This window comes from Heloderma suspectum, chromosome 17, assembly GCF_057233095.1.
Source record: "Heloderma suspectum isolate Gila_16-S chromosome 17, 16-S_ref, whole genome shotgun sequence".
NCBI classification, from domain to species: Eukaryota; Metazoa; Chordata; class Lepidosauria; order Squamata; family Helodermatidae; genus Heloderma; species Heloderma suspectum.
Genome location: NC_139474.1, coordinates 7,784,713 through 7,855,655, shown reverse-complemented (window position 1 = coordinate 7,855,655; position 70,943 = coordinate 7,784,713). Strand labels below are relative to the sequence as shown.

At 47.8% G+C, this 70,943-nt stretch overlaps 3 protein-coding genes and 1 pseudogene across 9 annotated transcripts in view; 3 read left to right on the top strand and 1 right to left on the bottom strand.

Moving 5' to 3' along the window:
- The window catches only part of ACKR1 (atypical chemokine receptor 1 (Duffy blood group)), a 23,571-nt gene extending 4,235 nt beyond the window's left edge, over window positions 1-19,336 (top strand). For 3 of the 6 annotated variants that reach the window (XM_084824371.1, XM_084824374.1, XM_084824373.1), the window contains one exon: window positions 12,771-19,336. In XM_084824371.1, the coding sequence (XP_084680497.1) occupies window positions 12,771-13,685 (915 nt within the window). In that variant the 3' untranslated portion in view covers window positions 13,686-19,336. Of the gene's footprint in view, window positions 1-2,454; window positions 2,536-2,560; window positions 12,595-12,770 lie in introns of those variants that run through there. The other 3 variants (XM_084824375.1, XM_084824372.1, XM_084824376.1) reach the window with 3 other exon arrangements.
- Window positions 19,337-38,301: 18,965 nt separating this feature from the next.
- LOC146334361 (serum amyloid P-component-like) lies at window positions 38,302-43,484 on the top strand. Its single transcript, XM_084824352.1, has 2 exons — window positions 38,302-38,389; window positions 42,738-43,484. Exons 1-2 carry the CDS (start codon window positions 38,326-38,328, stop codon window positions 43,340-43,342), a joined length of 669 nt encoding a protein of 222 aa, XP_084680478.1. The 5' UTR covers window positions 38,302-38,325; the 3' UTR covers window positions 43,343-43,484.
- A 1,051-nt stretch (window positions 43,485-44,535) lies between these two features.
- Window positions 44,536-68,388, top strand: LOC146334359 (mucosal pentraxin-like). The gene is made up of 4 exons (XM_084824413.1): window positions 44,536-44,595; window positions 59,664-59,772; window positions 63,379-63,541; window positions 67,559-68,388. Exons 3-4 carry the CDS (start codon window positions 63,466-63,468, stop codon window positions 68,194-68,196), a joined length of 714 nt encoding a protein of 237 aa, XP_084680539.1. The 5' UTR covers window positions 44,536-44,595; window positions 59,664-59,772; window positions 63,379-63,465; the 3' UTR covers window positions 68,197-68,388.
- Window positions 50,781-59,578, bottom strand: LOC146334360 (serum amyloid P-component pseudogene; annotated as a pseudogene). Its single transcript, XR_014786323.1, has 3 exons — window positions 59,520-59,578; window positions 53,001-53,230; window positions 50,781-51,677 (listed from the first exon to the last, which is right to left on the bottom strand). The product of XR_014786323.1 is annotated as a serum amyloid P-component pseudogene (transcript).
- Window positions 68,389-70,943: the final 2,555 nt, after the last annotated feature.

Genomic DNA, 70,943 nt, shown 5'->3' with positions numbered 1-70,943 from the left:
CCTTGGTTTCTTTGGCTAAAACCAAAGCAAGATGCCAGTCCTCATGCCTCTGGATAAAGGTCTGGTTTAAGCAGGAACACAGGGAGCTGCCTCATACAGAGGGTCTCTCTCCCCCAGGGTTGCCTGTGCATGTCAAGGACTGATCCTGGGGCCAGCTGCATTTGATGGAACTGCTTTATTACTGAACTCTGGCCTTTCCTCTAAAAATAAAACATGCCTTTAGTCCTCATGGTTTTGAATAAGTGGTTAATTTAAGTAGGAACCTGCTTTATACCATGCCAGATCTTTGGTGCAATTGAGTCAATCTTGCCTGCATGGATTGGCAACAGCTCTCCAGAGTTTCAAAGAGGGGTCTTTCTGTGTCTTACCTGGAATGCTGGGGATTGACACCACAGCCACCAATACAGTAATCCCAAGGTCTGGACTGGCCTCACACAACCAGTATCAATACTTGTGGCCCTCAGACCTTCCAGTGTGCAGCAGAAGTTGAGTCATAGGCTGCTTCCTTGGGGATAGGACAGGGATGGCCCTCCCAACCAGAGGATATAACCCTACCCTTGTCTTCTGATTCAGTGGGTGAGTCCTAGGGTGGCCACCTATGAATCACCAAAAAAGGAAAAATACATCTCCCAGGATTCCACCACTGACCTGGACCCCCTGAGCAACACCTTAAGGATCTCATGCCTCCTTAAGAGTCTCCCCTTCTTTCTTTTACCTTCTCCTTTCCAATGACGTGGGGTTTAGGCTGTAGGCAGGGGACCAAATCAGTCCATCCTAAAGGAAATCAACCCTGAGTGCTCATTGGAAGGACAGATCCTGAAGCTGAAGCTGAAATATTTTGGCCACCTAATGCGAAGAGAAAACTCCCAGGAAAAGACCCTGATGCTGGGAAAGACTGAAGGCAAAAGGAGAAGGGGACGGCAGAGGATGAGATGGCTAGATAGTATCACTGATGCAATGAATATGGACTTGAGCACACTCCAGGAGAGAGCAGAGGACAGGAAGGCCTGGCGTGCTATGGTCCATGGGGTCACAAAGAGTCAGGCACGACTTAACGACTGAACAACAACAACAAATTTCTAATTTGTCAAAATTAAGCACTGGTTTTTATGTCTGTGTACTGACTCTTGGTAGAAAATGGGTTTACTTATTCATCACTTCCCTGAAGAATAACACTGCTCAAAATGTGTGAATAGTGGGTATTATATAAATATAATAATCTTCTTTCCTTTGCCCTTGGTATGTTTCCTTGTGTGAAAGGAGATGGAATAATTTTTCACCAGGTTCCCGGAGGTTAGGATAAGATCGCAGGTTTGAATTAGAAAAAGATGCAGTGTGGGCCCCAGACAACCCTTCCTCAGCCATCGTTTGGACACACATGTGCCTGAAGCCCAAAGTGGACAAAATACACTTGCCTTTTCTTTCATTCTTTCTTTCGTGTTCGTTCTCCTCTCTCTCTCTCTGTCTCTGTCTCTGTCTCTGTCTCTGTCTCCAACTCTTTCTTTCTTGATTCTTTCCTCCTTTCTGACCTCTTTCCTTTCCTCTTGCTTCCTTCCTCTCTTCCCACCTTCCAGCCTTCCTCCCTTCTTTTCCTCCTCCCCTTTTTTCTTTCTCCTTTCTCCCTTTCTTTCTTGTATCTCTTTCCCCTTTCTTCCCACCTTTCCTTCCTTCTTTCATCTTCCATTTCTCCCTCTCTTGGTTTTCTTTCTTCCCTGATTCTCTCTTTCATTACTTTCTCTCATTCTTCCCCCTTTCTCTCTTTCATTTGTCTCTTTCTTTCTTTCTTTCTTTCTTTCTTTCTTCCCCTTCTCTCAGTCTTCCGTATTCCCTACATTTCTTTTTCCCTTTCCTTCTTCCTCGGTTTGTACTCATTTAAAACATTTTTTTCAATGAGTTGCTTTCTTGAATTTACCAGTAACCTGTTGTGTCTAGACTCAAAAAACAACAACACCCGTGATAGGCTACGTAACGATTTACGTAGCCTATCACGGCTAGATTTCCAAAGTCAGCCATGATAGGCTACGTAAATCATTACGTAGCCTATCACAGGTGACTTTGGGGGGAAAAAAGCGCGTACGCAAATGGTGGCGCCCATGGGCGCCGCCATTTGCGTTCCTTATTTGGTCCCAGTAGTTTACGTAAAGATTTACGTAGACTATCGGGACCAAATAAGGAACGCAAATGGTGGCGCCCATGGGTGCCGCCATTTGTGTACGCGCTTTTTTTTTTTCAAAGTCACCCGTGATAGGCTATGTAACCATTTACGTAGCCTATCATGGCTGACTTTGGAAATCTAGCTGTGATAGGCTAAGTAAATCGTTACGTAGCCTATCACGGGTGTTTCCCCCCCCCACTTTTTTATTTTGCGGCCGGGGAGACGGGGTGCTTCTCCCCGGCCTGAATTTCGGCCGGGCAAGGCAGGGCGCCTTCCCCCCCTGGCCTGAATTTCGGCCGGGCGAGGCGGGGCGCCTTCCTGAACTTCAGGGGGAGAACCGAAGAGCCTCCCCCCTACCGCGAAGCAAGCTGCGGGACCAGGTAAGTGCCTTTCGTACATCCCTACTCCTTTCCCAATTTTGAACCAATCGCTTGTTCCATGTCTGGTTCTCACTGTTGCTTCTTGACCCTCGTACAGGTTTCTCAGGAGACAGGTAAGGTGGTCTGGTACTCCCATCTCTTTAAGAATTTGCCACAGTTTGTTCTGATCCACACAATCAAAGGCTTTAGCATAATCAATGAAGCAGAAATAGACATTTTTCTGGAATTCTCTTGCTTTCTCCATGATCCAGCAAATGTTGGCAATTTGATCTCTAGTTCCTCTGCCTCTTCGAAACCCAGCTTGTGCTTCTGGTAGTTCTCAGTTCACATACTGCTGAAGCCTAGCTTGTAGTATTTTGAGCGTAACCTTGCTGGCATGTGAAATAAGCGCAATTGTACGGTAGTTCGCACACCCTTTGGCATTGGAATGTAAACTGACCTTTTCCAGTCTTGTGGCCACTGTGCTGAGTGTTCCAAATTTGTTGGCATATTGAGCGCAGCACTTTAGCAGCAGCATCTTTTAGGATCTTAAATAGCTCAGCTGGAATACTGTCATCTCCACTAGCTTTGTTGTTAGTAATGCTTCCTTCACTCTCTAGGATGTCCAGCTCAAGTTCAGTGACCGCACTATCATGGCTGTCAGGGACATTCAGATCTTTCCTGTATAGTTCTTCTGTGTATTCTTTCCACCTCTTCTTAATCTTATCAGCTTCTGTTAGGTCCCTGCCTTCTTGGTCCTTTATCACGCCCGTCTTTGCACAAAACGTTCCCTTGAGATCTCCGATTTTCTTGAAAAGATCTCTAGTCTTTCCCATTCTGTTGTTTTCGATTTCTTTGCATTGTTCATGTAAGAAGGCCTTCGTCTCTCCTTGTTATTGTCTGGAACTCTGCATTCAGTTGGATATATCTTCCCCTTTCTGCCTTGCTTTTCGCTTCCCTTCTTTCCTCAGCTACTTGTAAAGCCTCCTCAGACAGCCACTTGGCTTTCTTGCATTTCTTTTTCTTTGGGATGGATTTCGTTGCTGCCTCCTGAACAATGTTACGGACCTCCGTCCATAGTTCCTCCGGCACTCTGTCTGTCAGGTCTAATCCCTTAAATCTATTCCTCAGCTCCACTGTATATTCATAAGAGATATGATTTAGGTTATACCTGAATGGTTTAGTGGTTTTCCCTATGTTTTTCAATTTAAGCCGAATCAGTGTAAGGACTGGATTCCATTTCAGAGAAGCTCTCTGGGGCTGCATCCCAGTGGTGGGCGGGGCTTAAGGCAAAAGGGGCAGAGCCTAAAATATCCACATATTCTCTCTTGAAGCTTTTACTGCCAGTAATGCAGCCTTAGGAGAGGAGTTTCGACCTTCTAGAATGAGGAGACCAAACAGAGTCAGGAAAAGAGGTAGGGCCAAGTGAAGTGGGTGGGGCCACCTGGCAAACCCCAGAGGGCTCATTGAGTAGAATCCAATGTCAATCCTACTTAGAGTAGACCCATTGTCATGAATGGGACTTAAGTTAGTCATGACTAAGGTATGTTCTATTAACATCAATGGGTCTACTCTAAGTAGGACTTATGTTGGATTTCACCCATTGCAATCCCAAAAAGGCAGGATTGGGACCCTAAGCCTGAGGCTCTGCTCCCCTGCATTAAACCCTGCCTAAAACATACCTAAAACATTTTAAATTAGCTTAGAGAGGAGAACTTGTAATCCTCCAGATGTTGTTGAATGGCAACAACTCCCATCAGCCCAAGACAGGATAGCTAATGGTGAGGGATGATGGGTGCTGGAATCCAACAACATCTAGGCAGCCACACGCTCCCTATCCCAGGCTCGGAAAACGATGGGAGAGGTTGCTGGTGCAAATCGCACCTCTGCTATCAACTCACTAGGAAGCCCTAGAAAAGCTCTCCTTCCTCAGCCCCTCCTCATAATGGGGATAATAGCACTGGCCTACCTTCTCAGGCTGTTGTAAGGGTTTACAAAGAAGTGAGTGTCTGTGTGAAGCCCATTGAACACTGGAAAGTTCAAAGCAGATGATAAGTATTATGAGACGTGTGGGATCTGAGACGTGTGGGATCATTGGCTATTGGGTGGTATAGAAATGTAATTAATATATAAATATATAAATCTGCAATGGGGGCCCGGGGGGGGGCTTCAAAGCTGCTGCCCAGAGTGAGTGAATGGACAGACCATGGCTATTGAGAGTGCAAGTGAAAGGAGAAAACACATTTATATCTTTGCTCTATTTCCCCATCCTCTTCCTCTAGCCATTCCACTCCAGACCCTTCGCAACAGGTTACCAGAAATGCCCCCCCCCAGGCAAATACAATAATCAGTCAGCATTCTGTGTGCACCGAGCATGCTCAGCCCTCGTTTTGTTCCCCCCCACCCGCTTTAGGGTCTTTCGCCACCCCCTAAATATGTTTCTGTACTTCTGCAAATCCTAGAGTTAGCCTGAGTCTACTCATACCGCCCTCTTGTGCATGGCTGTCGCCATGTGGGCTAATAAATGACAGCATCAGTGGTATAGTGAAGAGGCAGGGTTTGCCAGGTCGAACCCCCAGGAAATTTTGATTAGCAGGGATGATGCTATCATCTCCACACACACACACACACACACACACAGATCCCCTCTGAGCTTCAATGCAATCCTCACACTAGCTGTGGGGTGGGGGACGAAGTTTACTGGCAACCATGTGAGCTATCCCTGTTGAAGAGCAAATGCTTTGGGGGTGGCTTGGTCTTGAATCAGCAGTGAAAACCCATTCGCATTAGAACAAAATAAAATAAATTAAATTAAGATCTGCTTTGGGTGGAGCTGAAAAGTGCTGGAACTCATTGGTTGGTTTGATGTATACCCCACCTTTCTGCCCTCAAAGTGGCTAATACAGACTGCTTACATTTCTGGGCTCTCCTTGGGAGTGCCTCTTATATCATGTCATGATGAGTACCTGCACTTTGAAATTTACCAGTACACCACTGGACAGTACTGCGAGAATCGAGCTGGAGTTAGAATATAGGGTTTTTGTTTCTTTTTAAGGTATAACAAATACCAACTCGGTGTCGTCCCCTGCCTCTCTCCAATTTAACAAAAAGAAAGCTTTTCTTTTTTTAAAGGGCAACATATACCCCGTCCCTTCTGCTTTCAACTTTCTCTCCTCTAATTACATCCACATCCCCGGAGCTGTCATCTCCGCTCCTGAATCCCTTTTGTCTATTTCTTTCCCTCACACTTGAGCTGTTGGAACAGTTTTACTCCTGTTATTCTCCCCGCACAACCCCGCACTGCCAGAGACGTGAGGAACCCGCGATAACAACCCTGGCCTCTCTCACTAAATCAAGATGGCAAAGATTTTTGAGATGCTGCACTCAGGAGCGGCATGAAGGTGGTTGACGTACACTGAAAATGGAGGACACTCCCCCCCCCCCCGAGAAAGGTTCTTTCATGAGAACATGGCTCAGGCCAGGCCAAGGTTGGCTTCCTTCCCAGAGTAATCGACTGACTGTGTTTCCACTATGATAACATGAGGGAGACAGGTTGTGCCAAGCTATTGTTCTCAGCAGCTAATTGAAGTCAAAACAGAAATGAGTGGCTCCTTTCCTGCAGACACTGGTGTCATTTATTTATTTATTTATTTCATTTAATTTCTATACCACCCAATAGCCGAAGCTCTCTGGGCGGTTCACAAAAATTAAATCCAAACAACACACAATAAAACAATTTAAAATATACAGAACATTAAAACCACAATATAACAATACAACCACAATAAAACCTAGCAGCAGTGCAGGAGTTTAAAATACAGATTTAAAACAGCAAAGATAAAAATTTAGAAAGCTAAAATGCTAAAATGCCTGGGAAAATAAAAAGGTCTTCACCTGGCGCCGAAAGGAATACAATTTTCCTAATGAGTGGATGCCTTTGCTCTTTTCCTCCTCTCTCCAAACTGGGAGAAGAGGCATTAAAATGGCAAAAGACGGTTTAAGGATTTGCTGGGGCAAAAAATCCCAAGGGGTGCAGAAAACAAGGGGTCTGTTCATCGGAGTCTGGTGGCTCCTATTTCGGTGGGGCTGTGACTCCACTCTGGGTTTCAGTCAGAACTGGGGATGACGGAGAAATCCGCTGTGGATTCGAAGCAGGATGGAGGGTGCAGGAGTGCCACTGTGGCCCTTCCTCCCTGCTGTCATGGACTTCCTTGACAGCTGGTGTGGGAAAGAAGGGTCCCAGTGCAGCCATCCACCCATGCTCTCGCCCTGGCCTCCTCTTGAGGAGGCCAAGGTGAGAGCGCTGGGGTGCTGCCAAGCTCTTTCCTCCCCACACCACCTGTCAAGAGCTTCCTTAACAGCTGGCATGGGAAAGAAAGGTCCTGGTGTGGCCAGCCCCCATGGAGGAGAGCCACCCCACAAAATCCGACAGATGCGGTAAGGTTCCAGGGAAATCCGTGGGGCCCAAAGCAGCCTGGATTTCCCTGCTGCCGACCCGCCCTCGCGGACTGGAAGTTGAGGGGTTTGTACATCCCTAGTCAGAACCAGTTGGACCTCCAAAGGTGGTATCCAAGGTGCCAAACCCCAGTCAGACCCCCGAAGGAGCTGTCCAAGATGCTGAACCCCAGTCAGCCCTCCTAAGGAGCTATCCAAGGTGCTGGACCCAATCCCCAAAACAGCTTAAGCACCTTGCATACCAAAACATGTATATTAGAGACAGTAATGTTCAAGTACGCATTATATTTGGAAAACCCCTTGCAAAAAATGTGTATATTAGGCAAAAATGCACACAAAAACACACATATTAGGAACAATGCACAGAAACATACTTAGCAATTTTCATGTAAACTTTTTTAAAAAATAGTTCTGAAACTGCAGGATGAACTGAACTTAAGACTGGAGAAATTTTCAAAGTTCAAGGTGAGCTGAAGTGGGAAAACTGGGGAACTAAATGGAACCAAAATTGAACAACTCAACTTCCTCCAGAAAGGTCGGGATAGCCCTGAGACCGAAAGCAAAGACTTTTAGGCCTTGGTGAGTGAGGCTGTCCAACCTACAGTAGCCTTCAGATCACAAATTGAGTCTTCCACACTGAGATGGTTGTTGGAATGCCAGTCTCCATTTTGTCAAAAACCAGCCAACTGGCAGCCAGGTTTGTCACACCCAAAGTTTCCCCCCCTGCTCACTGTTCTCCAACTGTATGTTCCCCCTCTTCTTTTTGCCTCAGTCCTTTTCCAGGGCTGCCTGGCACACAATAAAAATACCTCCCAGATAATACGCTTGTTTAAGAAAAGGCTAAGGTGGGAAATAAATTTTGATTAATTCACAGCGGCAGCCTGGCAGGGAGAGGCATAGAGTTATCAAAGCAAATGTGAAGGAGGGAGGTTAATTCACATGCAAGCCAAGTGTGTCCTTCAGTGACTTCTTTTGGGGCCAAATAGATTCACTTCTCCTTGAGGTCTTTAACATACACACAGGCATGCACTCAAATACCCTCCTACACCTTCCCCAAATATTAAAGAATGGGAAATGCTTCCCTGCCTCAAGGAACCTTGAATGAGGGCTGTACAAGAATGTTGTTCCTGTTCGTATATCAGGGAAACATATCTCGTTTGCAACCCCTGATGCGAACACAAGCAGAAACGCAATTCTCAAGAAATTAGAAACTTAGAAACTTCCCAGACCTGAAATTGGTTTCAAAGGTGTGCACTTGTGCAAATTCGCACTTCTGGAAAGTGTGTGTTTGCACATATGCACACTTTTGCCTGTGTGCAAATCCCCATAAAATTCGCATTTAATGCTTTAGCCTACCGGGGGAATTGCATACTTCTCCAATTGGAGAACCTCAAAGAACTCGAACATTGCATGTTCACCCATCCATATGCCTCCATCCCTTTAATGGCTTTAAAGCATCATGAACAACTGCCTGATCTCTCCACTCAACTCCCTCCTACACCTTTCTGGAATCATCCAGAACAGAGCTTCGGCTACTGGGCAGTATAGAAATGTAATTAATAAATGTAAGATTTTGTCCACAGCCCTTGAGTCTTGGAAAGCTGCCCTTCCCCCTCCCCCACCACCCTTAAAAATCAGGCTTTCTGCCAATTGGCTGCCCATGGTTGAGGGACACTTTCTTTCCCATTGGCTGAGAGCACCTTAATCCCTCAGTGCAGTGGTGAGACATTTTTTTCGGCCAAGGGCTGCAGTCTCCTGGAGGTAACCTGTTTGGGGACCCATGCTGGTTTGGGGACCCATGCTGGTGGCAGGAGGGGCCAGAGGCAAAAGTGGGCAGGGCTATCCCCTTTCTCTCTATTTCTGCCACCCCTTTCTCTCTTTTTCTGCCACTCCTCTCTTTCTACCACCTTTCTCTCTTGCTCTCTTTATGACTGCTCCCCTCTTTCTGCCCCCTTCTCTCTCTCTCTTTCTCCTTCTGCCTACCTATTTTCTCTCTCCTTCTGCCTACCCCTTCACTCTGTCTTTCCAACACCTCTCTCCCTCCCTCCCTCCCTCTCATGTCCTCTCTTTCTGCCACCTCCCTTTCTCTCTTTCTCCCTCTTTTTCCGCCACCCTTTTTATCTCCCTTTCTCATCTCTCTGCCTTCTGTCCCTTTCTGACACCCCTTCTGTCTCTGATTCTTCCACCCCTTTCTCTCTTTCTGCCTACCCCTTCTCTCTCTCTCTTTCTGCCACCCCTTCCCCCCCCTCTTTTTATAATGCCATCTCTTTCTGCCATCTCCTTCTCTCTCTCTCTTTTCTTACCAGCCTTTAAAAAAAAATCTTCCCCTTTCTCATCTCTCTGGCCTCTGTCACTTTCAGACACCTCTTCTCTGTCCCCACTCCCTTTCCCTCCCTGCCCACTGGGCTGCTAGCATAAGGACCTATTGTTGCACTTGCCAGAGGTCTGAACTGATTGCTCTTACCAGAGAGCTTTTGAAATTAGACTGCGAGCCACATAGGAATGCAAGCTGTCCACCTCTTCTGCAATGCTTTCTCTGAACAAGCTCTGCTTCATGCCAGGCAAATCATACAGGCAAGGAACCCCACATGCCCAGAAAGACACTTACTGCATTGTGTGACATGATGGCAGGGTTCCAACATTTTATTGGAGAGCTGTTCTTAAGATGAAGTCTGGGGAGAGAGCTCACTCTCCCCAGTGCATATTCTGGAGTGTTCTCCAAAGCCACAGGAAAAGTAAGAAGGGGAATGCAAAACATTTTGCAGGGAGGTTTTTTGGACATTCAGTGTCATGCCAAAGAGACAAGCCACTTTTCAGTTTTATATCTAAGCCAAAATACAGCTTGCCTCTTCAGCAGGGCAAGTGACCATGATAAAAAATGGCAACTCTATGTAGAAAGGCAGTACGCTGTCCCTTTTTGCTATGTGTAATGCTGTGTCGCTGATGTATTTGACTTGATTTGATATTTTATTATATTATGTGATTTGTGTTTTAATTTCTGTGGATTAAATGGTTGTATGCCACTAAGGGCGCAATCCTATAGGGATAGGCGGCTGCCTCCAAACTCGGTGAGTGCCTATCCAATGCAGGGCAGGAGCAGCTCTGAGGGGATCTTCCCCTCTGCACTTTAGCTGATGTGCATTTGTGGCTAGACAGCCGATTTCGGCTGTCTAGCTGCAGGAAATTGTAGCGGGGGGGCAGATGCATAGCATTGGAAAGGCACTTCAGCCCTCCCCACCCCGGCAAGCCCCCAAGAATGCCTCATTTTTGCTGCTCCATACTCCTCTTACAAGCACGAAGCATGGGGCTCATCCGCGCTGCCTATGAGACAACATGGGAGGCAGTGGAGGTCGGTTCTCAGGGAACCAACCTCGGGGCGCGGTTTCCGAGGTCGGATCCCAGGAACCAACCTATCCTATGGCCATCTAGCTGCTGACTAGCAGCCATAGGATTGTGCCCTAAGAGGATTAGTTTAAAAAGTGACTAGTAAATGTAAATAGTAAATAAATAGTAAAATACACCTGTACATGGTAACGCAGGAAGGATACAAATATGCAAGTGAAGCTAAGTAACTGAAAGCGGCCATAAACAGAATATAGTCCAGTTCTAGAATCCCGGAATACTTGTAATTAGTACAAGAAAATTTTAACACCCCTAACCTTAGCAGTGAAGAAATGGCCCCATATCAGGGGAAATGTACTGGGTTGCCAAATAATTCCTTCTCTCAAGTGGAGACTAAACAAAGAGGAGGTAAATCAAAAGCTATGAGCAGAGAAATTTGCAGTGCTACATCTCCAGCCTGGGCAACAGACATCCCCTTCCAAATGCAATTACTTTGGGTGAATATGACAAGGAAAAAATGGATGCAGAGCCTCCCATAAACAGCCAATAAATCCACCGCAGGGAGGTTTATGTCTTCCTCCTCTAGATCCTTCAGATAGAAATTGACCTGAAATCTTGATCAATCTTGGGTCTAGAGAAACAGGGCAGCATTCGGATTAAGGATGTGCGAGCAGTAACAAAATCTCTACACACAGGGAGAACGTTCACAGTTTATTTGCTTGGAACCTTACTTCGATAGATCTCAAGATGGCATGGCACACATGGAGTTCTCAGGTGGTCCCCCATCAAGACACTGTCCAGATCTACTTGGCTTCAACAAAGTGGCTTCACCATCTGCAGAGCCAACCCAAACCTTAGGCAGAGTGAGGGTGTCAGGAAAGGGCACCAAATAGTTCTGGTTTAAAGATTTACAGTTTTAAATTGTTTGAGCCCAAGTTACTTGAAGGACCACCTTCTCCTGTACCAGCCTGCCTTTACTCCATCATCAACAGAGGCCCATGTCACCCACTCACTGCCAAGAGGGTTACGTTGATGAGTGCAAGGCAAAGGGCCTTTTCAGTGTGGGCCCCACACCTCTGGAGTCAGCTTTCATCAGGGATTCATCAGGCCCCTTTTTGCAGGTCTTCCAGAAGGCTCTGAAGACCCACCTGTTTTTGCTGGTGGGATGTAGGTGTTGTGGGTGTCGTCAGTTTTGACAGAGTTCTAACAGCATTTTATTGAATATTGTGTCCTGTTTGTGGGTTCCTGGTTGACAGCTGGTTGGCCACTGTGTGAAGAGAATGCTGGACTGGATGGATCCTTGGTCTGATCCAGCAGGGCTCTTCTGATGTTCTTGTGTTCTTAATATTTATTTATTGCTCTTCTATTTGTTTTGGGCATGTTTGTGAATTTTTTTAATTGTATATGCTGCTGTCAGGAGTGCCCTAGCTGCCTCTTGCAGTCCCCACCAATAGCCAACTCAGGACACAGATGACGAGGAATTCTTTCTGAGACTTTATTCCTTTATTACTTTATGACTCTTTCAGAATACTAGCTAGCGCCAAAGCAAGGAACAGCACTGGGGAAAGATAGCTGAGTAGCCTAAGCTCCAGGTAAGGCAGTTGGTCCCCATTTGAAGGAGAACCGTGGGAAGACCCTCAACTTATGGGCTAGGGAGAGATCCTCCCTCTTTCCCTGGGGTTCTCGGGACGCGACCGTTGTTTGCACACCAAACGAGCGCTACGCCTCCTCTCCACGCCCTCCATCTGTCGTCACTCCCTGCATCTGTGCTGAGCATCCAGCAAGCCCCCCTCCAGCGCTCTCTCACTGCCAGGGTCACTATCTATCCCAGGAATGCTGGCAGGAGGAATCTCTGCCAGCTGCTGTGCTTGTGAAAGATGAGCGAGCTCCTCTCCCATGGATTGCTGTTCCTCCTCAGAATCAGAACTGCTCTGGGGCTCTATTGGCTCAGTTTCCACCCTGACATCTGCCTTGAGAGCATTTTACCCTTAAAGGGGGCCTAAAAATTATTTTAAATGAATTTATTTATTACTGCTATCATATTTTTTTACTGCTAGGGAGTGGCAGAGTCAGAGGATTTTCTGCCTCAGGTATTGCAGTCACTGCTTCACCTGGGTCAGCAAAATATCTTGGGACATCCCCAGTCATGTGTCTTCACTTCAGATCCTGCTCTGGAGCCATTGATCACTTGCGTCCAAGGTGTGGATGACATCACTGGAAATAAATAATGTCCCTATGGCTTGACTGGTCGTTTCTGGGCAAATGGCAGAACCATGCTCCAAGGCAAGAAATATTCCCAGTTGTATCAAAGCCCACTCTGTCCTCCCCTCAAAGTTCATCAGAGTGACATCACTGGTTTGAGTGACATCATCCACCTATCTGTATATTAAAAAGGTTTTGTGTATTTGAAAAATTAGGCTGCGCAAGTCACCTCTTTGTCATGTCTCCTCTCTCTTTAGGGTAAGGATCAGAGCAACAGCCTGGACTTCGCAGACTTTGGGGACTTGTTAGCTAACATTTCAATGGATTATCCTGACGAAGAGGGCCCATCCTACGATGACATCCTTGCTCAACCATGTCAATACACGTACTGCTCTGTCTTCAGCAGCAGCATCCCAGCATTCCTGGCGGTGGCCAGCACCCTGGGCTTACTCTTGAATCTGGTCCTTGGCATAGCCTTAGCCAAATGCCCACTACTTTGGGGAAAACACCATGCAGGCAAAACCAAGGTCTTCCTGATGGCAATGGCGGCTGCCATCTTTGCCGCCATCTTGCCATTTTTCGCAGCGGCAACCAGCCAAGCCTGGATCTTTGGGGACAGTTTCTGCCAGGTGGCCCATGCGCTGAAATACGGGGGTGTCTTTGCTCAAGGGCTGCTGGTGGCAGGCAGTGCATGGCAAATGCCCTGGCACCTCCCTGGCCTCCTCTTGTCAATTATTCTCTGGCTCACGGGGTTTCTGTGCGCGATACCTGCAGCCATCAGCAGCAGCGCTGGTGAATTCTGTGTCCTAGGCCTGGAAGGTGAGCTGCATTCATGGTATCTGGCTCACACCATCATCTGCCTGGCTGTCTTTGTCATCCTCCCAGTGGTGATGGTTTTGGCCAAGATGGCCCTGAAATGGCAGAGATGTAGCTTGCGTATTGACATAACTTGGATTTTTTACCTCTTCTGGGCACCGTACGGAGTAGCTGTGCTCACAGACATGCTCCTACAGAAGGACTTGGTTACCCTCACGTGCCGTTTCCAGGAACATCTCGACTACTTCCTGGGGCTTTCAGAAGGACTGGGCATTCTCCATTGTTGTCTGTGCCCCCTGTTCATCCTGGGTTTGGGCATCTGTCATGAAAGGGCCAGCCAAGCAGACAGATGCTAAATTGGGGGCCCTTCCCACTCTCAGCTCACTACAATTGCCAGGACTTGACAACCGTTTTGTATGGACTTCTATTTCCGCAACCAGACCCTGTAGGTTGTCTTAGTATGCTGTGACAGCCAAGCTTTTTGTACTGATCTTTATTTCCGCAACCGGGCACTGAAGCGTATCTTAGTATGCTGTGATGGCCAAGCTTTCTCTGCCCCCAAAATGAAATCAAATAAAGTTCTCTATTCATACAATCCACATTCTGTTCCCAGAGAGGATGGATTCTGCAACATGAATAAATGATGGCTAAAATGTCTATGCTTCCTCCTATTTTGCTGAATGTATTCTGCCTCAGTTGTGGGCAAGGCCTATTCTGCAGGGTGCTCAACCACCACCCATAGCAGCTGGAAATTTTATTCAGCTATGCCCCTGGCCGTGAGAAAGCCCCTGGGGCCTGCATATGCACTCCTTCTCAGGCGCCCTGGTCCAAAGCCCAGCATCTCCGTGATGCCCCCCACACGCAGCACTGATTCAGGCTCAACTGATACATCAGGGGTGCACAGCCCATGGGCCGCAAGAAGCCATAGGCTACTCTGAGTGTGGCTGCAGAGCTGTGAGGACCATACTCAGAGTTTCTCTTCTTAGTGCGTAAGGGGTTACCAAGGGAAACATTTCCCTTATCACTGAACTTTCCTGAGAAAGTGGAGATAAGGTAACTTTTTGCCTTATTAGCACTTGCAACAGAAAGCCTGGGATTTTTCAGTGGATCTTCACAAATAAAAGAATGTCTCTGCCTGTCTATCCAGCTAATCATCTATCCATCTACCTAATCATATTATATCCATCCATCCATCCATCCATCCCCTATGTTTATATACTGGCTTTCTGCCAAAGAACTCAAAGCTTTAATCTTTACACTCAAAGCTTTACACTTTACATTTTAAAGCAATCTTCCTCAGCCTGGTGCCCTCCAGATGTTTTGGACTTCAACTCCCATCAGCCCCAGCTGGCATGGCCAACGTTCAGGAATGCTGGGTGTTGGGAAGCTTGGGTGATGAGGCATAATGTCTGCCATTGCTTGCGGATTCAAGAGATGGACCCTGGGACCCCGAGGCCACCATGCGACGATTGTCGCTGCCCTTGCAAAGATCCATCCATCACTGGTACGGATGTATGTCCCGTTAATCCCACAGATAATGTGGATGCTCTCTCCAGCACCGGTTCTTGCCTGCACATCAGTGGAAGTATTTGAACCTGGAACTGCTGTATCTGTTGTGGTGATGATCTTCTGCGCAAGAACACCAGCTCACTGCAAGTGATTGATGGGGAAGTTGATAGCAGGTTTGGAAAGAGAAGCTGATTCCATACTGCCCAAGGGCATCATAGGGATGGGGTGGACTGAACAGGACGCACGCTTGTAGTCCAAAACATCTGGAGGGCACCAGGTGGGGGAAAGCTGATTTAAAGGAATGTATTTATTTATCTTATTTATGATTACATTTATATCCCACCTTTTTTCCTCTCGCAAGGAACCCAAGGCAGCTCACGTTGTCCTCCTTTCCATATTATCCTCACAACAACCCTGTGAGGTAGGTCAGGCTGAGAGTTGGTGACTGGTCCAAAGTCACCCAGTGAGCTTGATGGTGAGGGGGGACTTGAACCCAGACCCCCATGGTCCCAGTTGAACCAGTGGAGTCTGGTGGCTCCGATTTCAGTGGGGCTGTGGATTCACTCGGGATTTCTGTCAGAACCAGCCAGAACTCTAAAAGAAATATCCAAGGTGCTACACCTATTTTGAGGGTAACATTCAGGACCTTGGATCACTCCTTTAGAGTTCTGGCTGTTTCTGACTGAAACCCAGAATGGATTCACAGCACCACTGAAATCGGAGCCACCAGCCTCCACTGAGTCCAGCACTCTAACCACTACACCACCTGGCTCTCGAACATACTCGAATGGCTCACCACATAATCGACATGATATGCAATGAAACGGGGTCAGGGAGGGAAACGGATCAGAAGCAAGTTCAGATGCCAGCACACTTTTAACACATGTTCCATAAAGAAGAGGCGCTGCAGGACAGAGGTTCAGGAGGGAAGCAGCCCACATGGCCCCACCCGGGCTGATAGAGGGGGCCTCACTGTCTCCCCTCTCCCCCTGAGGCAGCCAGGTAAGATGGCTGCAGATGGAAATGCCTAGGCAGGCAGGAACCAAACCACAGTTGTTCCCCGCTGATGGATGGGGCCTCTCCCTCCTCTGAGCTAGCCATGTGGAATGGCTGCTGATGGTGGCAGTTAGGAAGCAGCCTTGTTCTGAGTCAAATCAGTGGCCCATTTAGCCCAGTATTCTAGACACTGACTGGCAGCAGCGGCTCTCCAGAGTTTCAGGCAGGATTCTTCCCTAGCCTTGCCTGGAGAAGCCGGGGATCGAACCTGGGACCGTCTTCATGCAAAGCCAGGCTCACCACTGAGCCACAGCCCGGGCAATTCTGACTTCTGAGACAGGAGGACCCAAATGGTCACTGGACCCCATTATGCTGACGGGCTGGGGTGGGGGGTCCTCGCCATCTCACCTCTCCTCTGATCCAGCTTCTCACATTTTGCTTTGGAGAGAAATCCTGCCCGAGCCCACAAAGCTGGCTTATATGCCACCTCGGACCTTTGGTCCACCTTTCTTAAGAAGCAGTCCGTAGTCTGCCCCCTGAGGCTCAAAAGAAGAAAACCTGGCTGAACGGCTGCCTGGCTTCTCTCCCAGAATGCCTCTCTCAGGAGTGCAATTTGAAGCTGTCCTCCATCGCCAGCATCGACTGTGGGCACAGGCTGCACGGAGGCAGGAAAACAGACTCCAATGCTGTGGTGTGTTTTTCTGGAGAGGTTCTAGGTGAAATGTGGATCCCTTCCCCTCGCCACTCTCGTCCCTGCCCCCCTCCTCCTACCAATGGACCATTTGACTCAAGGCACTGCAGGAAAGCACCCTGGGGGCTACTTCTGTTTACTAGTGGAGAGAGGAACTGCTCGCTCCATTAAGGCCGCCGGTAGGAGAGGATGGCAGCAAACAGGCTGCTCCGTTCCCTTTCCCAGCACTTGAAGGGGAAGTTATACACCTAAGATGTTGCAATGATTGGACTGGAACCACGGCCAAGAGAATTAAAGAGAGGGCACATGGCTCCATGCCAGAGCACCAGCCGGGAACACAGAGATGTGCGAGGATGACATTGCATTCCCAAGTCCTGCAAACATCTCACTTGTGCAATCCTGAATGGGGTTGTGAGCCAGAGAGCTTTTTTTTTTTTTTTAAGAAATGCTTACGGGTTCTTAAAGTGTTTGCTTTCGACAAATGTGTTGTTATTTTTCAAAGGATGCGCTTTGAAGTGTGCATTTTCCAAAAAAGATGTATCCTTTTTCACGCTTTAGTCAACGGGGGCGGGGGGGGAATGTGTGCTTTGGAAAAACATGCATGGAAATGTGCACTTTCCCAGAAATGCATTCTTTTCCTGTTCCAATGAGCCAAAACAAACAAACAAAAAACCAGGTTGGAAACAAAAACGAGCCAAATGAACATCAGAGTGATTTTCAGGGAGTGTAGGTGAGCTCAAAAATCTGGATGGTCCTCCCATCCAGACTCAAATGTAGAAAGTCCCCTTCAGCCTCTTCCATTAAAAAAAATAAAGAAAAGAAACCCTAGGGAGTAAATGAAGACGTAGAAACCCGGGGATTGGAAAGACTTCTTCCTTGTCTGAGAACAGGGAGAGCTGCTGCTTGGACCCACCCCCGCTTTACTCCAAATTAGCTTTGGCCCCAAAAGGTCCATAATTCAGTCCTAGAACACCTGCCTTGCAGCAAGATGATCCCAGGTTCAATGCCTGGGATCTCTGGGTATGGCTGGAAAGACCCTTGTCTGAAAACCTGGTGAGCCACTGGTGAAGCCAGGCTCTAGCAAAACTGGGCTAGATGGGCCAAGGGTCTGAGTCAACGCAAGGTGGCTTCTTAACATCATTTGGGCCTGGTATATTGGAGAAGAGCCACAGTGCAGGGGTAGGACATAACGTTTGCAGGAGGAAGGTTCTTGATGGAACTGTGTGAGCCCCAAAGTAAGTGAAGCCATCCCCATGAAGGGGAGACTTGCTGGGAATGTGTAAGCCCCTTAAATAAGTGAAGAATTCCCATGAAGGTCAGACTTGCCAGGATTGTGCACACCCCTTAACGAAGCCTTGCCATCCGCATGAAGTGGAGACTTGCTGGGAATGTGTGAACCCCTTAAATTAGTGAAAAACTACTAACTCATATGTTTTCCAACTGGCATCTGGTTCAGGATCTACCAGGTCAACTACAAGATCAGACCTCATACATCCCAGCCACATGCAACCCTACAACAGAAATAAGTTCGCAAATTAGCAACATTCTGGAAGATGGCCAAGCTCTGGGATGGATTAGTCCATCTGAATTCAACTTCCTGCTCAAGAAAAATCCCAGGGTGCCCCTGTTTTATGTTTTCCACATAAAAGATCCACAAGGGCACCGGTCTTCCTCCAGGCCACCCCATAGTCTCAGGGAACGATTCCGTATTAGAACCTATATCTCAATTTGTTGATTTCTTCTTAAAGCCTTTCATCCCATCTATGCAATCATACATCCCAGACTCCACACATTTTCCACAAAAGATTGAAGGCATCAAGGTGCAACAAGAAGATACCTTAGCCACCATGGAGGTGAGGTCCTTATATACTAGCATTCCTCAAGATGAAACGTTGCACATTGTATTCAATACATTACAAAAACATGAAAAAGAAATCCACCAACCCATTTTTATTTTTATTTTATTTTTGCCCTACTGGCCGACATAGCTTTGCAAAAGAATTATTTCTCATTCAATAAGAACTTTTTCTGGCAAGCTAAGCAGGTGGTGATGGGATGCCCTATGGCCCCAGAAATTGCCAATTTATCTATGCAAAATTTTGAGCATTTTTTAAAAATATAATAATCCATATAGTCACAACATAATCACATGGTGAAGGTTCCTTGATAATGCGCTTTTGATTTGGACGGACATGCATCATATGTTAGAAGAGTTTTTCCGGTGAGTGAATACAAGAGATTTAAATCTTACCTTTGACACATCGTACAGTCCAGCACAGGTAAACTTCTTGGATGTTGTTGTAAAAACACACACACATGAGCTTTTGAGCACCATTTTTCACAAACCAACAGATGAAAACATTTTCTTAAGATATGACAGCTATCATCCAGCACATCTCAGAAATAATTTACCCTACAGCAAGTTTTTAAGAATAAAACATAACTGTACAAGAAGCCAAGATTTTTTCAAAGGATCACTTTCATTAGTGCGATGCTTTCAAGAAAGGGGATACCCTACCCAGGTGATAACATCAGCAATGAATAAAGTGCAGGCCTGTAAACAAGACATCCTTTGGGTACCCCAAAAAGAACGGAGAAACAACAAACTGAGCAGCAAACATCCATTTTTCCTTTCAATCTGGTTACAAAAAAGCTACAAACGCATATTTTTTTTCCAACTGGCATCTGGTTCAGGATCTACCAGATCAACTACAAGCCCCAGAGTAATGTTCAAGGGAACAAAAAATCTCAAGGACTGGCTAGTGCACAGAACACACATGGAAGACAAAAAAAAAAAGACAGTGCAACTGATGTTGTTTCACACACCAAGACCAAAAGGACACCATCCATGTGGCCACTTTACACATATTGTAAATTCACCAAAAAGAAAACATTTTTAAACACTGGTAATCTCATTCAGATCCCTGATTTTCTGACCTGCAACTCCTGAGGAGTAATATATGCAATCTCATGCCCCTGCCACAAGATCTATATTGGAAAGACCTCGAGACCTTTAAAACTCTAAGTAGAAGAACATCTGTGCAATCTGAGACATCAAAGGGCAGGAGCCCCAATGGTCAAGCATTTCAGAGAGAAGCAACATAAACCAAATGATGTCATTTGGGGGGCTATTGAAAAGGCAAATGGGATGAAAGATCATTACGCAAAATAGAACTGTTCTGGATCATCTCCTTAAAAAGTCTGTGGCCCACAGGGCTTAATGAGGATTTCGATTTTTCAGGATTAAAATAGAGGCAGAAATAAAATTTGTTCAGTCGTTCAGTCGTGTCCGACTCTTCGTGACCCCATGGACCATAGAACGCCAGGCCTTCCTGTCTTCTGCTCTCTCCCGGAGCGTGCTCAAGTTCATATTCATTGCATCGGTGATGCTATCTAGCCATCTCATCCTCTGCCGTCCCCTTCTCCTTTTGCCTTCAGTCTTTCCCAGCATCAGGGTCTTTTCCAGAGAGTTTTCTCTTCGCATTAGGTGGCCAAATGCACAATATAAAGTGTAACACCAATTCTTAAAACACTATATGCAAAATGTTACCTATAAGTTGGAATAAGAGTAGTACATGATAGCAGGCACAATGGGGTGGTTTTCAGCTTTAAATCATTTAGGAAATATAAGGCTTCAGCCTCCGCACAGATGTGAGGGCAGTCGTCGTGATCTACAGCATGTACACGCACTCAGAGGCAAGGACGCTCATTCACTCCAGAGTAAGAAAACAAATGGCTTCTAATACGTCACTGTTCAAGAAACTAAAAGCTGATTTAACTTTTCTTGTGTTTGTTAAAAAATGTCATGCAGCCATGAGAGAGTTCATGTTAAGGTAATCTCTCGAGTTAAAAGACATTATGTGAGAGTTTTCTGTATTATGTTTAAGTGGGATTTGCTGTTTTGTCGAGTGGCCTTCCATGGTGGGATATTAACACGTTCATATACAAAGGTTGCATGAAACCTTAAAATATAGGAGCAGTGTGTCCCCAGGTGAGAGGAAAGTCAGCGTCTCAAGAAGGCGCATGAAAGGCCTGCCTCCGTTTCCTTAGGTCTGGCATTTTAAAATATTGGACAGAGAGCAACGGCTGGTTCCTATGGCGAGGGGACAAACGCCTGCCATCCCAGCTTTGCCACATTGAACATGCCTGACGAGAGTGAAAAGGGGGCAACCAGCCAGCCATCTCTCGGCTTTCCAAAAGGTCACGTGGATGGGGAAGTCGCCTTTGTGGGGGATGTGACGTAGAGCTTGTCCTCTTTACTGGGCTGCTCCTTAAGCCATTTGCTGAGTCCCAGAGCTCATTCTGTGCAGTAGGCAATTAATCCGTGGCCTTGGCTTCTGCAGTGGTGAACGTCGACATCCTGTTATTTTGGGATGCTCCTCTTCTAAAAGCAGAAACTTGCTCTGCTCTGTGTGTTTGTGTGGCAAAGGGGGTTCCAGCATCCTGCTCCTCACAGGGACCAGCTAGATGACTTCAGGAAGACCCCAAGCATGGCATGATCATGCAGTAGCCCTCTCCGGCTGTTTCTCCCCAGCAAATGGTGTGCAGAAGCCTGAGACTTCAAATCCGATTGAGAGGCACCACCAGATTTGATGGGCCCCCAACTCCCCTGGCCACTGTCCTGTACCTGCCTTTTTTAAACCTGACACTGGCAGAGACAACACTAGCCTTCACCGCTCCCTGCTCACTGGCTGGGTCGCTGTCATCTGGGAGACCAGTGAAGCATGGGGCCCTGGGCCTGCACCCTATTAATCCAGCCCTAGCGGTGCCACTGATCAGATATAACATCACTTTACAGTTATGAACATAAACCAAAGCAGTAATCATCCCTATAAGGCTACAAGTAGATCCAACAGTCACCATCGCCACCCAGAACGCCAGGGAAGATGGATTTGACATTGCTTGTTGCAAGGCTGTTCAGCAGGGGCATAGTTCATCAGGCTGTGATGTTGCCTTCACTTTGGAGGGGAAGGGAAGAGAACTAGGCAGGATGCCCTCTCTCCATCGCAGGGAGTCTTCTCTTCTTCTCAGCGAGACGCCTCCGGCTGGGCGATGCCAAGCTGCAAACAAACTCAGAGCAGCATGCAGCCGTGACATTTGGCTTGGTAGCAGGAGGGTTGCCAGGACCTTTGGCCTTTGCTGCGATCCCTTTGGATTTTGTTGCGCAATAAATACAGAGCCTCTTTAATAGCACATTACTGCTGCTGTTTACTAGGGGCGGTCCCTGTTTTCTGATCACTGAGCCAGATAAATCGGTGTGCTCCATTTGACCTGATTTATTTTATTTTATTGCATTTCATGCCTTTCAGGAAAATGTTGCTACAGTTTTGTTAAGCCAAGTTGCTATACTGGACATCCTTATCCCCTTGTCCCAGGATCTACAGAAATTACATCTCCTGAGTTGGGAGGAGGGGGCCGATGCATCTTTAATCTCCGGCGTATACACATGGAAATGCATGCACACACATGTGCACGCACACTCATGTGAACACATAGCGCAGCACCTAGCATTTCACACGCTGGTGAAGCTCATTTTGACAACGGATTGCTGAACAACAAAGGTTTTGTAGCATATTTTTAAACCAGAAGAACAAACACCTCAGTTTTAAAGCAGTGCAGGACACGCTTTTGCAAAGTAAGTGACGAGGCAGATGGAGAAGAAGCTTTGCAGAAGGGCACGGGACACTCAGGCAGTGATCTTTTTGGACCGGGTTTTAGTGCTGATGGGGGTGTTTAAAAAAATGTGATTGTATTTATACAAAAACTTATATCCCACTCTTCTGCTGCTCACACAGAAGTCAAGGCAGCTAGCAACAATTTAAACCAACTTTAAAATAAAATTCCGTGTAGACACACAGGCATGTACAGAGGCAGAGAGAGATGGGTACAGCAGATAAAATAGAAGCATTTGATAAAAATGTATGTATCTGGTAAAATGAACACCTGCCTCAGGAAGGGTTTTCCCTTACGGCAAAACACCATAAGAGAGGGGGCCACCTGAGCCCCTCAGGGCAAAGAATTCCAGTATTATCTTGGATTTTAATTATGTATTCTCTTTCTTGATTTGTGAGAAGTGAACCAAGTGAACGTCTGTTGATGGGCGGCCATAAATCCAGTAATGGTAGTACTTGTTACGGGCATGTCTCTAGTTTGTTCTGTGAATTGTCGCATGTTGATCTCACCCAGCCTTAGCCAAGCCGGCGTCTTCCAGATGTGTTGGATTACAAGTCCAATCATCCCAATCATGCTGTTTGGGGATGATGGGAGTTTTAGCCCATCTGGCCTTTGGCTTTGCAGTACTACATTTGGATGTTGTCGGGAAATTAATATGATGCCTCTTTCGAAGTTACAGCTGGAGCAGCTCTGCCTGCCTGCCTGCCTGCCTCTGACGCTATCGGGGGCTGTTGAGTCTGTAAAGCTCCAGATTAAAAAGAAAAAAAAAAGCCCGGCTGTTCCAAGCCCAGTGAGTGTGGCAGGAAGAATGATAAGCTGCGAGCGCTCCAGCCTTGAGGGAGACCCAGAACAGCCTGTTCCTACAGCCTGAAGTGGCGAGGAAATCATGCCTTTGAAAAGACAAGCCAACGCGACCTGTGCAATCCAGCAGGGCAGCTGCCTCCGAAGTTCAGAAACAGCGTCACCTGCGCCCCCCTCCCAACAGACAGCCTATTGGAAGAAGGGGCAGACATGCCTCTTGCTTTGAGGGTCGCCAGCGGAAATGGGCAGAGGAGAAATGTACATTTTGAAGAGGATTCCCCCACCGTCTTTCCTTAACTCACTCCCCCCTCCGTCCTGTTGTGTTTAGAAACACCTGGTAAAAACGCATGTTGTTCGGGCAGAATTATACTCCATCTTCCACTTCCATCCGTCCATCCTTCCTTCTTTCCAAGTTGCATACATGGTTCCATTTTTCACCTGACCTGACTAATATTGAGGCCCACCCCTAGCCAGTAACTGGGTTTGGGGGAGGTTCATCCACCCGCTTCCACCAACAAGATGAAGAAGCCCTTGCCCCATCTGTCAGGTAGAAGACCAAGAGTCACCCTGGGGAATGTTTCCCCCTCCATTTCAGAGGGCTTTTCCACATGAGGCTTTTAACCCACCACTTCACTGACGTGTCTGTATCCTGGTTCTTTGCAGGATTAAGATCAGCTCCTTTACATGTTTTTTTTTTGTGTTCCTCCCCCACTTTTCTTTATGTTCCATTACACAAGCACTAGGTGGCGCTGTAGTATGGTGGAACTGGACAGTTACACTAGGCTTTATCCCGCCATTCACAAATAATACCAGCCTTTCCTTGTTAACCCCCCCCCCCGCTAAAATGCTGCAAAGCATGGGAGAGGCCCTAGAGGATGACAACATCATCTAAAGGACCCACAAACTACTATAAGTGAGGAAACACGAGCACACAATAAAGGCCTCATGTAGAAAGGCTCAGGGTTGAAAAATGTTCTGCACCCCTGTAGATCTGGGACCAACCTTCAGCTCCAGTCTAAAACACAGGATCCAGGTTAAATCTTTTAATGCAGCCTTCCCCTAACCTAGCTGGCTGAGGATGGTGGGAGTTGTAGTCCAACACTTCTGGAGGGCGCTAGATGGGAAGGTGGCTGTAATGCAGATGTTCCTCTTTCTCCTCTTCCCTTTGTCTTTCTTAGGGCACATCTGAACTTCAACCGCTTGGGTTTAGCAATTACTCCTTCTCCCTAAGGAGCCTTGGGAACTGTGTCCATGCCTTGGCAGAGGCACGGAGCTCTTTCACAGGCCCACAATCAGCAACAAATTCCAAGAATTTATTTATTTTGTCATGCTTGCAAATGAAAAGATCTAAGACATCATTAATACACTTCACAGGAAAAATACAATTATGGGGGATTTTTTTTTTTTGTTTTATCTTGCCTTATGTTTTTATATCCCCCCCCCCAGCCTGCCCCCAAATCACAGAAAGGTCACCAAACCCCAGTACTGAACGTAGCATAGCTTTCCCCTGGTGAATAGAAACATCTTCTGCCGATTGATTCATATCCATGATGTCCCAGGCTTTAATCAGCCATTCTAATTTCCTGCAATATGTTTAGTCCTCAAGCTTCTTGCTAACGTTTTCTTGGCAGCTGTCACAATAGTCCATATTTTTTACCTTCATCATCGTTGTTGTTGTTGTTGTTGTTGTTGTTATTTAGTATTAAGATATTAGGTGTTCCCTGAGCTTGAAGAGGTCCAAAAGCAATCGCTTCTGGTTTGAAGTCAGAGGTGAAGGGCACAGTCCTATGCATGTTTACCTGGAAGTAAGCCCCACTGTATTCAGTGGGGCTTACCCCCTTGTCAGTGTATTTAAGACTGCAGTCATGATTTGGTAGGGACATGAGATCAGCCCAGCTGGATCAGACCAAAGGTTGACCTCCTCTAGCATCTTGTTACCAACAGTAGTCAACCAGATGCCTCCGGCAACCAGAGCAATGAAGGCAACTCCCCTCTCCTGTTCTTGTTTTGCCCCTGGAAGTGGTCTTCAGCAGCATGCTGCCCCGGACCCTGAAGGGCCCATCTATCCATCCTGACTAACAGCCAGCAATAGACCTCTCCCCCTCCATCAATTTGCCAAATCTCCTATTAAAGCCATCTGCATTAGTGCATCTGTCATCACATCTTGTGTCACTGCATCCCATAAGTCAGGTGGGCACGATCAGATTTGGCTAGATGGTGAAACTGTGCACACACACACACACACACACACCAGTCCCTCTGCGGTCCAGATAACATCAGATGATCCATTTTGCCTTGCTCCCTGCTGAGAGAGGCAAGGAGTTCCCTGCCTTACTCTGCATGGAGAAAGGGACTCTGCCAGCACTGGGTTGAATCCTTGAAGTGCTGTGCATTGCACAAAGCCCTTGGCTGGTACTGGAGAGTAGAGCTGTCAGAGAAATCCGCAATGGATTCCAATGAGTTCGGATTTCTATGAACCTAACCTGTGGATTCCGCAGTGGACCAGCTTTTTCCATGGACATGCGGACTATGTTTTTACTTCGGGGGGGGGGATTTGCACAAATGCGCACTTGTGCTAATGCACATTAGCACAATGCGAGTGAGTGCAAGCAGAATAAAATTCTTGTACATCCCTAAAAAAACAAAAATCCCATTTGTCAGTGAGCGGACAACAGAACAAAAGATGCCTGACAATCTGCAAAACAGAGACGTAATGGATTTAACAACATCCATACATCCCTACTGGGGATGGGGATTTCTCCAGGGGGTGGGGCTTGGAACCGAAGTTCCACCCCCTGGGCGATTCCAAGGAGGCTCCACAGGCCGGATTAGGCCTGGAGGCCAGAGGTTCCACATCCCTGCCATAAATTAATTATACATGGCATTGCAAAGTACTTCCTTTCATCTGTCCTCAACCTACCACTGCCAAAGTTGTGGTCCTCTGCTCAATTCCATGCAGGGCCCTCAGCCCAGTTTCAAAAGCCCTGTGCATGCGATCAGTTCAGACATCTGGCAAGAATGAGTTGTCCCTTCCCTGGCAGCCCTTTGGGTGGGAAAGAAGAGAGAGACAGAGACAGAGAAAAGGAGGTGGCATAAAGAGAAAAGGGATAACCCAGCCATGTTTGGCTTTGACTCAGCCCACTCTCAACATGCAGCCAACGACAGATTACTCATGAGGCCATGTGGCTCTCAACAGAACAAAGGTTTCCCACTGCTGCAAAAGAAGTTTGGATTGGATTGGTCTTTGCTCCTGTGTTTCCGCAACCTGTTTTCTCATTGTATTGGCTCCAGGAGCGTAATCAAGTCACCTGTAGTGTTAGAGGGGCCTAGAAATCCATAATGCTTGCTTAAGTTATTAGTGCAATTCCCTTGCTAGTAAGCCTCTGAGCATGTGAGGATGAGTCAAAGGCCGATAATAGCCTTCTCAGCGCATTCCTCACTAATGAGTAAAGAGCCTTATCAGACCGGCATGGGAAGTGAAGTTTGTTGGTCTTAAAGCTGCAGGTGGCTGTGCTGAGAACCAAATGCTGTTAATCCATTCTGGGAATGAACGCTAGGGGGCGCTTGCTGCTGTCATGCTGCCTCACTGCTAACATGTATGGTATAAAACCCATTGTACCCATGGCTCTGGGTTCAGAGAAGCTGTCTGTAAGTGCTGTAAGTTACTCAATGAAGTACTCCTTGTAAATAAACCTGGGTCTGAATTATCACTATCTTGTCACCTCTAAATTAAGAGGCCGAAGCCCATGGCTGGGGCAATACACTCATCCCCAAGGGGGGGGTGTCAGGATGGGGTAGCAGGTAGCCGTTCCTTTGAACACCCTTGGAACAGAATGAGCAGTGATCACAAATGCGCATCAAGAATGAGACGGGCAGCAAGGCGATGCGCAAAGAATCCTCGCAATCTTGAACGCTGCTTGTTCACCCACCCCTAGGGGCAGGGAGCGTGGTGCCTGCAGGCACAAAGGCGCCCCCAGACAGCTTGGTGTCCACTGAGACATCCTACTCCTCCAAATGTTTATTTCACAAATATTTCTATACATTTTCCTCCTGGAGGCTGGAATTGCTTCAGAGCAAAGGGCCAGCTTGGAGCGGCTGCCATCTTGATTTCTCATGAATGCCCCAGGGCAGGTTTTTCGTCCTTTGTGACTAGCCAGGCCCACCCACTGGCAGCTATTTTATGTATGTGCCCAGGACAATTTCTCAAATTCGCATATCTCCCTGCAGGCCCAAAAGGTGGCATGGACCCACAAGCTCAAAAGCTCGCTTTGCCCCTCCAAGCTCGAAAGCCTGCCCCACACAGTGCAAAAGAGGAGAGTCACGTTGACCCCTTCTTTCACTTTGCAGCCCCAAACACAAACTTTGGTGCAGCACTAAAAGATACACAGATAGATATAGAATCAGGGAATCCCTTCCTTTCAGCCAACATCCCCTTTCCAGTGGCAGTGACTCTGCATTTTGCAGTGGTGCACTCTCTCCCTCACGTGGTTCCTCCCCTGACAGAGCAACACACTTAGAAAGACATTTGATCGGTGCTTTCAGCACATTACCTTTAAAATCAACAGCAACAACCTTGCTCTCCTCCGAACCCAAGGATTGATTTGCCCTCACTAAAACGTTTTATGTGCCTGATTATTAATCCCGCTGTATTAAAATGAGACTCTCTAACCGGAATGGTAGCTCTAGAACATCTCGTACCCCTGTGTGCCTGTGTATTAACCATTGCTCAGTGGACTTAAATACACATCAAATTAAAACGCACTTATTCAAATTGGGGGCAGAGAGCATTTTTTCTCCCTGGCAGCATTCCTGAATTCATGCCACCCTCTGCTGCCTGAGATGAGCACTGCAGGATCCCTACATGGGAATGACTTGACTTCATCTATCTTGCATGGTCTATGTTAATTTACAGGAATCCTGGGTGGGAGGACACATTGACACATTTTAAATGTACAAAGCCAAAGGGATTCTCAAGATCTCTTAACAGTTGTGGAATAACTCATCTGTGTTATATACAGGGATGTCGGAGAAATCTGGAACGGAATCAAATTAGTTCAGATTTCTGTGAATCCAACCCATGGATTCCGCAGCAGACCGCCTTGTCTTGAGTCGCATGGATTCTGCAGCCTTGCAGACTTTAAAAAAAAAAAAAACTTTCCAGAATTTTACACAAATTCAGTTATGGGAAAATACATAATTTTTTTTTAAAAAACACCAGTCAATAACACCCACCCAATGGCAGCCATTGGGTGGGCATTTCCCCCAGAGGCTAAAGCATGAAAATGTACATTTGGGGGTGATCTGCACATTTTGGGCGGGATTGGGGCATTTTTGCAAGTGCAAATTTGCGCAAGTGCGAATTTGCACAAATTCAGGAAATGCAGGGGGGGATCTGATTCCATCAATGAGAGGATGATGGAATGAAAGGCACCTGACACAATCCACAAAATGCAGATGGAATGGATGTTACAAGATCTGTTCATCCCTAGTTATACATAATCCTGAGTCGGCACTACAACTTATAGGAGGGGGGGAGAGAATCATAGAATCACTGAATCATAGAATCACTGAATCATAGAATCATAGAACCATTGGGTTGGAAGGGGCCTATAAGACCAGCGAGTCCAACCCCCTGCTCAGTGCAGGAACCCATGTCAAAGCATCCCTGACAGGTGGCTGTCCAGCCTCATCTTGAATGCCTCCAGTGTGGGAGAGCCCACCACCTCCCTAGGTCATTGATTCCATTGTCGTGTTGCTCTAACAGTCAGGAAGTTTTTCCTGATGTTCAGCTGGAATCTGGCTTCCTGTAACTTGAGTCCATTATTCCATGTCCTGCACTCTGGGATGATGGAGAAGAGATCCTGGCCTTCTTCTCTGTGACAACCTTTCAAGTACTTGAAGAGCGCTATCCTATTTCCCTCAGTCTTCTCTTCTCAAGGCTAAACCTGCCCAGTTCTTTCAGTCTCTCTTCATAGGGCTTTGTTTCCAGTCCCCTGATCATCTTCATTGCCCTCTGAACCCTCTCCAGTTTGTCTGCATCCTTCTTAAAGTGCAGTCCAGCCCAGAACTGGACGCAGTACTCCAGATGAGGCCTAACCAGTGCTGAGTAGAGGGAAATAGGACTTTATGTGATTTGGAAGCTATGCTTCTATTAATGCAGCCCCAAATAGCATTAGCTTATTTTGCAGCCACATCACATTGTTGGCTCATATTCAGCTTGTGATCGACAACAATTCCAAGATCCTTCTCGCTTGTAGTGTTGCTGAGCCATGTATCCCTCATCTTGTAACTGTGCATTTGGTTTCTTTTTCCGAGGTGCAGAACTTGGCATTTATCCCTGTTAAATTTCATTCTGTTGTTTTCAGCCCAGTGCTCCAGCCTATCAAGACCACTTTGAATTTTGTTTCTGTCTTCCAAGGTATTAGCTATCCCGCCCAATTTTGTCTCATCTGCAAATTTGATAAGCCTTCCCTGCACCTCCTCAACCAAGTCATTAAGAAAAATGTTGAAGAGCACTCAACAAGAGAACAATAACTTTTAAAATATAACTAACACAGCAATCCTAACCCCCTCAGACAACAACAGGGTGTTAGGATCGGGAAGAAGTGTCCCTTCATGAGCAGAGAGGAGTTCCACTGGCAGAACATCAGATTTGCCCCAGAGACCCCCAGTATGCCCATGGAAAGCTCTGCAGGTGCAGGAGATGCAAAGCTCCCTATTTCTCCCAATAAGCCCCTCACCTATGCCAGCATGAAGTTGGCATAGGTATCTTCCCTCCATTGGATTCAGTGGGGAGAAACAAGGATGACTGGAGGGGTGGGACAGCCACAGTTCTATCCCTGGCCACTGTGAGGCGATAGGGCTGTGGAGTAAGGATGGAAGAATAAGTGATGCTTGAACTCACCAACTCTATCTGAGTTCTACCTTGATGCCGTGTTGCCAAGGTGCAACGGCTCTTTTTACGATTCAGAACACAATCAACACACTAATGGGTAAAGGCTAAAGACTATAATAAAAAGGTGTCCCCAACCAGTCGTGTCCAACTCTAGGGTGCGGTGCTCATCCCCGTTTCTAAGCCGAAGAGCCAGCGCTGTCCGAAGACGCTTCCGTGGTCATGTGGCCGGCATGACTGAACACCGAGGTGCACGGAACGCTGTCACCTTTCCCGCCGAGGTGGTACCTATTTATCTACTTGCAATTTCTTGCTTTCAAACTGCTAGGTTGGCAGGAGCTGGGACTGAAGACGGGAGCTCACTCCGTCACGCAGCACTCGGGTCTCGAACTGCTGACCTGCCGACCTTCCAGTCTGCAGTTCAGCGTCTTAACCACTAAGCCAGGAGCAAATTAACAAAGCAGAAGAAAGCAAACACTATGGAGCAAGATTATAACCTGACGTCCGTACAGTTGCCAGGGGATCCCATCAAAATGTGGCACTGGATGGGAGTCCGATACCAGTCTGGAACACAGGATCTTTCCGGATCACCCTGTCTCGAGTTCTTCACCCTGGAATTCATATATACTATTATGCCCATGTTAACCCCACTCCTATTCTGAATCTCTTTTCCAAGGACTTTGAGACTGTTTGGCAGGGAGCCAGCATAGAGAACTCCATCTCAGCTACTCTGGCTAACCTTGAGATCTCACCAGAGGCTTCTTACTAGCCTCTCAAGTTGTTGGGTCTCAAACGGGTAATTGATCCAGGAACGAAGAAGCAGAGCGAACCACTCAAAGCAACAGGCTCAACCAGACATCTGTGCACAGAAGGAGCAACTGTTGCACACCACTAAGATTTTCTTCCATGCTTCCGCTGGAGAAGCGGACTCCTGTTCACGCTTGTGATCTCTGTTTCTTGTCGTTCGAATGGGAACGGATTCCAAACTTCCATGGGCGGGATGCACAGTCTCTGCAGGCTGGATAAGTCCCACAAGCTCTGCACCCCTGCTGTAAAACATGGATGAGCAACATCCTTTCACCATATGCAATTCCCCTGGCCATTTTTGAGGGGGCCCTTCCCCAACGGCGGCCCCTGCCAAAATTGCCACAGTGGCAGGAAAAGAGCGTGTGCAAAATCACTGCTTTTTCACAGTGGGGGGTGTGGGTTTGGGGGGGGGGTTGACCCAATGTTCAGTCCTTCCTGTCCCGGAGGACTGGACGTGCTTCACAGAGAAGCTGTTCAGTGGCTCTCCAGTTGGGGGAGCTACACACAACTCCACGTTGAAGGGGGCACCAATCCAGTAGAATAATTCTCGCAGGTCTGACATCATCATCTGGCGCCCAAAAGCACTGATGCCTGCCTTAAGGCCCCGTCCTGAGTTGCCATTTTACATTTCCCACAATGCCCTGGGGGAGGCCCGCAGAGGGCCCTTTGCCAAGGACCCCCTCAAACCCGGAGCTGGGGTGGCCATGTGACCTCGTTTACAGAGAGCAGTCCTCTGTTTTAAGGGCTACCACAGGACGGTGCGCTATTTTGAAGGCACCCTCCATTTGAAGGGCTGTTCTGCCCAATTTCCGGTTTAAAGATAAAGAACGCGAAGAACTGTTGACCCTATACAGGTAGCACCTGAACAGGAGACTGTAGAGGTAGGCAGACAGGTGACCTGGTCACAGTGGGTAGCATCCAATGTTAGTGCTACTTAGAGTAGACCCACTGAAATGAATGGGACTTAGTCATGGCTAACTTGGCCTATTCATCTGAATCAGTCTACTCTGGGTAGGACTGAGGCTAGACTCTACCTGGTCTTCCCCACTATGTCGAAATCAACTGCATTTCCCTTTAAATAATAATGATTCCTTAATTGGCATCTATACATATAAATTAGCATATGCAAAGTTTATGCAAATCACTGCCCTCTTTTGCCTTCTTTTTTGGAGATTCATCAATGGCCAGTACCTTACCTAAAGCCAAGTCCCCAACTTCATTAGTTCTCAGCCAGGAGACAAAGCCAAAGGGAGTGGAGGACATTGATTTATTCCCCATGACAGCCAGTGTGGTGCAGTGGTTAGCAAGTTGGACTGGGACTCCAGAGATCCGGGTTCTAGTCCCCTCTTGGCCATGGAGCTCTCTGAGTGACTTTGATCCAGTCCTTGACTCTCAGCCTAACCTACCTCACAGGGTTGTTGTGATTATAAACTGGAGGAGGGGGAAGAGGAGGTTCACATATGAACCTCCTCCTTGGGCTCCTTGGAGGAAAAAGCAGCATAAAATGTAACTAAATAAATAATTAAACTGAAGGGAAGTGAACATCTGTATGACTGAGCTTGCTTCTGGGGTAAACTGTTTGAAGAAAAATTAACAGGTCAAAGTGTGGCATCGCTCTGGGTGTCAGGGAGTTGTTAGAAGCCAATTTAGAAGGCTTTGGGGTTGGGCAAATTCCTCGAGGAGAAGGTTATCAAAGGCTACTAGTCCTCATGGATATGTGATGTGCCGCCTCCAGGATCAGAGCCGGCATGTCTACATACACCAGTTGCAGGGGAACATGGGCAGGAGGGTTCTGTTGCACTCCTGTCCTGCTTGTGGGTTTCCTATGGGCAGCTGGTTGGCCGCTGTGTGAACAGAATGCTGGATTAGATGGACCGTGGTCTCATCCAGCAGGGCACTTCTGATGCCCTTATGATCGGAAGAGGCTCCAGTTGCATTCAAGGAGGCCATCCTTATAAATAACCTTAGGAGTTTTAGTTTAAAAACAAACAAACGAACAAACCAGGCAATGAAGGGTAACATTGGCAATTGATCGCAATGCGCCCGTTTATCTCTCCAACTGAAGTGAAAGGTCTGCGTGTGTCAGGGGGGAGGTTCATTCTCTCCCCCCCCCCCGCATTTTCCTGACAAGCCGAGATAAATGTCATGTCCCTGGCTCAGCCGGCGGAGGATTATGATCAATATACAACGCGTGTCGCTTCCCCGTCCACGGGACTGAAGCTACGTTTAATGACAGTTAACTGAAAAGTGTAGGGAATGAGGGGCCCAAACCGGCGGGTGACACACTTCCTCTTTTAATAACTAGTTGTCAGCTGCCCTGCCAGCCGTGAAATAGCAAATGGTTGTGAGATGTGCTTGCAAGAAGAGAAAGAAAGAAAGGGATCCAGCAGCAAAGCGAAGAAAAAAAGAAATCCCTCTATGTGGGAGGCAGGTGAGGACAAAACTGTCAAAGCCAGCCACAATTGTAGGGTGTGATTTAGTCATTTCTCCGTCTACCTCATTGGTCCCCCCGCTGCCACCACCACCCATTTTGTGACATGTGGAATGGCGCTGTGCGCAAGTGGATTCTCGAAATCTCCACCCTTTCTGGGCAGAGAAATCGGGGGGGGGGACATTTTGGCTATGGAGCAGTATAGAAAAATGAAGGAGAAGGAGAAGGAGAAGAAGAAGAGAGGAGGAGGAGGAGGAAAAGAAGAAGAAAGAAAGAAGAAATAAGAAATGAAGGAGAATAAGAAATGAATAATAATAATAATAAATTAATTAATAACGCTAATAATAATTTCTTGGTATTTTTCCAGAGGGAGGAGAAATCCTCCAACAGTTTCTCAGGGTGGGGCTCCCTGGTAGCAGGGGCTATAGCTAAGGAGGTCACTAGGGAAATCTGTAATGGAATCAAATGAGTTCGGATTTCTATGAAATTGACCAGTGGATCCCTCAGCAGACTGGCTTTTCCCAATTCACACAGATTCTGTGGACGTGCGGACTGGCTCCCCCGCCCCCCCCTTCCAGAATTTTATGCAATTTTAATTGTAGAAAAATACACAAAATAAAAAAAATGGCCAGAAATGCACGCAAAAATGCGCATTTGTGGGAGGGATTCATGCATTAGGGGGGACATGCGCAAATTCGGGAAATTATCCAGTTCCACTAACAAGCGGATGATGGGACGAAAGGCACCTGGCAGTCTTCAGAAAGCAGACTGAGCGGATTTTGCAAGATCCAAACATCCCTAGCCATAACACAAGTCCCTTCTCCCCTCTCCCAATAAGGTTTTTCTTCGATTTTGCTGCCCCTGTAAGGGGCAACTGGAGCAATTGTGTTGGCAGCCTGCTCACCACTGATTTATCCACAATGCCCTTGACCGAGGGTAGGGATGTTGCGGGAGTCCAGGAAGGGGGTGAAGCCTGGCAGACCACCCCCTCCCCCAGTCCCCTGGACTCCAGTCTGAAGACCAGCACCAGACCCAGCTTGGCTTTTTTCATAAATCCCCATTTATACAAATGCCATTTACGCAAGATTCCGGGCCTGCATGGACCATTATGCAAAAGGGCAGCTCGGCAAGGGGTTGGGTGGCTGCATAATGCTCACCAGGCACCCATGGTCCACCCCGCGGCTCGCCGCGCACAATGAACAGGGTCAGGTGGCCGGCAAGGGTTCAGTGAGTCGTGCGCAGTGTGGACAGGGGTGAGTTCAGCCATCTCTAACTTAGGGTCATTCCAGGGACTGGGGGATTGGGAGGGCAAGGCAGCCACAGCAGCAACAAAAGTGTTGTAGAATATTAGATAAAATTCTGCAAAACGGCCTTCTTTTCCTAAGGGAGTGGGGAAGGAAATATATCAGAAATGCTCTCAAAGGAAATGGTTTCCTGAGAAATTGTGTTTTAGGCCAGTGTTCCGTTCCTGTATTATTCCTCTGGTTTGCTCTGCCCTACATTCTACTCATCTTCGATTCCAGTTTAACCAGGAGAACGTGTAAGAGCCCAACCCTATGGACTGCACCCTTGACACTTGGAACCCCCCCGGACGTGCAAACTTCCAAGCTTCCCGTGCCCTGCTGCTCTGAAGCCAGCGGGATGGAAAGAGTAGCGGAGCCAGTCTTCACCTCACTGTCCTATGATCGCCTGCATTTTTGCTAGAGGGGCTTTCCAGCCTGCCTAGCTCCGATGCTTCAGAGGGGGGAGGAAGGGGGCTGGCCTCCCCGGGCTGTCCCTGACCCCCAGAACGCCCCACCAAACGCTCTCCCAAGCTCGGAGGAGCAGACGGCATGGTTATTTCTGCACCAGCTGTGAGAGGCCAGGGGAGAGGGGTCGGATCGCCAACTCCCCCTTCCGAGGTCGGAGTGCCGTTTCTGACCTTGGAGGAGTTTCCTGAGCCTGTGAATGCTTGCCCAGGGACCATAGGATTGCTCTCTCCAATGGAATAATAATAATAATAATAATAATAATAATAATAATACTGAGGAGGAGGAGGAGGAGTTATCCATCATCAGTATCATCATTATTGTCATCATCAACAACAGCAATAATTGGGACCTTGGCCCAGATGTTCCAGTGTGGAGTGAAGATCCCCGTTCAGGATTCCAGCCACTCCATTTCATTCCCCCACCATGGTTTTCAGTCCATCCCGTTAACTGTCAACTCAGTGTCCCCTGCCCGCTAAGCATGGTTTTGTTTGGTTTTTTTGCGGGGGAGGAGCCCCCCAGGGTTTTTCCCCCTAAAGATTTGGGGGGGTACTTTTGCACACCTTGGGGTTCCACGCCTGCTGATACTCCCCTCTCATGCATGGGCGGTGCCCTTTTGGCTCCATAAGCAACAGCATAAACCCTGGAAATGGAGGGAAAGAAGGTGATGGCTATTGGGCGGTATAGAAATGAAATAAATAAACAAACAAATAAATAAATGGTGATTCCACGTGTCCGGATGCTCCATCTTGGCTAAAAAAAGAAAAGAAAAAAGTCCTCTATATAGAAATATATAATAAAATAATGATTATTAATGAATGTATTAATAAATACTGAGCCCCACTGAACTAGCCTTCTCCAATCTCCACGGTGCAGCAATTCTGGGGTTTTTTTTAATGGTTATTAACATACCCTCCGCTAGATGGTGATTAGACTCCCTGATACGATATTGCAAGAGTTTGGTGCTTTGCTTGTGCGTACGCTGCATATGCCAGAGAGGGCCTGGCCATGATGCAAGCGTCGCCATTCTCTAACAAGCTTCAGAAGCCGTTCGGGAAGGCAAGCGCGACCTGAGCGCGTTATACTCCCCCGTGTCACAAACCTCCCCGCGCAAGCATATTCTACCGGCAAGCTCCAAGCCAAGGGTAGTCGTTACGATGCTCCAATCCATCCCCTACTGTCACAAAGGCGATTAAAGCTCCCAGAGGAGGCATTGGCAGGAAATGGGAGCCATACGCTCTCTGTGCTTCCAAATTAGACAGGAAAGTTAATAACGTTGGAGGAGCTCTTGGTAGTATTATTAGCAGGGAAATACAGCAACTTAAATCAAGCGCCGGAGGGCTCTAAACAGCCCTCGTTTATTCCGATTAGGGGCTGGCATTTGAGTCCTCATCTGGAAGATGCACACACATCGGGGGGGGGGGAAGGGAATAAGCACGGAAGTGAAAAAGGGAGGTTATTATCGATAAAAGAAAAGGAGCCAGAGTGGAAAGCATACTCTCTGATATCTCGAAGGTGAAAATAATATTTAATAAGGGTAGTCTCGTGTACAACACCCTTATTATCGCAGCAACACTCCCTTGACTGACCCCTCCTTTCTAGGGATGTGCAAATCAGCAAAATGCAAACTCTGAGTTCCCCAAATTCTATCTCGAAGCCCGCTCCGAGTAGAGTCCATATCAGTCGGCAAGCTTTGATTCCTGTTTTTAGCTTTGTCTTTCCACATGAAAATCTGTGTGTGTTGGGTACACCTTTGCAATGGATGCGTTTTTCTCCCATTCATTAAGGCGTATTAGGGTGCATTTTGCATTCGTGTGCAAATGTTTTGGATAGGGTAGCCACTTAGACATTGCAGAGAGAGAGAGAGAGAGAGAGCGCACAAGACTCTGGGGAAAAAGAGGACACAGATCTGCAAAAAACAAAACAAAAACAAGAAACAAGTGTGCGTTTATGTGTAGCAACAAGATGGGAAATATTTGCTATCATAGGAACAAAAAAAAGTCCCTTATATGAGTCACCCCATTGGTTTATCTACTAGTCCAGTCTTGTCAGCACTGGCTGGCAGTGGCTTTCTAGGGTTTCAGGCAAGATTCTTTCCTAGCTGTATCTGGAGAAGCTGGGGATCGAACCTGGGACCTTCTGCCGGCAAAGCAGGGACTCCCCCCACTGAGCTACAGCCCCGCCACAGAAAAAGAGAGGAGGGCCATTTGTATGAAAGCAGGCCTACTTTGGAAACATGCACACGAATGCGCTTTCATCAATGGGAGAAGAATGCGTCCATTTCAAAGATGCGCACAACTGATGCATGCATTTGGGAAAATACGCACGGATTTTCACGCGAAAAGACAAAACGCTCACAATCTGATGCGGACGAGTTCAGAGAACTTGGGGGAGCTCACGCTTTGCTGATTCACGCATCCCTGATCTCAAGGCATCCTCTGCTTGAAGGACTGCCCTGTTCAAAGCCCCATTTAAAGAGAAAGAACCACCAGAAGGATGAGCAAAAGGGCCTTGAAGGCCTGGTCAGTCTTCCATAGGACGTCGGCTCTCTTTCAATTATAATAATTATTTCTCAATTTGCCTCTATACATAGAAATTAGCATATGCAAATTGTATGCCAATCAGCATCCTTTTTTGTCCTCTTTGGTGGGGGGGTGATGCATGTCCTCTTTTTTAGCAGCTGATGAGTGGCCACCCTATCTTGGCCAGACTCAACCACCCTGCTGCCTCAGGTACAATGGAGGACACTATCCTAGATGAAAGGTTCAACCTCCAGTCTAACCACTGTCTGTACATGGAATGGGGAGGGGGGCACCATCTTGTCATTCTCCTCAGGCAGCAATTTGTCTTGGGCCGGCTCTGGCCGGTGCTCTCAGATCCGGAGTCCAGTTAGCCCTCTGTGAGCCCAGAATGGAGGCAGTTGCCCTCGGCCCTGGAGTGTGGTTAGCCACTTTTGTGGCTCCAAAATGGGGGTTGTGGAAGGAACTCCAATGGGCGTTCGGTGCCTGCTCCAGGTTTTTGGCACTTCCGCAAAGCCCCCTGTGCCTGCCTGCTGACCTTTCCCTCCTGTGTGCGGATGGTGCTGTTTTGGTGACATATGCAACGGCACTCACCCCCGAGCACGGGAACTATAGGGAGCAATGGCTCAGTTCTGACATGAGTGCAACACTCATTTCTGAATCCAACCAGTAGAGGAAGGAGTTAAGGAGCAAGGCACCCTCCCCCTATGGTTTCTGGAAATGGAGACGGGATAGCTCAATTGCAGACACAGGCCTTGGAGGGCTGTTTTTTCCGCCTGTCTCACTGCAGGGATAAATTTAGCTGGAGCCCAGGAGTCAGTGTTTGTTTGCTCCGGTGATTTCAGAACTGGGCTTTTTGCAGAGGCTGCTGTATCTCCTGCTATAATCTTGTACTTTTTTCATCTGCCTTTTGATAACAAGCCTTGAAGATGGAGTCAATATGGATTTATCTCCTTATTTTTGCCAGTGTTTTGGAGACCTTTGTCCAGGAAGGTTAGTAATAAAGTCGTCCTATCTAGAAAAGGTCAGGGGATGAGAGATGGTTTTAAAAATCTTAACTTGAGCTGGGGCACTCAGCCCCAGAAACTGTTTTCATCAATGCCTGGGAATCTTTGAAATAAGAGGAAAGAGTATCTTGGAGCATGCACAGAGTACATGTATTTCACGACTGAGAAGCAGTGCTCTCCACACACACACACACACACACACACTCACATACATATCTTTGAAATAATAATCTTTGAAATAATACACACTCACATACATATGATAATACACACTCACATACATATCTTTGAAATAATAATATTTGAAATAAGAGGAAAGAGTGAGTATCTCGGAGCATGCACAGAGTACATGTATTTCACTATTGAGAAGCAGTGCTCTCTACACACACACACACACACACTCACATACATATCTTTGAAATAATAATATTTGAAATAATACACACTCACATACATATGATAATACACACTCACATACATATCTTTGAAATAATAATATTTGAAATAAGAGGAAAGAGTGAGTATCTCGGAGCATGCACAGAGTACATGTATTTCACTACTGAGAAGCAGTGCTCTCTACACACACACACACACACACTCACATACATATCTTTGAAATAATAATATTTGAAATAATACACACTCACATACATATGATAATACACACTCACATACATATCTTTGAAATAATAATATTTGAAATAAGAGGAAAGAGTGAGTATCTCGGAGCATGCACAGAGTACATGTATTTCACTATTGAGAAGCAGTGCTCTCTCCACACACACACACACACACACACACAGACATAGATCTGGGGTTAAGGCTGATGTGGCTCAAACCACAGCAGGTTTGAACCCCAGCACTTCTGTGAAGATATCAAACTCTGGTTATTAGAAAGCCAGGAAATTTGTTGATCTGAGTTGTTATCCTTCTCAGTTAGGAATAGTTGGAGCAGGTAATAGAAATCATAGAATCATAGCATTAAGAGGCCAGGGGGTGGGCAGAATTCAGGCTTGAGGGATCTCCTTTTTTTTTTTACTAGAATCTCAAGTTCCACCAACCACGGCTTGGTGCAAAAGACATATGCTTAGAAATAAAGAATTCTGGGCCCAGAAATTTGTTTGGAGTACCAGAACGAAACGGAACTGACAGCCCTTTCACACAAAAACCCTCTCCTGCTTACCCACAAACTTCCTTCATTATAGCAGTATAATTTAAAGGGTGGGTGGGAATGGAGATTTATGTTGTTGCTGCTACTGTTAAATAATTGGGAGTCAGAAATCCTTGTCAATCTACTACAGACCAACCAGAGATATACCAATAGATCCACCTCAGCCTTCTGCCCACCGCTGCTCTAGGTAATTGGTTCCATTGTTGAACTGCCATTACCATCAAGATGTTTCTTCTGGTGTTCAACCAAAATCTACCCTCCTGTAATGTAAGCCCATTAGATTTAGTCCTGCCCTCTGTGATGGTGGCAGTGAACACATCTGACCTCCCAGGTGAAACTCAGTCACAGGTACAGGATCCTTCTAAAATTGTCCTCACCTGGGTTTGTCTTCTGAATTTGGACTTCCAAATACCAGGTGGTCTTTCCAAAAGTGGAACCAATGCATAAGAACCTAAAAAGAGCCCTACTGGATCGGACCAGAGGTCCATCTAATCCAGCAGTCTGTTTCCCACAGTGGCCAACCAATGCACAAATGGGAAGTCCACAAGCAGGCAACAAGAAGGCAACTGCCCTGTCCCACTGTTGTCCCCCAGTAACTGGGGTTCAGAGGCAGCATGCCCCTGGGGCTCCATATAGCTATTGTCCCTTCTATTTCTGAAGTCTGGGGATCCGTGCTGACCATTATGTAGCCAAGATGGCACCACACACAAAAGGCCGATATCAGTTGACGTGAGTGAACCTCATGTTCCCCAGGAGAACAAAACAATCTGGGCGAAACCCCTCTGGGATGGGAGGGCAGGGGGAAGAGACCTCAAAACAACCTATCCTATTCTAGGATGGGGCTAGAAGGAGTCCCCTACTGCTTGTTTGTTTCCAAATTTTGTATAGGGTGCTGCGTGTGCATAGCTTGCCACCGTTTTCATTCCTTTCAGTTCATTTGTGAGCGTGTGAGAGAGTGTGAGGGAAGATTTACTGATGTGCCGATGTGTTTTGTTCACTACGGGGCGGGGGGGTAGCAAAACCACACCATGTGGGCCCATCACACATCCGGGAACCATGTCGTGCTTTATGGTTCCGCTAACCACCCCCTCTGTAGTTACCTGGCCATCTTCCCAGCATGGTTACTGAAGATCCTGTCATCCTCCATGGCACGAATGGGCTCCCGGAGGCCACTCCGACGTCCGAAATGGCCGCACAACCATAAAGAAGTTCTGCGACGGGCGGCTAGAGCATTACCCCCAGTGGTGGATGTTCTAGCCAGCAGCCTGGAAGTCCTCCAGACCGGAGCCCATTTTAACCACTGGGGAGCCCGCCAGATGTCACGGCAAGCCACCCCAGGGCACCTCAACCCTTTTGCAGGGGGGTGGTTTAGTAAGCATGGAAAACGTGGTGTAACCGTGGGAAACACGGTTTCTCCCCCACCCCGCAACACAGGAAGCCGCCTTGGTTAGCAGAAATCCTCTAAGCATCGTGGCTTCACGTTACGTGTGAACAGGGCCAAATAGTCACAATGCAGTCGTGGTCATGATCACGGCAAGTTCGTTTTATCACAGTGTTTGATTGACTGCTCCCTCCTTGTGCATTGGTGATGCAGAGGTGTGTGTCTTACACGGGGGCCTGATTCACTCAGGGCCCTCACCAACCAGATTTGAGGATATCGGTACGACTCAAGTCCATTTGTGTGAAAGAATGGTAGGGTTCATTGGTGGAAAATGGAGGCAGAGAAAGCAAAAGGAGGCTTACACATCCCTTAACTCTTGGTTCAGTCACCCTGGTTCCCGAGGAAGTGACAGAGGCCATCCCAGGGCCGGTTATCTGAGCAGAGGGTGCACTTTCCCCCTCTCAAATGAGAACAGGACGGCTTGCTCTGGATTTTACGTCTCACCAAGTTAGAAAACTGTCAGAAAATGCACACGCGCTGCCCTGCTCTTTACCGAAGCCTTTCTCTTGGCAGGAAAGAGACTTTCTCATAACCTAAAAAAGGCATGTGTTTATCAGCTGAGAACGTACAGACCATCACTGCCCCTGTGCACTGTCTAATTTTCTGTTAGTACTTAGTAGCAAAAAGCTGACCTTCGCTACCCAGCTGCGTGAACCAATTCTAACTTCATAATGACTGCCAAGGACTCAGCTAAATAAAAATGCATGTGCTTAACAGTATATGGAACTGTGAAAAGTTCACACCTGACTCCTCGCCGTACTATTCTGCAAATATCCATGACTGTGTGTGCGTGTGTGTGTGTGTGTGTGGCGGGGAGAGATGAACTAAATCTGGGGAGTGGGGCACTGCATTTTCCCACCGAGGTCCTCATTACCTCAGTTGATGCCCTTTATAAATGGGGCAAAACAACATCACCAAATTGTGATTGTGGGGCTGAAAAACAAACTATCCAACGTATAGCGACAGAGTGTCGAAACCGAGCCTACAGTGGAGACTTTGCCGATTTCCTGGCTGAGACAACAGAAGCGAAAAACTATATCTGTAACCTAGACATACGTTTGTAATATTCCTGTCTATATTTTATATTTTACATTTCATATTTATTATGCTCTATGTTTTCCTTGTAATGCGATGTCGATGTGCCATACGATAATTAATAATAAATAATTACCTCAGTTGGGACCTATCAGGATCTGCATTCTAGAGAAGTGGCTGGGGCAGAAGCCCAAGATTTACCAGCGTTCTCAAAGCTTTCCATAGTCGGGACAAAACAAACTTGAGATTAACAACATTTGAATGGGGGAGAAACCGAAACAGAGAGATTTGTCCATCCAGGTCCAGGGCTTTGAGTTATTAGCTCTTCAAAGTCTGGGTTTTGGATCCCTGGGTTTCCAGCCAGATTGGTGCTGAATTTGGGTCGCCTTTTTTCCGATGGGTGCTTCCTCTTTAACAGCTCTGTGGCAGGCAGCTACATCGCATCCTCTCCATGCAGGGAACAGCTGTACCTCTTGAACTGATCTGAGGCAGATGGGTAAGAATTTTGTTTCAGTTCGTTTTTGAGAAGGGTGTACCAGCATTCCCAGAGTTCATATTCAGGACTGAAAGAACTTGACATTAAAAAAACAAAATGCAAAAGAAAACTAATCTGACAGATTTTCCCATCCCTGGTGGCAACTTTCTTCCTTTCTCCCTCCCTTCCTCTCCCTCCTTGTCTCCTCACAGACCTATCTAGAAAGGTCTTCGTGTTCCTCAGTGAGCCCAGTGAGGCCTATGTCATCCTCAGACCCCTGCCCAAGGAACCCCTGCAGAACTTCACAGTATGCCTGAGATCCTACACAGACCTGACCCGGCCCTATGGACTGTTCTCCTATGCCACACCAACCCAGGACAATGAGGTCCTCATCTTCAAGCCCAGATCGGGAGAATACCGTGTCTACATAGGCGGAGAATACCTCTCCTTCAGAGTCCCAGAGAATCTGCTTGACTGGGAACACGTCTGTTTTGGGTGGGAGTCGGCCACCGGCATTGCTGAATTCTGGATGAACGGGAAGCCGTGGCCTAGGAAAGGGCTGAAAAGGGGGTACGTGGTCAGTGCCGAGGCATTTATCTTGCTAGGACAAAAGCAAGACCATTATGGTGGTTCCTACGACTCCTACAACTCTTTCTCAGGAGAACTGACCGACGTGTACATGTGGGACTTCCTCCTCTCACCTCACAAGATGAGGTCGGCCTACCAAGATTTGCAGCTGCCCCATTGCACCCTGGGTTGGAGGAACCTGCAATATGAAATCAAGGGCGATGTGGTTGTGAAGGGCAGGTTGAGATAACTGGAACAGGCTAGTTTCTAAAAATCTGGCCTTCCAAGCAGGGCTATTCGCTTCTCCCATCCCAGATTCCCGGGCCACCTGCCCACTAGGGTGGCCCGCTTACAACTTGCCCCCCAAAATGTATCCCTAAAAAGAGAGGACAAAAGAGGACAGCATTTTGCATGTGATCAGTTATATGTCTACATGAAAATTTAGAAATCATCATTATAACTGAAGCAGAAATACAGTCCATCCCACCCTAGTGTGGAAAACTGACCAGGTGACCTGTGTGCCTACCTGTTCAGGCTGCTGTTCAGGTATTAACTGTGGAGCAACAGCCCTTATGGCTCTTTATCTTTAAACCAGAATCGGACAGGAAAACTCTTCAAATAGGGGACTGTCCTCTGTACAAGAGGATGCATGGCCACCCTACTGTCCACACATACCTCTGTTATGGTTGTGACACACTGACGATTTGTGAAGGAGAAGAAAAACACGTGCGCCAGGTCTCGGCCAGTTCATTACAGCCATTTCTCCTGGTCGCCTGGAGGCGCTTCTCACTTGTCAAAGGTGACCAGGCAAGTGGCTTTTGATGACCTTGCTTTCTGTGCTGTCAGAACTGGAGATCAACTGCTGCTCACCTTGTCAGCCACAACAAGCCATAACTTGTCCGCCATGGATGTTGGCTCACCAGGAACTCTGTTTCCTTCCTGGTTTTTCTGCCTGCCTCAGACAATAAAAACCAGAGGTTTGGCCTACTCCTCAGAGGTGTCGTATGTATAGGAGCCTTTAGAACATCTCAGATTTTTTATGATGTGCTTGTTTGGTTCACCTTACTTAACACTGAACGATGGGCTGTGGGGAGCCACAGTTTGAGGTGATGCATTGCCTCACATTTCTGAATTGGCAGGAGATTCGCTTTGATGAAGAAGAGGCAAGAAAGCTGTTTAATGGTGAGGGAAGAATGCTACATCATATCATTGGTGGAGGCCTGCCGGTGAAGTTTTGAGGCCTACAGAAGCAAAGGGGAAAAGGTCAGGCTTAGAGGCCTGGAGTTTTTGTTGTGAGGGGTTATCCCTCAGAAGAGGTATCCCTGGGAGGAGGCGTTTCATTTCCCCAGTTAAGTTTCATTTCTTCAGGTTTGAAACGGTACTTTTGGTTTTGAGGGAGGAGGGCATAAAAAGAGAGCGAGAGAGCCAGTGAGAGTCAGAGTCGAGGAGACCAGAGCCTGAAGAGGGAGCAGGAAGAAGCAGCTTGGAGAAGACTAAGTACAGGTAGCGTAAAGGAACTTGCATTTTGCAACTTTTATTTTTTTGTAAGGCCTTTTGTATCACTCAGCTCTATTGTGTAAATGCCTTTAGTAGTGATGTGCTTGCTTTAATTTACCAGTAAACTGTTGTGGTTAAACCCTGTGTCTAGAGCGTCAGTCACCCCATGCCTACAGCCTAAACCCCACATTGTTGGAAAGGGGAAGGTAAAAGAAGGAAGGTGGGACTCTTAAGGAGGCAAGAGATTCTTAAGGAGCTGCTCAGGGCATCCAGGTCATAAGAGGAACTCTGATACCGACATTCTTCTTCCTTTAGAATTCAGTGTTACCATTTAAACTGCTCATGTGCAGCAGGAGCTCTGTCAAAGAAAAGAAATATCCAACCTCTGCTTGATCATTTTGCTGATTCTCTGAACCTGTCATTAAAAATCATGAAACCCAAAGCCTCGTTATCTCCAGATTCACTTCCCAGAGCACACAAGGTCTGTCAATTACCCTGGTGCTTCGGCAGAGGATGTTATCACTCCTGCTCTGAAAAAAGCCTCAGAGCTGCATTCCCCTTGAGTTCCCGCTGCAATACACCACTGATACCATTGGGTCAAATGTTGGGAAGGCTTGGCTTAGCAGAGACTACATTATTCCCATTCTAAAACATCTGCAATGGTTGCCAGTGTGTTTCTAAGCCCAATTCAAGATGCTGATTTTGATCTTTAAAGCCCTATCTGATCAGGGTCCTGAATATCTTAACAACCCCACCCTCCTTTCCATACAAGCTCCTCCCCCAGGCCTTAAGATCTAATAATGAAGCCCTGCTCTTAGCCACCACCTTTACGGAGGTAAAATTGGCATCTACAGGAGCAGGGCCTTCTCTGTGATGGCCCCACAGTTCTAGAATACTTTCCTCCAGGAAATTCATAGTCTCCTTCCTTAGGTTTTTAGTAGAGAACTCTTAGTATAACCTTTCAGGCACTTGTTAAAATTAGTGTTTTTATTATTTTAACTGGATTCTTTTATTTGTTTGGATTGTTCGCATTTCTAGTTTGTCTAATGATTGTGAATACACTTCTGTTGAATGGTGGTCTATAAATATTGCAAATAAGTTGATTAAAATTGCCTATTTAAATGCAATAGAGGAGTCATTGAAAGGCAGGTGATCAATTGATTGGTTAGTTGGCAACCTTAAATAAAGCAGAACCCATCAGCTAACTGGTAGAGGCATACCTTGATAAGGTGGGAATTCTGCCACCCATTTTGGACACAAGGTATGTGATCATTATGCTGAGGATGTGCTGATAGCAGTAAATTGTCTGTAAGTGTAGTAAATTTTCACTTTGAGTGCTTGCTTTTGCAGCTCACTTTACTTTCATTGTTATCAAGTGCATTAGACCAAAATGTGTTATTTTAATGGACAGTGTTCTTGAAGACCTTTGAGAGCTATAGTTTGGTTTGGGTACACAAACTGTTCCTTCTTTCAAGTAAAGACAAATGGAACCTGTAATAAAACATTGCAATTTAGAGTGTTCTGGTTTATCATCCATCTCCAGGAGACTCAATTTCATCCCCCCTCCCACCCAGTTTCAGGCCCCTCTCTTCAGTGAACTGGCTGCCTGTTCACTACGGGGCCAGGTTTAAGGTATTTGTACTAGTGTAGAAAGCCCTAAACAACTTGGGACCCGGATACCTGAGAGAGTGCCTTCTCTCTTACCAACCTGCCTCGTCACTGAGGTCATTGGAGGGCTTGCTCCTGGTGGTTCCACATGGACTTATGGCCCGATTGGAGTCCACCAGAAGAAGAGCCTTAATGTGGTGGCCCCCTTGCTTTGGAAATCCCTACTTCTGGAGGTCAAGCAGGCACCAACACTCCGTTGTTTCTGGTGCCTCCTGAAAACAGCACTGTTCCAGGAGGCATTCCTTAATTGACCAGTCACAGTTTTCTATTGGCATTGGGTTTCTTCTAAGAAAGCATGATTTTAAAGTGGTGTTTTAATCTTTTTATTATCTTACTGTTTTATCTGTTGTGTTCACTGCTCCAAAATCTGTTTTAGATATGGAGCAGTATACAAATATTATAAATACATACATTCTTGGGCTATATTTGATTCCCCAGCCCTTGGGGGCTGGGGGAGTTCTGAATATTAAAAAATAAATAAATCTGGAAATCTTATCATCCCTCCCACCCCACCCCAAACCTGCTGATAGTTTCCTATTCTCTATGGATGGCACCAATTTGGTTATGTAAGCATCGGCCCTCATTTCGAAACATTGGAAATAGAAGGACCTGGGGCCCCACAACAGAAGGTAGTATACAAGTTTGTCTGGGGGAAAAGCCTGCACGGCTGCCCAAGTAAGTAAATGAATGGGAGGCTTGAGACCAGGGGTGACATCCAGCCTGCACACTAAATCTGACCTCTCACTCTGGAGTTCCCCAGATGGCCCCACGCCTGACCCTGGTCCCACCCGCTTTCCCACAACCACCAGTTGCTTGAGTGATGCCAATTTGGCTACAAAAGGGTCACAGCACTCGGAGAAGTGAATTCTCACATAACATGTTGAGTCCGGTGGGACTGCTATAGTAGTAGCTCTCTCCGCATCCAGTATTCAGTCCAGATATGCCTCAAGGATCGAACTCCGGGGCAGACGGAGAATGCAGTTATGTGATTTTCTAGTAAAAAGAAAAACCTGGTTGTGCATAGTACTCATTGGCTAGCGTTCATGTTGTCACCAAGAACACACCCACTAGTGTGTGTAGCACTGTTGAACTTTAAAAAAACAAACACACAAGATTCCCTGCAGGGGAAAATGAGGGGGTTGAAGAATGATAAACACACACTCACACACACACACACACACACACAGAGCACTTCATGGAATTACAGAGATGGAGGGTACCTCAATGGTCATCTAATCTGCCCCCTCCTGATGCAGGAAACCTGCAACTTTGATATCTATCTTCTACATGATAGCCCCTCAACTATGTGAGGGTGACTATCCTATCGCCACTTGATCATCTCTTTTCCAGGCTAAATATGGCCAGCTCCTTCAACCTTTTCTCACAGGCCTTGGCCTTGGTGGTGTAGCAAAGTAATTTTAGAAGCTGGCCTTAATGGCCTTATGGAGGGAGTGGGGGACACCTTTAGATGGCCCCGTTTACTACTTCACATAACTAACATTACTCTCTTCCCCACCCTGTAAACTGCCACCTCATGCTTTACAACTGCATCTGTATTCCGGATACACTAGAATGGTTGCCAACCCTGAAAAAAGAATCCCTGAGCATGTGCAGTTTTGCCTTTCAAACTCACTCATAGCGCCATCATGACTACATGAATAAAATGGAGCTGGCTACAGTGGCACTGATGCCCTCATCGTGATCCAGCACCCATAACTAGACCCAACCCAACTCCCGAAGAATCATTAACCCAGCAAAGGTCTGAGGAACAAGGAGAGCTTATATGTGGGCTGCCCCTGATTCACCAGCTGCTGCAGCTGGGTCTTCCTCCTCAGGAGTAGACCCTTCCTCGTGAGTAGACCTTATTTATTTATTTATTTATTTATTTGTATACCGCCCAACAGCTGAAGCTCTCTGGGCAGTTCACAAACATTAAAAGCAAAAAAGCACACAGTAAAGCCATATAAAACACCAAAGCGTTAAAACCACAATATAACCATACAACCAGAATAAAACCAGAATAAAACCTTGCAGCAATGCAGAGATTTAAAATACAGATTTAATACAGCAAAAGCTAAAAGACTAGAAAGCTAAAATGCTAAAATGCCTGAGAAAATAAAAAGGTCTCCACCTGGCGCCGGAAGGAAGGAAAGGAATACAGTGTAGGTGCCAGGCGAGCTTCACTAAGGAGCTCATTCCACAGCCAGGGTGCCACAGCAGGAAAGGCCCTCTTCCTAACAGCCACCAGCCTCACTTCCTTTGTCGGGGGCTCATGGAGAAGGACCCCTGAGGATTATCTTAGGGTCTGGGCAGGCACATATGGGTGGAGGCGATCTTTCAGATAACCTGGCCCCAAGCCGCTAATGCTTTTTGAATGTTAATACCAGCACTTTGAATGGACTGGCAGCCAGACATTGAGCAAAAGAGGGTTTTGTCAGCCATGCAGGCATCCCAGCAGCAGTTCTGATGATTCCAGTGATCTGTAGGCAGAGAGAGGAGAGTCTGGGACCAACATTGGGCTCAGGATGGGGTTCTTGGGGAGCTCAGGTGAGACATTCCTGCCCCAGGGCCTGTCAAGTTGCCCTGGTCTACTCTAGGTAAGGGATCTGCTGAGGGATTGAGCTCCTCTTCCAAAGAGGTCTCCCCTGAGTTTGGGTCTTCTGGGATCATCACCAGCCACTTTCTGGGTGGTCATTTGCTCCCCCTGAACTGTAGGGTCCTAGACTTTGCCCCCACCCCAGATCCACACTGCTTGCTCTTGAAAATAAGAAAGGTCAGAGAGCCTGTCTGAAGCCAAGAGGGTGGAGAAGGGCAAGATGGACAGATGAGCCAGTGTCATTTCAGTTCCAAGGCCGTGAGGAAGCTGTGGTCTCGTCTGTAGCATCAAACCAGTAGGGACGTTGGAGGAATCTGCAACGGAATCAAATGAGTTCAGATGTCTATGAATCTGGCCCATGAATTCCACTTTTCCTGAGTCACACAGGTTCTGTGGAGTTGCGGACATTTTTTGTTTTTACTTTATGGAATTTTACACAAATTTAGTCATAGAAAAATATGTAAAATACAAAAACACCAGCTGAAAAATCAAATTTCCCCCATAGGTTAAAGAATGAAAATGTGCATTTGGGGGGGATTTGCACATTTGTGGGGGGGATTTATGCATTTGCACTAGGGATGTACGAAAGTCACTTACCTTTTCGAAGGGTGACATTCGCAGTTGGGGGGAGGCGCTCCGTCCCTTCCCCCGAAATTCTCTCCATCCAGCTCCGCTCCATGGAGATTCCACAGAGCTGCCGGCCGGGGCTGCCTGCAGCCGGACATCCGGCCGCTGGGCAGCCTGCAGGGATGCAAATGGCGGCAGCCGTAGCCGCTGCCATTTGCGTCCCTGTATTTTGCCATGATAGGCTACGTAATATTCATGTAGCCTATCACGTCAAAAAAACACAAAACAGCGGAGGGAAATGGCGATGGCTACGGCGGCCGCCATTTGCATCCCCCCCCTTTTTTTTTGCCGTTTTAGCCTACGTAAATATTTACGTAGGCTAAAACGTAAACCCCCCTTGCTGACTTTGCTTTTTCTGATGGTTCCCCCACCACGCAAAGGACCTAGCAAGTGCTTCTCCCCTGAATGTTCCAAGGGCGTTTTGCATGGGCCCCTCTTTCACACACACCAACATGCACCTCCCAAACATGAGCCAATCCAATCATTGTCTAGATCAGCTGTCCCCACCTTGCTTCCCTCCAGACGTTTTGGACTACCCCTCCCAGAACTTCTGACCATTGGCCATACTGCCAGGGGCTGATGGTGCAAAACAACTGGAGGGCACCAGGGTGGGGAAGGCTGCTCTAAGAGCAGAGGTAGGCAAACTGTGGCCCTGTCACCCCCACGTTCCCCTGCTACCCACAAAATTCAGTTTTAAAAATGGCATCCGTAGGGACTACGGAGCGCCCTATGGTTCAAAACTAGCTTGCAAACATGGTAATTTTGGCCCTTTGGGGGTTCCCCAGCCATAGAATCATAGAATCGTAGGGTTGGAAAGGGCCTATAAGACCATTGAGTCCAACCCCCTGCTCAGTGCAGGAATCCAAGTCAAAGCCTTCCTGATGGGTGGCTGTCCAGCCTCGTCTTGAAGGCCTCCAGTCCACTGTGGGAGAGCCCACCACCTCCCTGGGTCATTGGTTCCATTGTCGTGTTGCTCGAACAGTCAGGAAGTTTTTCCTGATGTTCAGCCGGAATCTGGCTTCCTGTAACTTGATGAATGCCATGATGAATGCCATTTTTATTTTTGATTGATGGATGGATTTTTATGGGGGGGGGGAACCATGGGGGGTTGAGGCTGTGGAGAGGGGGCTATGGGGCAAAAATGTCCCCTGGACGTCCTCAAGTTCCCCACCCCTGCTCTGGATTCTTTGTGAACCACCCAGAGAGCTTCAGCTATGTGGCGATATAGAAATATAACGAATGAATGAATGAAGTGTAAAAGAAAAAGAAGGAGAAGGAGAAGAAAAGAAGAGACACAAATAAAGTACAATGATGCCTTTTATTGGAAGGATGTTATTTAAGGAGACAGCTGAAAGATTTCATGGAGATTTCAGGCAGAAAGAGTGGAGATCGATGTGGTCGCCGTTGTCTCAGCCACCGCACGGAAGCCAGAGACGTTGTCAAGGCAGACCATTGGCTTCACACTGAGACCCCTGAGGAGTCTGGTAGTCGCAGGGTGAGCCAGGGCACTGGGATCCAGGGCGCCAGAGCCACAAGGGGGCGCAAGGCCGGCTTACGGATGGCGCCACCAGCACATTGCCTTGGATGGTGTAGGTCAACCTTCTCCAGTTAAAGATGGCGCCAGGCACCCACTGGCGGTGCCAGACGCGGCACACTTCCTTGGGGTTCAGCACCCGGTCCCACATTGAAACCCCCTCCATCTCCCCCATAAAGGCCTTTTCCTCGACAAAGTCATTTCCGTAGGACTCCTGTTGCTGCCCCAGGATGACAGAGGGATCCTTCCTTACGCTGCGGCCTTTCATCATGCCCTTTCGGGGGGAAGGTTGCCCATTCCACCAGAACTCCACCACCCCCGTCTCCATCTCCCAGCTCCAACAGATGTGATCCATGCTCCCTGAAGAGCACAATTTCTGACAAATGTTAAACTCGAGTTTTTTATCTTTCATTTGGAGGACGTATTTTCTGGGACCCTTGCGGAGGAGTAGGATCTCGCCGGCGGTCTCTTTGGAGGCGTAAGAGAAAAGGGCTTGGGATCGGTTCAGGTCCGAATTGGACCGCATGCACACTGTATAGCTGTTCAGATTCTGAGTCACGTTGGCCTCCAGGACCACATGGTCATCAGTCAATTTCCTTGGGAAAATGAATGCATTCTCGTAGAGATCTTCTCGGGAGGAAACGACTGGCTGGTGTCTGTGATCTGTGCGGGAGGCAAAAGACAGTCGTGTTTCCCCAGCACCACAGGAGCGCACAGGGATGTTCAAAGAGCGCTTTCGTGTGGCGGGTTGTGCCCTCGTGCGTGGATGGCTTGCAGAGCCGAGCAGCTGTGCATCCAAGGCAGTGTTGACAGCTGAGCCGGGCTGCTAAGGAGTCTCGGGAAGCGGATTCAACCCGAGAACTGCTGCCATCCTCTGACCAAAGGAGGGAACTACACAGAGGGGCACTGGCTTCTTCGCAACAACAAGCCAGAATAGTCATGGACTACTGCAGAGGTGGGGCATCTCTGGCCCTGGGACTCCAACTCCCATCAGCCCTGGAAAGCATGGCTGCTGGTCAGGGATGATGGGACTTGTAGTCCAGAACATCTGGAGGGGCTGCAAGTCACCCAGCCCTGGGCTACTGCTTGGCCTGCAAAAGTCTCTCTTCTCTAAGCAGTAAGAGACACTGCGATTCTCTGGGACAGATAACGACCCTTCCCAGGATCCTTTGGGGCAGGAGCCATGACAGTTTTCCCAAAGATGTGCGGGGCCCTCATTTGGGAGACTTGAGATCAAAAGGGGAGAATGTTTTTGCTCACTAGCTAATGTGTTTCTGCCCCATGCCTATCCTAACCTAGCCCACATCCAGTACTTTCTCCAGGTTTTGGAGGGCCCTGGGGCAAGACGCCCTCCATAGGCACTCATGATCACATTCGTGGCTTTGAGCAGGGCATGCTCGCATGTTTTGTGAGCCCCTGCTTTGCATGCAGAAAGTCCCCTGTCGATCCCCAGCAGCATCTCCAAGTGGGGCTGGAAAAATTCCTGCCCCCAAACCTGGAGAGTCACTGCCAGTCAGTGTCGACAATACTGGGCTGTCGGGGGTTTCAGGCAGGATTCCTTCCTAACCTTACCTGGACATGCTGGGGATCGAACCTGGGGCTGTCTGTGTGCAAAGCAGGGGCTCTACCACTGAGCTATGGTCCCTTCCCTAAAATGAAGGGTTCCAGTCCTCACGGTTCTAAAGAAAGGGGTGATTTAAATAAGGAAACAGAAAACTGACTCATTATAAGCCATGGGTCCATTATTAGCCCAGTATTGCCAACACTGACTGGCAGCAGCAGCTCCCCGGGGTTTCAGGCAAGAGTTTTTCCAGCCCTACCTGGAGAAGCAGGGGATCGAACCTGGGACCTTCTTCAAGAAAGGGCTCTCCCACACATCCCTAGATTCAAACACCTGCATGTTCCATGCAGCCCCGCCGTTCAGCTCACGAGCTCAGTTAAACCTCATTTGCTTCCACAATTTGCTCCATGCGGCCCGGCACCCACCTCTGTGGGCAAGAGAGCCCAACAGTCCAGCCAGGATGAGGAGAAAAGGATGAAGGAGACCCATGTTGATTGGTGGTGGAAGGATCCTGAAGGGGGAAGTTGAGATGGACCCTGGATCTGCCTTGGAGACTTCCTCCCTGGATCGAATCAGTTCTCCACTGTCACAGCCTCTCTGGCTTTTATCTCTGAACGGAAAGGGGTGGGTGAGGGCCTCCAGCCAGTCACCTCCTCTGGTAGGTCCAGAGAACACAAATCAGAAAAAATGCCAGTTTATCCTTCCTGATATGAGCTGCTGGTTGGTTCATTTTAACTCCTTCTGGTATGAAAGGGCCTTCTCTCTCTCTCTCTCTCCCTCTCTCCCCCCCCCTCTCTTTCTCTTTCTCTCTCTCTCTCTCTCTCTCTCTCTCAAAACTGGGACTCCAAGAACTTTTCCAGGTTATTTTGTTTAGCACAGAACGCACAGACCCGACATTTCACAGCTGGAAAAGGGGACATTTGTGCAACCACCCAACGCTTATATGAAGAATCTCTGCAAAGCTGCACACACACGCAGACACACACACGGACGAACCCTGCCCCAACACACACACGGACGCTATTGTACATTGTTGAAGGTAGGGATGTATGGATTTGGGGGGGCATCTTTTGTTCCACTATCATTTTGTTGATGGAATTGGGGGCGGGTAGGGATGCATGACAATTTTGTTCCACTCGTGCTGCTGCGCATTAGCGCAAATGCAAATTAGTGAAAGTGCATATTCGTGATAATCCACATTAGCTCAAGTGTGCATTAGCACCAATGCACATTAATGCAAGTGCACATTTGCACATCCCCCCCCCAAGTAAAAAGCCTGTCCATTGCAGAATCTGCACAAGGTTTATTGACCCCCACATAGGCTGCCCTACTCGGCTAGTGGGTCTGGGTTTGGGCAGGCCTGGCTTAGTAGAACCTCAAAATTCCTTCTAATCGATGCCTTTTCAAAAGAGCCTCTTAGCACCAACGTACTGGTTTATCTTCTGTATCACATATTCAGGATTTGTTGGGAGCAGTACTGAGCTACTACCAAAATATTGCCCAATACTACATGCTATTGCATGCCATCCATCAAATGCACTCAGGTCCTGAATATCATCACACACCAACTGTCAACTACAGGCAAATACTAAATGCCATCACGCGTCATCAGCTACAAAAACAGTGTCCCGTGTTTATTGGGATACCGGAGAATTCTGCCATGGATTCAAATGAGCCCGGATTCCAAAGAATCTGACCTTCAGAGTCCACGGCAGAGTGGCTGCACTTGCCTCCTGCTCTGGAGGAGTTCCCGCTGAGCAGCTCTCAGTTCCCTATACGACGCGATACGCAAATGGCAGCTGCCATTAGTCTATCGCAGGAAAATCACAGACATAAATCATAGGATCACAGAATCATAGAATCGTAGGGTTGGAAGGGGCCTGCAAGACCATCGAGTCCAACCCCCTGCTCAACGCAGGAAGCCTGATTCCCAGGCGGTCTCCCATCCAAGTACTAACTAGGGCTGACCCCGCTTAGCTTCCGAGATCAGACGAGATGGGCGCATCCAGCCCTTTGCATCTGGTTAGTGTACGCTATTTGCAGCCATAAAGCACTGACTTTGACCTAAATTGCAGCCATTTACGTACAATACGCCATTTACGGCTGTATTTTTTCCCTGCGATAGCCTCATGGCAGCTGTCATTTGCGTATTGCGCCGTATAGGGGGCTGGAGAGCTGTTCCACCAACTCCAGAGGGTGCAGCTGGGCTCCGGAGAATTCTGCAGGGCTCTGAGAAGGCCAGATTGCCCCTCCACAGGGACACCCCTACCCCAGACCAGACAGTAATTATCTGCACTGCTGCTAGGTTATACTCTGCTTGTATTTTTATTCTGTAGTTTCAACCTATTATATTTTCCATTGTATTTTCCATTGTGGTTTTGTGGTTTTAATTTTGTGAACTGCCCAGAGAGCCTCAGCTATTGGGCAATATAAAAATGAAATAAATAAATAAATAAATAAATAATTGTGGGGTTCTCTGCCACAAGGTGTGTGGACAACCACCAGCTCAGATGGCTTCAAAAGGTAATGAGTATACTCATGAACAATAGGTCTTCTCAGTGGAGCTCAGTGGAACCTCCATGATGAGAGGCAGTATATCTCTGAATTACACATAGTTAGATTACAGGGGAGAGCTAATGCCTTCTTGCTCTCCTTTGGGGCTTCTTGGGTGGGTTGTCCTGTGTTGAAAGCAAAATACAGGAGTTGATGGACCCTTGGTTTGATCCAGCTGCACTCTTCCAAGATTGTTAATGGATGGAACTGACTGTCTTAGGACATCCAATGCATCTCTCAAATGCTCACTGAATATTTGACATCCAGGGAGTGGAGAATATTTGCCATCACAGAGGAGGACCGGTGGGGCATGGGATTGATTTTAGCTCTGTCTAATATCAGGGTGCAGAAACTATTTCAACCCAAGAGCCAAATTCTATTTTGAAGAAGGTTTCAGGGGCCACATTCCAGTGATGGGCGGAGCTGAAGGCAAAAAAGGTGGGGCCAAAATTACCCCCCCAAAAAACCAGCTTATTTTAGATTAAAGCTCCTACTGCTAGGGAGATGGGAATCAGTAAAACTTGAGCTTCGTTCCAACTTGAGCCCTTATCAGAGCTGTACAAAACTATGCCTGGTGTGAAGAAATGTGGGTAGGGAGACATTTTTCTCCCTGTCTCATTATCCTAGAACCCATCAGGGTCCTCCCATGAAGCTGAATGGTGGGAGATTCAGGACAGATCAAAGGAAGGATTTCTTCACACAGCACAGAGTCAAACCATGGAATTTGCTTCCGCAGGATGTAGTGATGGCCACCAATTTGGATGGCTTCAACAGGGGCTTAGACAAATTCCTGGAGAAGGCTATCAATGGCTACTAGTCCTGATGGGTATATGTTACCTCCAGTATCAGAGGTGGTCTGCCGGTGTATGGCAGTTGCTGGGGAACATGGGCGGGAGGGTGCTGTTGCACTCATGTCCTGCTTGTGGGTTTCCAGTGGGGAGCTGGTTGGCCACTGTGTGAACAGAATCCTGGACTAGATGGACCCTTGGTCAGATCTTCTGATGTTCTGATGTTCTCCGACTGTGAGCTTTGGTTTTTTCTTTTCGCATGAGCATTTCATTTCTTTCCATGCACATTTTTTGTGGTGTTCTCCCCCCCCCCCAAGTATGCATCAATTGTGCACCTTTTTGAAATGTACGGATTCTTCTCCCATGGATTAAAGCATATTTGTGCACATTTTCATGCACATTTTTTCAAACGTACGCATGCTGTCCAACATCGCAAGCACGGAAATGTATGGACTTTGACTGCCCATTGCGTCCGTGGCTGTGTTCAGTCCGAAAGGTGCGAACTAGGTAAGTCCTTATCAAAACCAAACAGAAACAAATTTCTCCTACCTTCCAACTTTCTGCCAGTAACTAAGCCTGGACAGAGGCCTTTCAGCCTTTAAGAATGGAGGGTGGTGGGTGAACCCCAGAGAAGCTGGGAAACAATCAAATGATCGGTGTTTGGGGGAGAGTAAGTCTGGCCAAAGGAAGGAGGATTGGCTACCTGGGAAACCTTAGAGCACCAGATTGTGACCCCAGGAGAGCTGAATTTGGCCTGTATTCTTGGTGTTCTACACCCATGCCCTAACTGCAAACTCCCCTCCTTCCCTCCCTCCCTCCCTCTTTTGGTTCTCTGGCTCCAGCTGTTATCTTGAGGTTACCATGACTTTCAAGGGGCCAAGATGACCAGACACTGCCTGCCAGAATGCAGCCACAACGCAAGAGTCCGAAGACCAGGGACATGACTTATCTCATGAGTTTCACAAGACTACAGTAGTTCAAGGTTGTATCCATTGGCCCTGGCAGCAAGCCCATTTGGCTGGTGTGCCAGCGGCATTGCTTCAGGGGGGGGGAGGGCATCACCGCAGGGACCCATGCTTTCACCACCACTTGAACAGATGACCGTAAAACACTCTACCTGGATTTGCACTAAAACTGTTGGGAAACCACAGCTAGTCGGGGAATGCAAAAGACAGACTTTTGGCAGGCGTGTGTTTCACAGTCCATGTCACTTCAGTCTCAGGCCAACTCTGCTGGCTTCCAGTGGTCTCCGAGCACAATTCTGGGTGCTGGTTCTCTTTACGGATGCACAAGACTTTTGTTTGTCCTTCCAAATCTCATGAGCATGCCCCTCTCGAAACTCCGAAGGCAAGCCTGAGCATGCATCCCCTAAAAATATTTGCAAATTAACATAGGAAGAGCCCTGCTGGATCAGGCCCAGGGTCCATACCGTCCAGCATTCTGTTCACACAGTGGCCAACCAGCTGCCCCTGGGAAACCCACACAGAGGACAGGAGCACAACAGCACCCTCCCGCCCATGATCCCCAGCACCTGGCGCACATAGGCAGACTGCCTTTGATACTGGAGGTGGCACACAGCCTTATAATTGAAACTATTGAAATAGTTTTGTTGGTATTTTTGAGTTTACTTAATCATGGTGAGGTGGCCAAGGGTGCTGTGTGTGCTTTCTTTCCTTTCTATTACACAACTCTCAATGGCTCCATTACTTTGTTTTGTACTATTGTGTAAAAGTTTAAAACTTTTAGATTGTATTTTACGTTGGTTTTAATTGTTGTGAACATCCCAGAGAGCTTTGGCTATTGGATGTATGAAAGTCACTTACCTTTAACGAAATTTGATTCGCGGTGCGGGGGAGGTGCTCCGTCCCTCCCCCCGAAATTCTGGCCAGGGGGGGGAGGTGCTCCGTCCCTCCACCCCCAAATCTTGGCCAGCCGGGCTGCAAATGGCGGCGGCCATAGCCGCCACCCTTTGCGTCCCTGCAGTCAGCCGTGATAGGCTATGTAAATGTTTACGTAGCCTATCATGGCTGAGTAAAAAAAAAAAAAAGCACATACACAAATGGCGGTGCCTATTTTGGCACATCTAGTCTACGTAAACATTTACGTAGACTATGGCGAAAATAAGGGGAACACAAATAGCGTAGACGCTACACTATTTGCATTCCCCTTATTTTCACTGTAGTCTACGTAAATGTTTACATAGACTAGACGTGCCAAAATAAGGAATGCAAATGGCGGTGCCCATGGGTGCCGCCATTTGCATACGCACTTTTTTTTTTCCTCAGCCATGATAGGCTACGTAAACATTTACGTAGCCTATCATGGTATTTGTAAAAGATCTAGCCGTGATAGGCTACGTAAATCTTTACGTAGCCTATCACTTTTTTTTTCTTTTTTCTTTTTACTGGAAATGGCGGCAGCGGCAGCTGGTCGGAAGACCGGCCGCCGCAGCCACCCCCGCCGAACCGCCGCCAAACCGCTGCCGAACCGTAAGGTAAGTCCCATCCTGGGGAGGAGGGAGACCGTTTCGCCACCAATTTCAGGGGGCCGAATGCGCTGGCATTCGGCCTCCCCGAGATTCATGGCGAAATTCTCTGACATCCCTATTGGGCAGTATAGAAATGTGATAAATAAATAAATAAAATTGCTCCCAGGCTGCCTGCACCTCCTGATCTGAAAAAGCCCTATGAGAGGATATTTATTTGTTTATTTATTACATTTGTAACCCACCTTTTTTCCTCCTTAAGGAACCCAAGGCAGCATACATAATCCTCCTCCATTTTATCCTCACAACAACAACCCTGTGAGGTGGGTTGGGCTGACAGTCTGTGACTAGCCCAAAGCCACCCCGTGAGCTTCCATGGCCGATCCGGGACTAGAATCCAGATCTCCTGACTTCCAGTCCAACACTCAAGCCACTACACCACACAGGGAATTATCCCATGATGTCTTCCGCTGGGCTTTCATTGAAGTGTGGGAAGCTGAGGAGGCTACTGTCAGGGTTGGGTCTGAGCTCATAGAGTCCCAAAGCAGCTCTGATTCTGAGGAGGAGATACAATCCATGGGAGAGGAACTCTCTCAGGTTTCAGAGGCGCAGCTGGAGGGGGAGCCCCCCCCACTCACATCCCCCCTACTCACATTCCACTCACATTCCCTGGCACGGAAAGGGAGAGACAACTTGAGCTTCTAGATGCGAGGTGCAGGCGCAGGCACAAGTGAGAGGTTGTGGGAGCCGAGCTCAGTTGCTCAGCTCAATTGGCTCGATGTCAACAGCTGTGCCCCGAGGCCCCACAGGAGAAGGGGAGACCTTCCCCTCCTACTCCTTAAGTTCAGAGAGTTACTGTGCTTTCCCCCAAATGGAGATCAACTGACGTCCTAACCCTTAGAAACCCCTGGTAGGCTGTTCCTTTGTTTTTCCTCTGAGTCTCAGGCAAGTAGCATCTGTAAGCTTCATTAGGTTGAATGGAATTAAAGCCTTGGAAAGCAGCCCTTTTGTCTGAGTGTTGATTCTGGCTATTGGAGGATTCAGAAGGTAACAGGGGCAACCCTGACAGCTACAGGCTGCCAAAAAGATAATTGTAGAATAAAAGACAGGACACTCACACACACTCCTCAGCCACCTTATAAATTAGGTACGTGCAAGAACCCCAAACCCAGCCCATGCGAACCTCTATGGAGGTTCTTTCTTCTCCTTGGAATTTATCTACGAAAGCAGTTCCTTTTCTATGGTTTTTTTTTTTTTTTGAGGAATGATGGGGCTTGTGGTCCAGCACATCCAGAGGGCACCAGGCTGGGAAAGGCTGGTGTATGCAGTGTTGCAGTCTTCCATCGCAGTCCTATACATATCGACGGAGAAGTAAGCCCCCTTCAGTCCCACTGAGGAGAGTGGGTTATAGGAGTGCCACCTTCATCTCTAACCCGGGGTGTTGAGCCTCTTTCGGCCTGAGGGCTGAATTCCATTTGAGAGAAGCATTCCAGTGCAGAGTGGGGCACAAGGCAGAAGCGCTAGGGCCCAAAATACCAAAAGAAAAGAAAAGACCAACATATTTTAGCTTAAAGCTTTTACTGCCAGGAACTAGGGCCTTAGAAGAAGACTTTCCACTGTTTGGAACAGAGAAGGGAAAGCGTGCAAAAAGATGAACACCGCCAAACGATTGCTGGTCGGGGAAAAGGAGCCGGGGTCAGGAGAAGGGGAGTTCGCCATCTGGTGAACCCCGGGGGGGCAGAGTTAGGCCGCAGGCCTGTGTTTCAGGAGCGCTGCTCTAATCCCTCATTGGTGCAAATGTGTCCAGACTTCTCCTGTGTATCAGCCCAAGGGTGACGTGTGGACCACATACATTCTACTAGCCAAACACCTGAGTACACCTGGAATGTCATCCTCAATGTAATGCCCTTGGTTTTCCACCCGGGACAAGGCTCAAAGTAAAGTTCAACCTGGCAGATGAGCAGAGGGCATCCTGACCCATGATTCCATCTGCCAAGGCCAGAACAAGTTAACTCTGCAGCGTCCGTGTGACCACTGCCTCACCAGCTGCCTTCTGTGGACATCCCAGAAGTGGTTTTCATCTCTGTTCTTTCAATCCCACCTCTGTTTTGTAACGGAACCCATGGAAGGAGCCCACTTGGGATGCCAAGGCAGACTTGCTCTGGCACTGTCCAAACAATACTGAGTCAAAACGTCTTTCTCTGAAGCAAAATGTCTACTCCAAACTTGGGAGATGGGGGAAAAGAAGGCCAAAAGATCCTTTATTTATTTAGGATGCATTCCTATGCATGTTTAGACAGGAAAAAAAGACCCACAACTCCCAGCATTCCCCAACCAGCCTGAGGATAAGTATCGCGCCCTTAGACACATCTATGGTGCAGCAACACCTAGAATACTGTGTACAGCTGTGGTCACCACACCCCAAAGAAAGATATCATAGAGCTGGGAAAAGTACAGAAAGGGGCAACTATAATGATCAAGGTGCTGGACCAGCTCCCTTATGAGGGAAGGTGACGACAGCTGGGATTGTTTAGCTTAGAAAAAAGGCAGGTAAGGGGAGACGTGACAGAGGTGCACAAAGTTAGGCATGGGTGGAGAATATGGATAGGGAAACACTTTTCTCCCTCTCTCCTCATATTAGAACCCAATGGGGTCATCCCATGAAGCTAGCTGGTAGGAGTCCAGAGTCAAACTATGGAATTCACTACCACAAGACCACGTCGTGATGGCCACCAATTTGAATGGTTTTAAAAGGGGGTTAGACAAATTCCTGGAGGAGAAGGCTATCCGTGACTCCTAGTCCTGATGGCTCTGTGCTACCTCCAGAACCAGAGGCAGTCTGCCTATGTGAGCCAGTTGCTGGGGATCATGGGCGGGAGGGTGCTGTTGTGCTCCTGTCCTCTGTGTGGGTTTCCCAGGGGCAGCTGGTTGGCCACTGTGTGAACAGAATGCTGGACTAGATGGACCCTGGGCCTGATCCAGCAGGGCTCTTCCTATGTTAATTTGCAAATAATTTTAGGGGATGCATGCTCAGGCTTGCCTTCGGAGTTTCGAGAGGGGCATGCTCATGTGTTTGGGAAGCAAAAACAAAATTCTCATGCATCCCTAATGAGAACTAGCACCCTGAATTGTGCTCGGGGACAACTGGAAGCCAGCAGAGTTGGTCTGAGACTGACATTACATGGACTGTAAAACACACGCCTGAAAAAATTTTGTGTTTTTTGTGTTTCCCGACTAGCTGTAGTTTCCCAACGGTTTTAGTGCAAATCCAGGTACAGCGTTGTTTTACGGTCGTCTGTACAAGAGGTGGCGAAAGCATGGGTCCCCGCGGTGGCACACTCCTGCCCCATGAAGCAATGCCCTGGCACACCAGCCAAAGTTGCACAAAGGCCCACCTGGCCGCCGCCACCACGGATCATCCAGGAGCCCACTGACTTCCAGGCTCTGATGTCAGTGGGGCGAGGAATCTGCTCCAGGTTTCAGTCAGAACTCTAAGGGAGCTACCCAAAGGGCTTCACATTTTGGAGAGCTCCTTCAGGGTTCTTACGGGCTCTGGCTGAAACCCAGAGCGGATCCACCACCCCACTGACATCAGAGCCACCAGCCTCCCTTGGGCTGGACCGTGTAAACGATCACCCCGTCTTGTCTGGACTGAGCCGCCGTTTGCTCCTCCACATCCAGTCCACCGATCAGTATCCAGTTAGACTGACGCCACAAAGTGACTTCTCACTGTTGAGAGTTCAGCTCCGATGCAGAAACAGACAGACCAACGAACAGCCATCAGGCAATCATACAAGCACCAAAAAGAGGGGTGGCCACTGATGAGGCAAGAACAAAAGACCATCAGAAAAGCCCTGCTGGAGCAGACCAAGGATCCATCTAGCCCAGCATTCTGTTCACACAGTGGCCAACCAGCTGTCAAGTTGCCAAAAAAAAGAGGGAAGGCACCACTAAAATGAGGATAAGAGAAGACAGCAATTTGCATAACATAATTTAGAAAGAGAGAGAGAGAGATGCACATTTAGAAAAATAATATAATTGAAACAGGAATACAATACTATTGCCCCCCTCAGCAGCTGATCTCAAGATGGTGGGAAGGATTGTGGCCAGGCGTTTGGTCTCCTGTTGAGGTGTGATCTGTTGAGGGGCAAAAGCTGTAATAGGTCATTGTCTATAAACCCTAAATGGACAGGACCGACCTTCCAATAGAGGACACCTTTAAATAGAGGATGGTCCTCTATAAAAGAGGGCACCTGGTCCCACTACCAGAATCAGCAGCTTGTCAGTCAGACTCCTGATGAGGGAGAAATGTTTTCACTTCCCTCCTAAAAAGGCAAATGGAATTAATCTGGTGGGAGGGGATACAGCAGGTGAGGGGCCACCACAAAAGAGGCCTTAGTTCTAGTGCAGGCCAGACTAATTCCAGATGTCGTCTAAGCAGGCCTTTTAAATGATGTATTATATGGGCCTCTCGGCAAGGTGCACTTTAATGGTGTTTTGGTTTGTTTAAACATTTTCATTGTTTATATCTTCTGCTTTTTTAATGGAGTATCTGTTTTGTGAGCCAACCAGAGCACTTCTGTTAAGAGGCAGCTCTAAAAATGCAAAAAGTATGCCATGGCATATTTTGACCTGCAGACAGAGAACGTTGTCAGACAGTGGAACTTTTAGAAATATCTGATCCTCAGGCAAAAGAACAAATCTTTCCTTGCCTTTTTGTTACGTTAGCAAAGGACAGATGTGCATGAGAAGTGGTGCAGGAAGCAGTTTTTGGTCTCCCTGCACTACTCCCTGTGTGTGTCCAAATGTGTGCACGCAATGTCCTGCTGACCTCCCACACTTCAAAATATAGTACTACACAATCGTCTCTGCTCTGTGGAACTCCCCTGGGAGTGGATTGGCTGGAAATCTGGGCCCACCTCTTTAATTTCTGGGATAAAAGCCAACTGGTCTGCCACTGTCTGTTGTTGGCTTTAGCAAGGAAGGAAGTCTCCAAAAGAGATCCAACCAGGTCCAGAGAGTGTGTTTCGTCCTCATCTCCAGCTCCTCCTGCCTCCAACCAGCATGGGGTTCCTTCATATCTATCTCCTCTGTCTGACCAGCCTGCTGGGAACCCTTGCTGATGACATTATCAATCAAGGTAGGTGCCATCTTGAGCTGCGGAAGGCAGACCAAAGCGTAGCTGTGTGCATATTGAGCTGAACAGCTGGGTTGTGGTTCTGCCACGGTTGTCCCGCTAATTTCCATGTGAGTTTGTGTTGTGGGAAAAATATAAAGGAACCCATCTGGTAAAAAATGAAGCCACTTGGAGTCCTCTTGATTTCAGGGCTAGAACTGGTCAAATGTTGAAATCCATCCCATTCAGACAAACAGGACCCCGGTGAGTTGCACTTGGCTTGATCCTTCTCTGATAGATTTTACAAGAGGGAACTGCATCAAAAAGTTGCAGCAGCTCCCCATTCAGGATCGCAGCCTCTCCATTCCCCCCCTCCCAACCTCCATTGTCCATCCCTCCATCCAACTGTATAAGCAATGGCACTTAGGGATGGTGGAGAAATCCGCCGCAGATCCCAGTGAGGCTGGATTGCCAAGCATCTGACCTCTGGGGTCCGCAGCAGACTGCCCCCCCTTAGCTCTGCACCTTCGGATTTCACACAGGGCACCTCTCCATCTTTATAAGAGGTGTGATAGGCTAAAGAAGCCTCCAGACCACCTCATACCACAGTTAGTAAGAACTCCATTCCCCCACATCTGAAACTTAGAGAACCGTCCTCTGGCCACTGATCATTTGGGCATTTCCCGGCCTTTGTGTAACGGTTCAACCTAAAAGGTTGACATGCCATTCCTACGGCTCACTTACTGGCAGTAAGGGCTTTAAGCTAAAATAGGCTGGTAGTTTTAGTAACAGCATTCCGTGCACCTCGGTGTTCAGTCATGCCGGCCACATGACCATGGAAGCGTCTTCGGACAGCGCTGGCTCTTCGGCTTAGAAACGGGGATGAGCACCGCACCCGAGAGTCGGACATGACTGGTTGGGGACACCTTTACCTTTACTTTTAGTAAATTGGCCCTGCCCATTTTGTTTTCGGCTCTGCCCGCTGCTGGAATGTGGCCCCTGAGAGCTTCCGCAAAATGGAATTTGGCCTTCTGGATGAGAGAGGTGTAACACTCAAGCCCTAGTCCCAATACCCTACCAGAGCCCTTCCCAACCTGATGCCCTCCAGATCTTTTGGACTACAACTGCCATAACCCCTGGCCATTGGCTCTACTGGATGAGGTTGATGGGAGTTTTGGTCCAAACCAACTGGAGGAGGACACCACCTTGGGGAAGGCAACCTTACTCTAACTATGCCTAAAGACATGTATCCAAATAAAAGGTTTATTCTCCCTGCTGGCTATTGCTGCTTCCCTTCCCTTTCCCTCCCCCGGTTGTCTCCCCTCTATGAAATTGTAAATCGCTAACATTAAAAAGCACATTGTTCAAACAAGATGCATTTTCACACTTTAATCGATGGAGGGCAAGTGTGCATTTTGGTTGCACATTTTTCCTGTTAAAAATGTGCATTTTTCCTGACTTGGGGTGAGGGGGACATGCTCACATTCTTGAGCAAGGATGAAATGAGCATTGGAGTGGGGAAAGGAGAGCCTCAGCAAGCTCAAAAATCACTGGTTCGCATGGCCTTAAGCTGAATGAATGTATAAATAAATATGTAGGGTAAACATAAGACCTACTTAGAGTAGACCCATTGAAATAAATGGAACTGAGCTTGGTCATAACTAACGTGAGTCCCCTTCACTTTAATGGGTCTCCTCTAAGTATGCTCAGTTTTACCCATAGATGCATACATATGGGTCTACTCTAAGAAAGAGTTATGTTAGATTTCAACCATAGGTGCATTCATATGCCATCCCCTACTGTCAGACAAACCAACCTTTAGGGACAAAGCTGCTTCCAAAGGTATCAAAGTGTCTTTGATGCTCAGACAAGAGCTGATTCATGGCCACCCAGTCATACCAGATGACCTGCTCAGACTAGGAAGTGGTTGGCCGTCTGTTGTCCTGGTACGTCCCTCCGTTTGCCAGGAGATGGCAGGTTTGCACAGAGTGAATCCTTGCCTGACAGTAGGGATGGTGGAGAATTCTGCCATGGACTCCAATGAGACTGGATTCTAAAAATCCGGACCCCCAGAGTCCGCAGCGGAATGAAAGACTCAGCTCCACCACCCAGGGGAATCCACACGGGGCTGGATCTTACCTGCTGCCTTCTGTCCGCTGCTACCTGTCCCATCCGCTCCTGCCTGTCTTTGGACACAAATGGTGTCCAGAGTAGCGGACGCCATTTGCATCCCTGCCATTTTCCATGATAGGCTATGTAAATCTTTATGTAGCCTATCACGGCAAACGGCAGGGACGCAAATCACATAGCGGATGCCATTTGCATCCCTGCTCTTTGCCGTGAAAGGCTATGTAAATATTTACGTAGCCTATCACAGCAAAGGCAGGGACGCAAATGGCGTCCACTATGCCAGATGCCATTTGCGTCTGAAGACTGGCAGTCCAGCAGCGGACAGACCCAGCCGGTAATTCCACGGACTCGCCACAGAGCGGACCCGGCCAGGGAGGATTCCAGGGGGAGGAATGGATCACCTCCCCCCCCGGGACCCCCCAGAGGACTCGGTGGTGAGTTCTGTGCACCCCTACCTGACAGACACCATCAAAAGACTGAGTGGACCATTCTCAGTGGAGAAGTTTCTGGTCAAACAGAAGACATTACAGGGAGGTGAAAGGGGACTGAAATGTCCTGGCAATAGTCAGGGGTAGGCGGATGTGGAGGGAGACTCACTGTTGCCGTTTGGTGCTCCTCACACAGCCTCAGTTTCTCCCTGAATCATAAAATGCTCAGAAAAAGAGACAGAAAAATGGAAGCCTCTTTCATAGGGGAAGAAAACTTCCAGGAAATTGGAGGTCAGATTTTGGCACAGCACTATCTCCAACTCTTTCCTGGAGCAGGACACAACATTGCCCCTCCCTCCCACCCGCCCAGACACAGACTACAGGGCTTTCAGGGGAGCAGTGATCTTATCAGCAGCTGCATTAGAGACATGATGTATCCACAATTACCCCTTAGAAATTTAACATTTGGAAGGCCCTGGAGAAGGTGTTCACCCCTCCAGAATGACAACTGGTGCTGAGCCAAAACGTCTCAGAAGACTTCTTTCTCAGAGAAGTCCAGCAGTTGTGGTTGCTTTTGTCTTACCCTCCTAAAAATCCAAGGCCCCTTTGCAGAATTGTCTCCAAAATTTTTTCACCATTATTTCTTGAGGTGGCTGCATTCATCCCCCCCCCCTCTGCCCCAGTGCCCTTGAAGGATGCTAGGTATGGGCTATTGTGGAGGAAATGAAATGGGGGCCAAGCTGCCAACACAAAAATGATGCTGTTGGCACTTGCAACACTTGTGAGGAGGGGGGAGAGAGAAGCTGTGCTACAACATGGGTTGTTAGAGAAATCCACAATGGATTCAAGCAAGAATGGATTTCTGTGAATCCTCCCTGAGGGTTCCACAGAGAATTGACTTATTCCAAGTCACATGGATTCCGCAGTCTTGCAGACCAGTATTTTACTTTGGGGGGGAATTAAGGCTAATGCACATTAGCTCTAATGCACATTAGCGCATATGTGCAACTGCAGAAGTTAATGTGAATGAGTGCTAATGCAAATTAGCACATGGAGAATTCAAATCTGGTTAGAAAAAAAACTGATTCTGCCAGTGAGCGGACGTGGGAACAAAAGACAACTGACAATCTGTGAAACACAGAGGGAATGGATGTAGCAAAATCCATACACGCCTAGCTACAACTCCTGTGCATGGTGAGCCCTATCTGTGAGAAACTGTTGGAGAACTTCTCCTCCCTCTGGTGAAATTTCTCTGCCCGCAATAGGGTTGAAAATTTCGAGAGGCCATTTGTGCAAAGTTCTACATGCAATGGTGAAGAGGAGAAGCAACTCCAGGAGGGTCTGGTTAGTGGGCCTTGCTGGAGTGTGAGCCCTTGGCAGCTGTGCCATCATGACTACCCTTGACACTGGCCCTGATTCATTAATCTTCGAGGTGACCCAAGACTCTTCATTATCCTCTCCTTTCTCTTCCCCTTTCCCACAGATCTCACTGGGGAAGCATTCATTTTCCTGAATGAACATGGCCTAGTGGAGTTGAAGGACCTGCCAAATAAACACCTGGAAAGCTTCACAACATGCATGTGGCATGACACGGAGGAGCCTGGACCCTTCTGCCTCTTTTCTTACATTACGGAGAGAAGTGGCAACACCATTGTCCTTCGTAAGCAGAGACCCCACCAGTACAGCCTGAATGTGAGAGGCTCAAACGTGACTTTTGGCACTGAAGGTTGTCCAGAACCAAGCTGCAGAAGGGTGCATTTCTGTGTCAGCTGGCATTCCGCCACAGGGACCGTGACACTCTGGGAGAATGGGAAGCCTTTCCCCCGCCAGGCCGTGAACAAAAATGAATGGATAGATCGTCCTGCATCAATCATCCTTGGTCAATGTTACAAGGCCTTGGACAAATCCTTTATGGGGGAGATGTGGGACGTTCATATGTGGGACCGGGCGCTGACCCATGAAGAAGTATGTCTCGTCATGCAAGGCCAGCCTGCTCCCAATTCTGTGGTCGACTGGAGAGCATTCAGTTATAGCACCCGTGGGAACGTTGTTTTGAAGAATGTCCTCCCTCCTTCCTGCCCAATCTTCCTGCCCAATAGGCAACAGCGAACACCATGTTAATCCACGAGCCAACAAGAAGCCATCCATGTGCCTTGTCAAGCATCAACACCTTCCACAGGGTGGTTCAGTGGCCCACAGCAGATTGCTGTATTGATCTCAGCATTTCTGCCTAATGATAGCCTTTGTGAAACCCAGACGCTTGTGCTACTGTTAGGTCCTACCAATATCTTTCCAATAAAAGGCTTCAATCTCCATGCTTTGAATCTCTCCAATGGCTCAGAGTTTAGGTGGGAACCACATGGATTTCCTCTCTTAGTGGTCAACAGGTTTCAGAGGGAAGGTTTTGTCCCTGATTAAGGATGTAAGGATGTAAGGCCACAGTGGCTTAGTGGTTAAGATGCTGAACTGCAGACCGGAAGGTTGGCAGGACAGCAGTTTGAGACCCGAGTGCTGCGTGACAGAGTGAGCTCCCTTCTTCAGTCCCAGCTTCTGCCAACCTAGCAGTTCGAAAGCAAGAAATTGCAAGGAGATAAATAGGTACCACTTCAGCGGGAAAGGTAACAGCATTCCGTGCACCTCAGTGTTCAGTCATGCCGGCCACATGACCACGGAAGCGTCTTCGGACAGCGCTGGCTCTTCAGCTTAGAAATGGAGATGAGCACCACACCCTAGAGTCGGACATAACTGGTTGGGGACACCTTTACCTTTTTAAGGATGTAAGAACATAAGAAGAGTCATGCTGGATCAGACCAAGGGTCCATCTAGTTCAGCATTCTGTTCACAAAGTGGCCAACCAGATGCCCCAAGGGAAAGTCCAAAAGCAGGACATGAATGCAACAGCTCCTGCCCATGTTCCCCAGCAACTGGTGTACATAGGCATACTGTCTCTGATACTGGAAGTAGCATATGGCCCTCAGGACTAGTAGCCACTGATAGCCTTCTCCAGGAATTTGCCCAACCCCCTTTTAAAGCCATCCAAAGTGGTGGCCATCACTACATCTTGTGGAAGTGTGTTCCATAGTCTGACGATACACAGTGTGAAGATGTATTTCCTTTTATCTGTCCTGAATCTCCCACCACTCAGCTTCATGGGTTCTAGTATTATGAGAGAGGGATAAAAAGGTTTCCCTTGAGGAATGAGGAAGCAGACTGCCTTTCATACTGTAAGTAATGTATCACCATCAGGCCTAGTAGCCATTGGTAGCCATCTCCTCCATGAATTTGCCCAATCCCATTTTCCAGCCATCCAAGTTGGTGGCCATCACTTGCAGTCATGACTTCTATAGTTTAACTCTGCACTGTGTGAAGAAGCCCTTCCTTTTATCTGTCCTCAATCTCCCACCCATCAGCTTCATGGGATGATCTCTTTGGGTTCTAGCATTATGAGAGAGAGAGAAAAAACGTCTCCCTCCCCGCTTCCTCCACACCAGGCATAATTTTGATCACCTCTATCATGTCTCCCCTTAATCGCCTTTCTCCTAAGCTAAACAATCCCAGATCTTGTAACCTTTCCTCATTGGGGAGTTCCTCCAGCCCCTTCATCATTTGAGTTGCCCTTTTTGCACCTTTTCCAGGCTCTGCAACACCATTTTTGAGGTGCGGTGATTGGACCAGTTTCTCATCACATTTTACATTTGATTTTTCATCGTATGAAAGAAACTCCTTCTTTCCTAGGCTTCTTTCTGTTGCTTTTAACATTGGGGACAAATGGCAATTTAATTGTACTTTGGATGTTCTGTTCTGTTAGCCCTTTGTGGGATCCGTCTAATACAGACGGGCTGCCTCACTTCAGAGGTGCGCCGTATGGGGATCCAGGAACTGCATGCTCAGGAGTTTCATTGGGGGGGGGGGACCACATCATGTTCGATCAGCACATTAGTTTGGGAGAGGCAGGGCAGGGGAGCTTGCATTGAAATGCGGGCCAAATGAAATCCTCCTAGAAGGCGATGGATGGGTCTGTGAATTTCAGCGTCCCCGTTTTCCAAGCTGGGGTGTGCTCTCCGTGGTGCTGAAGCGTAGCCCCCATTCCCTCAGTCCGCACTGCAGCTCCCTCTCCAGGGTCCTGAACCTTCTCTATTCCAGATCTGCTTAGCTGCCTGCCACCCAGCCCCATCTCCCCTTGCTTGAGCTGTCCACTAATGGGGATGAAGGAACCCACAATGGGACAGGACACCAAATACTCAGATCTACCAAATTCAACTGGTTGCATCCCCTAAGTAGTGAGAAGTCCCAGGGGCAGGGAGGACAACGCTACCAAGTCTCGTTTTCCTAAACTGGGGGGTTGTGTCGTGCTCCATCAGGAAACCTGTTGTCTGTTCTGGGCAGCGGCTCAGGCAAGGAGGCTCAGCGTGGTCAAGATGGCTGGGTCACATCTGGAGCTAAGGTTCGGTTTCAGGGCCTTGGCCAGCAACCCTGAAGCTAGAGAACTAACCAGTGACTCCCGCAGAGTCTGAGAGCAGCTGGCAGGCTTTATAGTCCAGCCAGGAGAGTCTCTCTGGAAACTCCTCCCCTGCAGGGGCTGCCTTTCCCTGCAGGCATGGACTTCTCCTAGGGAATGATGGTTGGAGAAGTGGGAAGCCAGTTGGGTTTTGCTCCCCAGGGTCTCCCTGTTCACTAGGGGACGCTGAAGTCCACTCTGCAGAGTCATGGGGAAGTGACACCTCCTGGGGGTTGTGTGGACAAGACATTGGGTCCAAGGAGGCGGGCCCCAATTCAGACAGAGCAGGAACTCTTTCTGATGTCTCCCCGCTGTCACTGGAGGATTCAGTCTCTGAGGGATGCCAGGCCAGGGCCGTGAAGGACATCAA

Bases quoted from the DNA above. Each gene is read 5' to 3' on its own strand.
- LOC146334361 (XM_084824352.1), top strand. From the start codon at position 38,326: ATGGAGTCAATATGGATTTATCTCCTTATTTTTGCCAGTGTTTTGGAG. The intron at 38,390-42,737 runs GTTAGTAATAAA...GTCTCCTCACAG, and splicing joins GGAGACCTTTGTCCAGGAAG to ACCTATCTAGAAAGGTCTTC.
- LOC146334359 (XM_084824413.1), top strand. From the start codon at position 63,466: ATGGGGTTCCTTCATATCTATCTCCTCTGTCTGACCAGCCTGCTGGGA. The intron at 63,542-67,558 runs GTAGGTGCCATC...CCTTTCCCACAG, and splicing joins TGATGACATTATCAATCAAG to ATCTCACTGGGGAAGCATTC.